The sequence below is a fragment of the Amblyomma maculatum genome, chromosome 5, assembly GCF_055883805.1.
Source record: "Amblyomma maculatum isolate TAMU_Amacu chromosome 5, ASM5588380v1, whole genome shotgun sequence".
Classification (NCBI taxonomy): domain Eukaryota; kingdom Metazoa; phylum Arthropoda; class Arachnida; order Ixodida; family Ixodidae; genus Amblyomma; species Amblyomma maculatum.
This window is the reverse complement of record NC_139348.1, coordinates 71761072-71833160: the sequence shown is the minus strand read 5'-3', so window position 1 is coordinate 71833160 and position 72089 is coordinate 71761072. Positions and strand designations below refer to the sequence as shown.

The 72089-nt window shown below is 44.8% G+C and overlaps 1 protein-coding gene across 1 annotated transcript; it reads left to right on the top strand.

Annotated features, from left to right (window-relative positions):
* Positions 1-24003: 24003 nt before the first annotated feature.
* LOC146188488 (uncharacterized) lies at positions 24004-48078 on the top strand. The gene is made up of 9 exons (XM_084605058.1): positions 24004-24185; positions 30263-30324; positions 33524-33568; positions 40187-40222; positions 40339-40426; positions 42385-42536; positions 45401-45448; positions 45536-45571; positions 47387-48078. The coding sequence occupies exons 1-9, from the start codon at positions 24101-24103 to the stop codon at positions 47561-47563; spliced, it is 729 nt and encodes a 242-aa protein (XP_084461184.1). The 5' UTR covers positions 24004-24100; the 3' UTR covers positions 47564-48078.
* Positions 48079-72089: the final 24011 nt, after the last annotated feature.

Sequence of the window (72089 nt, the reverse complement as noted above, 5' to 3'; positions counted from 1 at the left end):
TGTCCAAATCTTCTGACATAATGTATGCAGAATGTTAACAGCGTCATGGTTGAGGTTTTGAAGCAACTCAGGTGGAATGCTATCACTTCCGCTAGCTTTGTTCTTAGCAAGGCTGGCTAAGGCCCATTCAACTTCACTCTTCGGGATGCCCGGCTCAAGATCAGTTATCACAACCGTCTTATGTTGGGTTTGCACATTCGAGTCCTTCTTGTACAGTTCTTCTGTGTATTCCTGCCACCTCTTCTTTATCTCTGCGGCTTCAGTGAGGTCCTTGCCTCGTTTGTCCTTTATCACGCCCATCTTAGCACAGAAGCTTCCTTTGATATCTTTGATTGTCTTATACAGAGCTCTTGTGTTCCTTAATTGGCTGTTGTCCTCAACTGCTTGGCACTGTATGTTCAGGAAGGCATTCTTATCTCTCCTTGCTATTTTCTGAAAATCCGCATTGAGAACCTTGTATCTTTCTCTTTCCCCCATAACTTGTGCCATCCTCCTTTCCTCAGCTATTTGCAAAGCCTCTTCAGATAACCAGTTTGCTTTCTCGCATTTCTTTTGCTTTGGAACTACCTTAGTAGCAACTTGTATTATATCACGAACATCACATCACATCTCCTCGGGCTCTTTGTCTTCTAGATCTAATTCTTGAAATCGATTCCTCACTTCCACAGCATAATCTAATGGAACTTGATCCAGATTATACCTGAAAGGCCTTCTAGTTTTCTGCGTTTTCCTCAATCGAAGCTTAATCTTGGCAACAAGAAGCTGATGATCGGTGCCACAATCGGCCCCAGGCCTTGTTTTTACTGCTTGTATAGCGCTTCTCCATCTCTGCCGGCAAATAATATAATCGATCTGATTCCTGTACAGACCGTCCGGTGAAGTCCATGTGTACAGGCGCCTCTTGTGCTGTTGAAAATGAGTATTCGCTATGGTCAGGTTGTTTTCTTGACAAAACTCTACTAGCCTCTGCCCAGCTTCATTTGGCTCACCAAGACCGAACTTGCCTGTAATTCCGGATATTTCTTCACTCCCTACCTTGGCATTCCAATCTCCTATGAGAAAAACGACGTCTGATGATGGGGTGCGGTCTAAAAGGCATTGTAGGTCCGCATAAAATCTCTCAATGTCAGCTTCTTCAGCAGTAGTGGTCGTTGCATAGACTTGGATAACTGTTATGTTGAAAGGGTGACCTTGGATCCGAAGTGAAATCATTCGGTCGTTTTTGGGGTTGTACCCTAGCACTGCTTTGCCCATTCTTCTGTTTACTATGAGAGCGACCCAATTCCTTCTCTTGGATTCGTGCCCACAATAAAAGACATAATGGTCGCCGGAGTTAAATTCTCCTATTCCGGTCCACTTGAGCTCGCTGATACCCAAGATATCAATGTTCAATCTGTCCATTTCTCGCTTGACGATATCCAGTTTACCTTGCGTCATAGATCTTACATTCCATGTTGCTATGTGATACATCTTGCAACATCGGACTTTCCGGTCGCTTCCCGACACATCCACAACTGAGCGTCCTTTTGGCTTTAGCCCAGCCGCTTCATTCGTCCTGCAGCTACTAGGAATCGCCCTTTGTTCATCCCCAGTAACATGTGGGACGCCTTCCAACCTGGGGGGCTCATCTTCCGGCGCCATATCATTAATGGTATTGTGACTGGCCATAGGTTTTCTTGGCAGGAAATACTGGAGTGGGTTGCCATTACCTTCTCCAGTGAATCACATTTTGTCAGAACTCTCTGCCGTGACCTGTCTATCTTGGGTGGCCCTACACAGCAGAGCTCACGACTTCATCGAGTTTCGCAAGCCCCTCCGCCACGACAAGGCAGTGATCCATGAAGGGGACCTTGCATGGATCACTGCCTTTGCAGAGCCTGTCCCAATGGCCAAAAGCTTCCCTTAGGCTGTTCCCTAGCGACCAGCCGTTGCCACAATGATCACATCGCCCATTGCACCTACACTATCATTGCTGACCACAGCCACATACCCTCATAATGTGGCGGTTAGAAACCATGGACTTTCGCCTCGGCCGCTGCCGCCGCCGTTCTCCATGCTACTCTTAGAAAAATGGGGACGTGGTCGCCCCTTCCCGGCGACCTCCACAAACTATTTTCTAGTCAATAGATGTGGAACACGATAGGTCCATAAGAATGTCGGCAAAAAGCCATTGCATGAGGGTAGCATTTAATTTCGGCTGTGTATTTCAAAATTGTATGCCTTACACTCCTTCTGCATGCTGGCACGCTAATTATGTTGCTGAAAACAGGTGCTCGAGATAGAATACGAATTTTATCTGAGATATTTGATTCAGCTTGAATGCTTTCAAAAAAGGAACAAGTTTTTCTCTTTAAAGTTTTGAATTCTTTATACTGTAAAACTTTGTTTTATAAGCATATGATGGAGCTAAAATGCAGTGTATGACAGTATCATTCGTTTAGTTGCTTCTTTGCATGCTTGATTGCTGCTTATCTATTGCTTTATTTTGATTCCCACTTTCGCATGGGAATTTCCTCTAAACTATGTGCCTAAGAACGTTCTAGAATTTACGGTGAATACGACCCCGCAGTGAAATCGTATGGGCGTCGGAACACAGACGCATTTAACGTTATAAATTGAACTGCGTTAGTCGCCCGTTTTCTTTCAAGTCTTACAACTGCGCAAAACGTACGATGGTTGCAAATACTTTGTCACTTTACCAATCAGTTTTTTTTTTACCACGAGCAACGTAATTATCTTTACAGCAGTCACGAAATTTCTTTCAACATTACCGGAAGACCTACAGTGAAGCAAATCATCAAAATGAAGATCAAAAACAAAGGTGTAACAGCGCTCACACTTTTCTCCTCTATGCCTGTGTACACCACGGGCATTTAGGGCGTGTGTTTGCTTCTGCGTCATCCTGGTTAATTCACTGCACATTCATTCAGATCTATAACACAAATGCTAAATATAAGTCTTTGCCAACACTAGCGCAATTTTCTTTAATCGTATTTCTAACTACATTTCTTATGGTCTCGGCTTAAATAGAGCATTAACTGGGACAAAATGATTAGTTCTGTATATCTGAGTATGTTGTGGTTCCTTCTGTGTCATCCCGGTTAATGGCCTACACATAAAATCTTATCTAAATTACAGACTCCAAATACTGCGTAATGCTGGTGGCAAGTGATACTCTTCAAGCTAAAGCAGACACCCAATCCTGCATAACCTTCTTTCAAGAAAATTGCGCAGTTCGGGGAGAATTTCAACGTGTTAACAACTACAAATGTTTCAGCGCCTTCATACCTGATGCATCACTGCAATAGGATAAGCATTGCATTTGCTCTTGTTGGGAGCGATAAATGAAGCAATAAAACATTAAACCGGACAAGGTGGTATTGCTTTTTAAACGCGATGCTCGTAATTACATCCAGCAAGCCGCGCAAATATTTGGCGGCACATCAGTTCCGCCGTTAAGGGCATCAGCGAAAGTACCGATTGCTCACGCCTGCCGCTTTGCTTGCGGGGCCTTTTCCATGCACGAACATGCCCTTTTGCTGCTCGCTTTATCCCAAATCCTTCCATATTTTCCCCTGAAGTCTTTGGTGCATACTTATTCGAGGAACATCGAGAGATACCACATTACATGCAAGATTGCATAAAGCACCGCTATAACCTAGTCGCACCGTCTTTTTAAACTAAAGCGTTAGGTATTTGGTTTGGTTTGGTTTGTTGGGTTTAACGTCCCAAAGCGACTAAGGCTATGAGAGACGCCGTAGGGGAGGACTCCAGAAATTTCGACCACCTGGGGCTCTTTAACGTGCACTGACATCGCACAGCAAACGGACGCCACTCCGTTTCGCCTCCATCGAAACGCAGCCGCTGAGATCGCGTTCTAACCCGGGTACTTCGGCACAGTAGTCAGGCGCCTTACCACTGCACCCCTCTGGCGGTGCCGTAAGGTATTTGGTTACATCCTTGTTACAAGGCTTACAGAAGCATGTCTGCAATACTTAATTTTGAGAGAAGTAAGGGTGAGAGTTTTTGTCACTGCGCAATTGGTATAGCTGCAGATTCGCGATATTTCTCTTATACATGCCTTATAAAGCCACTTCAGCTGCATATTTTTGACTAACACTGTACTTACGTGCCTGCGTGTCTATTATGGCCTGTAGGCGTAGCGTGTCTAACTCGGATAAAGGGGCACCTGCTTTGATTTCCACCTAATCCTCCGTATAACTCCTGCAACGTAATCATATCATCTGGTCTCGTCACGCTACACAACAAGCCCATCATGCGATGCTTTGCCATGCCACCTGCTAACAAGCAGCACCCCGAGAGATGCTCCTGAATCGCCTTAGTTTATTTCAGTCGGACGTTAACGCTTGTGTTGTGCACCTTTTTCAACTTTTCTGTGTCTTTTGTCCTTTTGCGCTACACTCTCATTTCCTGGGTCTCCTTCTCCACGCGAGAGGAGACAGCAGCCTTGCACGCATCGGAGTCAGCCTCCTTCTCATCATTCGGCGGTGACGGGGACTCACCCGGCCGGAAGGTACTCGTACTCTCCAGAAGAGCAGTTTCGGACGTGCGTAACGAATGCCGACGCGCGGTTTGGCGGGAGGAATAGGGGATGCTTGAACGAGCGAAGTTACGTGTATGTGCGCGCCGGCCGTGGCGCGTCGTGAAAGACGCGGCGCACCCTTTTCATTGAGGTCGCGTCGCTTGAGCAGCCAGCCGGTGTTTGAGTTAGTGTTACTGTGAGTTTGCAAGTGCTACTGCCTGTTTCCCGGGGTGAACCTGCTGCTCGGTAAGCCCACTGATCTGCGAGGGAGCGGCGCTCGTCTTACATGGCGGCTACATCGTGACTCTCTAGACGTCGGTCTAAGACAGTGCCCGGTGAACAATTTGGTGTCTGTTTATTTGATCCTCGTGTATTGTTCAGTGTTGTAGAGCCTCTGTGCTGATGAAAACATAATTATTCGCATGCTTTGGATTTCCTTTTATTGCTTTGCATTGTTTACATTCAATGTTATCGGCCCGTGTTGTAGCATTGAAATAGCGCGCAGTACCAAACGCGATAGAAATAAATGAACTTGATCGAGTTAGGTGGTCACCACTGGCCTATTGTGGCCATTGGAACCAGCTTGCCTGCATACACGAGTTTTTTTTTTAGATTTTGTAGGGTGTAACATCCCAAAGTGACTCAGGGTACAAGAGATGGCGTAATGGAGGGCTCCGGAAGTTTCGGATACCTGGTGTTCTTTATTATACATTGACATCGCACAGAGCACCAAAGCCGCTCGGTTTCGCCTTCAAAGAAAAGCTGTCGCCGCGGCCGAAATCACTTGCTTCGATTATAGCTAGAATAATCGAACCTCTTGACTTTCCTGCCTAAGAAACCGTAACGCTTGTTTTATGCAGGTAATCTTGACACATTTTTTTATATCACTGTGAAGCTACAAGGCTGTCCTTACAATGATGCTTGCTTGAACAGCTCTGTGACACGTTGCCATCATTCCTCTGAATTTTTACCAGCTCACTGTGAGCTAGTTGGTATGGATCTTCGATTCTATAATAGAATATGCAAAAGGCGGATTTAAGTGGATGTTATTGCTTGCTAATGCAGGAGACAGCGACTATCCACTGAAATCATGGCTGCTTACAACAATGCCAAGTCATCCCAGGCCCAATTTGCTGTCCCTTTTCTGCTACCACCTTGCAGCCTGGCATGGTCACTAGCTGTGCGGTCATCATCATCATCCTCAGCCTGACTATACCTACTGCAGGGCAAAGGCCTCTCCCATATTCCTCCAATTAACCCCGTCCTGTGCGAGCTGCATCCACTTGACCCCTGCGAACTTCTTAACCTCATCCGCCCACCTAACTTTCTGGCCTCTCCTGCTATGCTTTTCTTCCATTGTAATCCAGTTTGTTGTCCTAAGCGACCATCGGTTATCCTTTCTTCGCACTACATGTCCTGCCCATGCCCATTTCTTCTTCTTGATGGCCATTAGAATGTCAGTGACGAGTTATTTCTCGTACCCACTCAGCACGTTTCCTATCTCTTAACGTTATCCCTACCATTTTTCTTTCCATAGCCCTCTAGGGTGTCCTCAACTTAAGTAGAACCCTCTTAGTTAGCCTCCACGTTTCAGCCCCATAGGTGAGTATAGGTAAGTATACAACGGCCAACTGTTGTATACTTTCCTCTTGAGCGATACCGGTAAGCTGCTAGTCATACTCTGAGAGTGCTAGCCAAATGCGCTCCATCCCAGTCTCATTCGCCTTGTTATTTCCCTTTCATGATCCGGATCTGCGGTTACTACCCTGTACTAAGTAGACACATTCGCCTACTACTTCCAGTACTTCGCTGCCTCATGTAAACTGCTGTTCCTTCCCGAGGCTGTTGAACATTACCTTAGTCTTCTGCATATTGATTTTCACGCTTACTTTTCTACTTTTCCTGTCTAGGTCACCAATCATTTTTTGCAGTTCATCCCCCGAGTTGCTTAGCAAGGCTATGTATTCTGCAAATCGCAGATTACTGAGGTATTCTCCGTCTACCCTTATCCCTAACTGCTACCATTCCAAGTCTCTGAATACTTCTTCTATGGAAGCTGTGAATAGTACTGGGGATATCGTGTCTTCTTGCCTAACACTTTTCTTTATAGGAAATTTGTTACTTTATTTATGCAGAACTATGGTTGCTGTGCAACCACTATATACATATATCTTCCAGCACTTTCCCGTACGGCTCGTCTACCCCCTGATTTCGCAATGCCTGTATGACCGCCGAGGTTTCTACTGCGTCAAATGTTTTTTTTTTTGTAATCAATGAATGCTATATATAAGGGCTGGTTATATTCCGAGAATTTTTCTATCACCTGGTTGATGGTATGGATATGATCGATAGTAGATTACCGTTTCCGAAAACCTGCTTGATCTTTTGCTTGATTGCGGTAAACATGCTTAAACCGAAAATGATAGCATTATAGGATAGTAGTAAATGTCCATGACGCTGATTGGAATCAGAAAATGCCACCAAAGAATTTTACTGCTAAATATATTACATAGATACACTTTTATTTCTTGGCAGCTGCATTTCACTCGAGTGGTTTTATTGAGAAAGAGACACCATACATTCCAGCACACTTACCTTGATGTACAATGATCACACAACATTGACATGTGTATTGCAGAATAACTATTGGGCTCAAAGAAGCCGTTTCCTTTCAACATATTGAAGCTACCTGTACAAGTAGGTACTGTATGTATGATGTGCAAAATGCTTACATATCGGAGATAAAAATGCCATCTGGATGGTGTACTACTAGAGATCTGGCTCAGGGCTAACTTTTGTAACAGCTGCTAGGAGAATGATGTAGAAATACTAGGCTGCAGTGACCAGGATGATTGCTGAATGATTACAAAATTCTAGTGACAATAAAATAACTAAGCATCACACATGCATTGTCAAGGCAATGTGTGAATACAGGTTATGCACACTAATAAAACGTGCAACACTGCAAGGGGAATGCTAAACAGCTTGAAGACAGTACAGGCAGCTGCAACACGAGCATTAAAAAAATATTTACGGCATAAACATGGTAGAACGACAGAAATAAGATGGCTACTCGGTACGAAAGAGCACTGAAGAAGGGTTGAGGGGGAACGTCGGTTTGCAAGAGAAAATGGAAACGTTGGCTGGGCTTGCAAAATGAGGCTCCCCCTCAACCCGTGTTCAGTGCTCTTTCATACACAAATAAACGTGTGATAAGTACACCTGTACATAATTATCACCTACGTTTGACCTTGGAGTTTACTTTCCAAGTCGTTTTAAACAAATAATCAGAAAAGTCATCTTCTGTGCAAGCTGGCCTTTAAATTAAAATGGTTTGTACATAATGCACACAACATGAAAAGGTAATAGAATGAGGAGTGTATGTAAAATGAACATCTTTTTGAAACACTACACTGACTCCATGATGGCTATAAGGGTACTTCAAAACTAGCACACATTCTCCGCCTTCGAGATATTCTGCGCACCTCCCCGCTGGGCCCCTTGTCATAATAAGATTACGAAAATTAAGCAGATTCACCAGCTCGCCTGCAGCATTGCGCACCAGGCTTGCGTTATTGCGTTTGCTTTTCCCGTCGAAAGGGGGGATATCGTTCAACATGAGCAGACACTATGACAACGTGAGAGAGGGGGCTTCCAACAAAGTGCCACAAACACACATTGCCTGCTGCGCGAAATGCAACATACTACACATCCCTGCCCAAAACTGGTTGAACAAGCTCGTCCTCTCCTCTGTCACTATAACAAATTTCTGAATAAAGTATTAGTTAAATATCAGGTTCTTTCTTCTTCTTCTTTTCTTCAAATTTACATTCCTCTCCCGATTAACCTGGACCGGAATTCACTCTAATTTCAGAATACATAATTTATTTACACTATATACACCACTGCAGCACAACTTCACTTCAGTCAGGGTGTGGCCTCTCGTCACGGCACCCGAAACAAGTCTCTCCTTTTTCCCGCGTCCATCGGACTCCTCGGAGCTTCTCCCCCTCTCCGGGTTCCGCTCTTCCCCCGTCGTCCGGCGTCAGCGTAGCAGCAGTTTCAAGCTCTCCTCCGAATTCTTGGAAAACAACTCGCTGGCACGGCTGGGGGTGGTTGAGGAAGGATCGGGTGTCCGCTCGGGAGCGGCGCTTTTCTTCGGCCGACATCGCCGGCCGGCCGTGCGGCGCCAGCCCGCAGACTTCCTCCCAAGTTCGGGTCTTTCACAGGGAGGCGTCATCCACGGCTGCTTCGCTTGCACACACGCACGCACATACACACAAACGCCAACACACATGCGTCGCAGTCATTGCATTCGTTCGTTCTTTCTGCCCAAGATCAGGGCGCGCGCACTTGACAGCTCCACCGCCACTGTGATGCGTGACTTCTTGGAACGCGTCACATCTCACACAACACCAGTGCGCGGCTGATGTCCGTGATCCCCCTCTGGCGCACAATGACAACAACAGCTAAACTTAAAACTTTAAGCAAAAAGCAAAAGGGCCCTCGCTCCCTCTGAGCAATGGAGCTGGTGTACACGCGTCGGCAGCGCGTCAGGCCAGGAGGCGCGGGATGCCTCCGACCCCCTGCGGCGGAGGGCGGTCAGTTGGTTCCGTGTCCCCCATACGAATCGTCTCCAAGGTCGCGCCCCTTCTGACAATTTGGTGTTTCCGCGTCCTGCTCTTTGTCCACGCACCGGACTTCATCCGTCGCTCGCAAAAGCTTTGATTGAAGCGCTTTTTGCCCACGTTTCTTTCTGTAGAGCGGAATTTTCGCTTCTTCCCTTGACGAGAATCTCTGTCACTCTTGTCACCGGTCCCCCCGCAATCAATCAAGGCCCGCCCCATTTTTGCCCGGCGCGACTGCCGTGCTGCCCGCGGATCATGCGATTGACTGGCGACTTTATCTCCCTTTTCAAGCAAAATTTCTGCAGCAGCCTCACCGTGAACGAGCGCGCTCGAGCTGTCCTCCGTTTCGTTCGGCGTACCGCTGCCAGTTAGCTCACGCATGAATCCGTTGAATTCTGCAGCCCTGTCATGCGCGCAGTGCCCTCTTTCTGCACTGTCGCCATTGTCTGGCTCTGCTGCGATGACCGTTACAGCCACATCTGTCTGAGTACATAGCTCACCGTCGTCACAACCCGAATCCCGAGCTGTCATTCCTACGCGCGCCACGGGTGCCGCTTCTACCCTCTCCGGATTTGTGACATACTCAACAGCATCTCCCTCGGATGCCGGCGTGCTGTTCTGATCATCGAGAAGCGCAGTGTCAACCATGTTTACGTCTGTTTTTTTTGTTTCGCCATAACGCACCTCAAACACCTCAACAACTGCCTCCTCCTTCTCAACCTCGGCCTCATTGCCGCCTCCCGAATCTGCCAGTCTGCGGTCGAAACTTTCCGCTCTCTGACCTCCTTCGAGACTCTCCGCGATGCCCGCCTCTTTGTCTGGACTCGCCGCTTGTTTCTTGCCGGCCGCCGCTGCCCTGACAGATTCCACGTACTGCAATTTCGCTGCTGCCAATTTCATTTCTGCATTTTTTAGTTTCAATTTTAACCGCGCCATCTCGTCCGCAAACGACAACCCCGAACCTCCGCTGACGCCCCCTACCTTTGCGCCCGCCACCAGCTCCATCTGCCCATCCCCAGCACCCCGGCCCCATCCTTCCCCGCTACGGTCACGCAAACTATGCCCCACAGTTGTCATAGTGCACCGCGGAAGAGGGACCTACAAGACACCAACCTGTGTCGTGCTCCGAAGACGGCTTGGCCCGCTGGTCAGCGCCCGAGGTTCATGGCCCAGCCCTGGCTCCTTTGTTGTTCCGCCTCCGTCGAGTCCGTTGGCCGGTCCGCTTCAAATCGGAAGATCCTGTCGACTGCGCCAGTTAAATATCAGGTTCTTTCTTCTTCTTCTTTTCTTCAAATTCACATTCCTCTCCCGATTAACCTGGACCGGAATTCACTCTAATTTCAGAATACATAATTTATTTACACTATATACACCACTGCAGCACAACTTCACTTCAGTCAGGGTGTGGCCTCTCGTCACGGCACCCGAAACAAGTCTCTCCTTTTTCCCGCGTCCATCGGACTCCTCGGAGCTTCTCCCCCTCTCCGGGTTCCGCTCTTCCCCCGTCGTCCGGCGTCAGCGTAGCAGCAGTTTCAAGCTCTCCTCCGAATTCTTGGAAAACAACTCGCTGGCACGGCTGGGGGTGGTTGAGGAAGGATCGGGTGTCCGCTCGGGAGCGGCGCTTTTCTTCGGCCGACATCGCCGGCCGGCCGTGCGGCGCCAGCCCGCAGACTTCCTCCCAAGTTCGGGTCTTTCACAGGGAGGCGTCATCCACGGCTGCTTCGCTTGCACACACGCACGCACATACACACAAACGCCAACACACATGCGTCGCAGTCATTGCATTCGTTCGTTCTTTCTGCGCAAGATCAGGGCGCGCGCACTTGACAGTATTTTCTTTCTCTGAACAAACCAAACGGAGCATTAAAATCGCAGTTTGCGTACTTTACACAGACTAAACGATTGACATCGGCAACATCATCGGAATATCAGGAATGGAGCCCTATATGGCCGAAGTCAACTGGCTGCCAAGCACAGTAGTGGCTGTCACCGTGGCATGCGCGATGAGTACGTTGTGGAGGGTCGTGTGTCGGATCTCGTTTCCCGCACTGCCATTGCCAGCTTTTGCATAGCAGCTGCCACCTGCATTACTTCAAGTGCAAACTTTAATCTGTCGGCAGATACAGCAATGCAGCATTTATGGTCCTCTTATATTTTGTTTTAAATAAACGCAACCAGACCACATACCCGCCACTCGTCGCTGTTGTCATCGATAGTAGGCACTGTTTGACAACGCTGACACTCTCCAGTTAAGCTGATGACTTAGTTGATTTTCGTGCCACACGCTTTCACCACGCTGATCACTGCAGGTTCTTAGCCTTAACTGCTTTCAATCAGATTTTTCCAGCCACTACGACATCCGCGCAGGAGACGCACGAAAAATAGCAACTAGCCGAGGAATCAGCTGTTTTCTACCAAGCCGGCATGTGCACTCTTTGACGCCATCAGCGCGCCCTCGCGGTGACAAAAAGGAACCGAGGAGCAACTTTAATTGCAATGTCTAAAACATATCTCCTTATGCTTGATGTTACTTATTTGTAAATACAGATCCTAAGCAGAATAAATCTTTATCAATTTTATTTACAGTGTATTAACTGCACCGTTTCTAAAAAGCTAGCAGACGGTCCTTTGTCGGCCTCGGCTATCGTTGCGACAAATGTGTAGTCACAGCCACGACCGCGGAACGGGGACGTCAGGGGCGGCATCATTCTACAAGTCACTGGCAATTAGTCGATTTCGTAATCCGTCACGATTGACGTCTCAAGGCCCCGCGAAAGCCGTCACGCTGTACAACTTGAGAGCGAAATTGAGAGCGTTGCAGAATTCCGGCTTGCTGCAGGCTCTGTAGGCACGGAATACTAAGGCGTCGAAGACCAGTGCCCAGAGCCTTGGGTAGGTGATGCCGACCCCGAGAGACGGTTTCGGCAACAGCGGGTAATATGCCCAGTCAGTCAGCAAGTGTAGCTAATCGACCGGTTATCTATTGTGCGCCAGGAATTACGTGGTATTGGAGGCGGTCGAGAATAGGGTGCTGGCGCTTGCACATGCACTGATGGTAGAGCGTAAGTTGGCAGCCGAGGTCGTGCAACAATGTCGGCGTAAGTCAAAGGACCGGTGACAGACCCTGGGATGACGTCGACATAGGGCATAGGAGCGAAGACATCTTTATGGAAATTTCGGGGTCTCGCTTCCCACCATAGGCATGTTGTTTGTCTTTCTACTTTGTGTTTGATTATGTTTCCCCTAAACAGGTTACATTACTAATTTGTGTGATTACCGAAGAAAAAATAAAATAAATAAGACATTAAGTACAATTCGCAATGCTTTCCCTGGCCTCGCGTACTGTTGGCTTCTTTCCTTCATGTATTATAACGAGCACCCTCATTTTCCCCCCTATATATATATATATATATATATATATATATATTGCAAATGCTATATGTTTCTGTGCCGTGTCTGGGAGGTGATGCGATGAAACTTCTTCTTCCTGTTAGGCTTCGTAATATCTTTAACGTCACGCTCACTACGACTCCATGAATTTGCTCCTTATTTCCATCTTACGATGCCCGCGATGGTTTCATTATATTCGCGAACCTCCCCGTTTTTTCCCCTAGGTGGGTGTAGATACGTGCATCGCGAAATCCGAATTGGTGAAGGATGCTTAGCATTAAAAATCGATGCGCAGGGCTTACACTCAACTGTGGGTGCCGTCGCTGACGTGTTTAAAAGTTAAAATGCTAGCAGTGAAGAAGCGTCTTTCTTGGTGACTCACAGCACTTCAAGAAATTGGTTGATTGAAAGAATCCGCAGAATTATGTCGACAGAGACAGGGTCCAAGTGTCCTCCCTCAATATTTCTTTTGGCAAGCTTTCAGACAGCATAAAAGTACGCTTATATGCCGTTGAAAAAGCTTGCTTACGAGAAAGCTCGCATCGTAAAATAGTGGGAAACACTTGTGGGCCTAGTACGAAACCGCAAAACTGGAAGAGAAACAAAAAGTGCGGGCACAAGCACCAGTGATGCCGCGGTACCCGCGGGAAGACTCGAAGGCAAAGGGTTGGTTGTGACACTGACAAAGAAGGGCGGTATAATTGCTTTTTCGCTTTGCGTTTTGAAACACAATACACCTTCGATGTAAGCGTTTGAAATGCTTTCTCTCATAGCTAATAGACGGCACGGAAGTCGTATTCGCCTGTGACCAGCTCTCCTAAAGATCCGACGGCGCCGATCGCTCCGATGGCTCCGACCGCTCCGGATCCGACGGCTCCGGCGGATCCGGCTCCGACATTGCGGAGCAAAATGGCTCACCCGCTCTTTGAAAGGAGCGGCTCCGCAGATCGGGTTCGCTTCGGAGCGACCCATCCCTACGTTTAGCAGCAGCTAGACTCTCCTCTGCATCCATGTTGAACGCTGTGATACAGCCGCCTATTCCATCTGCGCATGCGAGCGCGCTCCGGTTACCATAGTATCAGCGCATGCGCAAATCATCAGCGTGACGTCTCTCGCGGCTCCGACGGTGGTGCGGGCGTCTGGGCACGGCGACGGCGAAGCTCACGCCGCACCTGCTGCTCCTCTCCGCTACCATGGTAACACGACATGCGTACAACTTGCCTTTACCAGCCACCGCGAAATGTTCTACTGGTAGCGCAGTGTAGCTCCCGCTACAAAACTGTACGCCTAGACTTAGTGAATAGCACGATGCCTATACCTCAGTACAGGATGACATAGTTTGGCTTAGTTTATGATGTTTAACGTCTCAAATCACTTTGGACTACGAGAGACGCCGTAATGAAGGGCTCCGGAAATTTGGACAACCTGAGGTTCTTAACCGTGCTTCGACATCACGCAGCACACGGGAACCTTCCTGTCCTCCTGCAACGAAAAGCGGCCGCCGCGGCAGAGATTCTATCCTGCATCCCTGGGCACAGAATTCGAGTGCTCGAACCGTTGCACCACCGCGCGAGGTGGCACATTTTGAAGGCCCAGCAAAAGATGTATTGTAACGAATCAAAAGGAGGCCTGTAAGTACCACCGTTAAAAACATATTTTTTTCCAGCTGCGATACATAATTGGTGCGGGAGGAGTCTGACTTAGGACGCCATCTTACTGAATGGTAAAAGATTTTTTTTTCAGCTGCACACTAAACCCTTGCCATGGAGTAGAACACAATCTTCGTACCACGGACGTCTAACTGCCCGTTGTGAAACAAAATCCGGAACAGTTGATTATGCGTTGACTGATTGTTGAGAGGCTATCTTACATTAATATATTCTGCATCTGTGGCAGCGTAAAAAGAATTTGCCATAACCTCGCGCGGTTGAAAAGTGATGAATGTAAGCCGTTTGATATGTTTATGGTCCTGGGTCTTCAGTTTGTGGAAGACTAGAATGGATGTTCACCATGCAGATGTCAATGTGCTTCGACATGTCATAGCTTCACTGAATTTGTTTCGCTTAGCAGAAAAAGGTATGGACCCAAAACGAATCTCTTGAGCGGGTGAGCGTTCTAGATGACCTGGTACGCGTGAGGAAATTTCAAATAAACAATGTATTCTTTTGTGACGTTGATGCATTGTGCATATTGGTCTGTATTTGTGTGGTGCTGTCTATGTAGACAATAAAGAAAAAAATCTACAATAGTTACGAGGTTCTATATTCGCTCCCCACGAGAAATGTCTGGGTTCGAATCCGCTCCGACGTTTGTTTTTCCACCTGAGCTCAGATGGGACTTCACAAAGATATTGGCCAAATCAGTCCTTCTTGATGGCAATGCTGTGAGAAAAAACAACGAACAACTACAGCGATGACGTTTTCGCGTTCGCTGTGAGCGCAGCTACAGCGCCACTTGTCAAACTGGAACCTTGACCTCCTATTTACAAGCCGGTTTTCTTGCTGCTTTGGCGGTAACTCTCAGCATTAACTGTTCTGTCATTTATCTCCATTTCGAGCTGGAAGCACAGTCCAACTGTTAACCCTTTCAGCACTGGATGTTCAATTTGGTCCAGGTGCTTTTAATTTTGTATCGTCTTTTATCACACAGGTTTATTAGCCGGCAACAAAAACGTATCGCTAGCTATGCAGCTATAGAGGGTCCGGCCGAGTCGGGACTGCTCTCGGTTGACAGGACGATGGTAGTTGTTAAACGGCGACCGGAACGTAGCTCCAGCGCTAGGCAGGGCAGAAGGCAACAAGGGGATCGAATTTCACTTCCACCACTTGTGAAAGAAGGCCAGGTTGAGACGGCAAGGTCGTGAAGGCAAGGCAAGGTATGCCGTGTCAGCGTTTTAATCCGATGGAGCAAAACCCAAGCGCGTGCCGGAGCCGGCACCGCAGCACGATGATGATGGTATGTACAAGAGGAAGAAGATCATGGTATGTACAAATAAAAGAAGATCCAGGGAGGGCTCACAGTATATAGAAGCGTGACATCAAAAATAAGATATCAGGCTCAGTGGGTGTAGAACGATCCTTGGCTCACTGACCAATTATAGAAAAATCGCCGAGATTTCAGAACCTCTACCGGTCCCTTGTTCACAATGAAGAACCGGCCGAGTAAAAAGCATTAGTAATTGTAAACTATCGATTTTCGAGGTCAGTGAACCAAGAATTGTTCTATTGTGTCACTACTTGACCATGCAGAAGGATTCCTTCAAACCCCGGATTATATCAAATGGTCTGAAAAGCGAATAGGACGATTTTGCTCACCTCTGCTCAAAACGAGGTGAATGAAAAATATTTTAATTTAGAATGTGGTAGACGCTTACAGAAAGTCCTTCATTTTTAATGGATGGAGGACCATGCACTTGCAATAAGAGATGTCGCTCTCTCATACTCAGCTCTTTCTAAAGTCATTTCTTTGCCTGGCTCATATCATAGATAAGCGGGTGCCTCAGGACAGCAACATGCTTGTAAAAATATTAGCAGTAGTTGAGATTTAACCTGGAGTTACGCAAAAGCATGCATGGTTACGGTTAGGATTGGCTTAAAAGGTTCGGATTTGCACTTAGCAGTTTCTCCTATGGTTAGAGCTTTATTTATGCCATATGGGAATCACTTCACGCATGAACACCCTTGCCTCTTGTCGTTGACCATTCTCATTCGAATGTAGAAGACTTGTAGTACTACGACATCGTCTCTACGTCAAACGCCGGGGCACACAGCCGTCAGAACGTTCGAATGAATCCCAGCAACTCATTGTTATCGTTCATCTCTACAAACTACAAAGTTGTCTGCCTTCTTCTTGTTCTTCTTCTTACTTCCAGGAACGGACAGGCACGGTGAAATGGTGAGACTGGGGCCATAGTAGCTCTCGCTATAAAACTTGTTTGTCCTTCTTGGAAGACTACAATGGCGAATGCGTTCACCTTGTATTTACTACCATCTTCTATGTAACTTTATAAAACATACTAGAATCGCTTAGCGCGCTGCACAGCGCACCTAAATACTCACCACTCACATGAAACAATTTATCTGGCTCGCTACTACTTTCAAATTATGTGCTCATATTGAACGAATTCCCAAATAGGAAGGTAATCTGTCGTCCATTGTCCTTTTACAAAATGTTCTCTTTTACACAAGCGAGGAGGAATCCTGCTCCGTTTATAGCCATGTACAGAGCAGGTATTTAATGCGGAACGGAAAATTACAACGCGTTTGCGAGTGAATCAGTTTGGAATTCTCAGGAACAGGTAGCCAAGCTCACTCCCATAGTATTGCTCCCATTGTCGCGGGCACTCCATATGGCTTGCATGAGTGGTTATGCACCAGCTGTAACATGAACACTACGGTCGTTTGGGGTGGGAAGAAGAGATCGAAAAAAATGATAAAATCGCAGAATAAGGAGTCAGTTCATTCCCACGGTTCGTTTGCTTCAGTTCCCGTTCGTCAGAATTCGCATTAGTGCTCTTTTGCTCGATCCCAGCCCATTTCTTACGATAGCAAAATCTACCATTTTCCTTTTCTTCAAAAAGCTGATATAAGATTTTGTCTGACTGCCACGAAGAATCAATATGTCAACAGTAAATTCAACTCATTATAGCAAGTTTATCTGCAAAAAGTCAAGTACTGCTACGGTAGAATGTTTTTGTATAGCATCACTCATAGGCACCTGCGTAAACTTGTGTTGTAAAAATCACATATGTCTAAAACGTAGCACGGAGAAGTAGTATTCAGATGTATTTACATGGTTGATATAAGCATAGAAAGGTATTTCAGGTATTTCAGCCACACCAGCACAATCCTTCATCGTCTTCAGTAGTGTGACAATATTTAAAAATCTGAGCGTAAAATAACATAACGACTAACTATACATCGGCTTCTTCTGTTATTGTTTCCCTAGTAAATGTTCTTCTTGATGGCATGCATCTCAGTATAAGTGCAAGAACAGTAACACTGATAGCAGCAGGGATCCTAAACGAACTAGCCTACTAAATTTTAACTGTTTTTAAGGCGAAAGCCTTACTTCATTGCGCTAAATTCTGTTGTTGTAATTGGCATTGTCGGTTAACACCGGTGCCCATGCCAATGGCATCGATGTATGGGACCACTAACAGACCAGCATGCTGAAGATTTTCCCACTTTGTTATCAAAGCAGTGACAGAGTGTTATTTGGCAGAGTTCACAGTGGTGTCATATCATGTGACTTCCCGTTTCGCATCCATCTGTTACTGAAGTTGGAGGTTCGCTTGCAAGAGATTCAAGCTGATGATATATATAATGTATCTCCATTTGTATGCCTCATATCTCAACATACCACGTGACCTATCTCAATGGCTAGCTCACCACAGAGATCCCAATCGACAATTCATAAGTACTTTTAATTGTATACCTCTCCCAGACTTGCTTTTCAAAATTGTAAACGTAATATCGGTGACATATGATGCACATATACCTTTGAAGGTGTTTCCGTGACTTTTGTTTCACAATCGTAAATGCGGTTCATAGTGCAGCGTTTTGGGTAGCGTCATATGTTTTATTGTTGCACATATCTCACAGCTGGCAGTGAAGTTGGAGGCCACTTCGAGACGGATTGCAACCGATGCCACTCACGGTGAGACATTCATGCTTGCGCCTTCCCTGCATATAAGCATGTTCCCTGAAGTTATCAACTTAAGGGAGAATATAAGTATACAAGTATATAAGAAGAGTGTATAAGTATAGATGACTACAGAAATGATTTTGTAACAAACAAAGTTTGCATAGTTACGACAAAAAAGCACCACAGAACTACAGGCTACAAACCGTACTAGACAATGACCTACAAAACGAGGAGCTTACGTTACATCAAAAGCACAATACAGTTGTATTACTGGCGAAATCTCGTTTGTCTGTGGGAATTAAATGGCACAATTGTCCTTGAAAGTTAATGTATACCATGTGGCTATGTGGCTGAAAAACCAGCGTCGTGAGGATGGCCTTCTACGTTTAGAAAGCGCACATTATCCGTGACGCCACAAGTGCAAGTATAGAGTGAAAAAGTGAAAAGAGGACTTTTAATGAGCGGCGCATAAATGCACTTTGAGTGCAGAGGAGCGAGGAAGGCGACGTGTATGTATGGTTCTGGGTTTTATTAAGGCTTAGTAATGTACTGTGGACAAAGAACAGTGACCATACATGAAGAGCAACCGCTAAATGTAGCCATTAACTCGGAGATCAAGTGTCTTCTAATTGTTTTTACTAACTTGAAACACTACTACTACGACTACTACTACTACTACTACTACTAATAATAATAATACTAATTGGTTCACAGGAAAGTAAAGACACAGTATCTGCCGCACTTGTTTTGTGGACACCTGACCCGCACATTAAGGGAAGAAAGAAAACGTTGGAGAGGAGCGGAAAGAGAGAAAGGGGTGCCATAATGGAAGTCCCCGGAGTAAGTTCGACCCCCTGGGGATCCTTAACGTGTACTGACGTCACACATCTCAGGCATGCCTCTTCGTTCCACCTCCATTGCCTCCATCGAAACACAGCCGCCGGCAGTTATCGAACACGGTACTCCGGTACAGTAGTCGGTCATCTCAACCACTGCACCATCACTGCGCCACCGCTGCGGGGCATTCGACTTAAAAAGTTTTTTCTAATCACACTGTCTTGCTCACGGCCCTGATAAAGAGACGAAACAGTGGACCCTCACTGTTTGGCTGCTTGGCTGTCTTTCCTTGTATGCATCTTCATTCCGCTTTTGTAAATACGTATATTGCTGTTGATTGAGGTCCTCGGAGACAGTTTCTGTTTCTCTCATTGGAGTGTGCATGGTTTGTGTGTCCACCGTGAGTCTAGACACTTACGTTCCTTGTGCTTGTCTATTCCTTGTGCTGGAACACGCTGACCCATTGTCAATCACATTTGTACTCCTGGCTCTATCGGCAGCTGAAGCCGCGACCTACATTTCCTTTTCGTCTTCCCTGCCTATCCGCGACAGTGACTATATGGTTTCTATCATTAAAGATGTTGTCCTGACAAAATAAGTTGCTGTTCCGCGCAGAATATTCACCGTAGCCAAAAACCATGCGCCCCTTTTCATTTTGGAGTCTTCAGTTCAGTTCATTCGTTCAGTCGTGTCCGACTCGTCGTGACCCTATGGACTATATCACGCCATGCTTTTCGGTCTCTCACTATCTTCCTAACATCACATAACTTCATCTGCAGCGCCTCGAATATGCCGTCTAACCATCGCACTCGCTGCCTACCCCTTCTCCGGTGACCCTCAACCTTTCCCAACATCAAATCTTTCTCCAGCGACTCCTCCTCTCATTAGATGGCTAAAGTAGCTATTTGACCCTCCAATGAGCAGGCAGGGTTTATGGTCGACAATATCTACTGATTTGATCTTCTGGCCGTCCAAGGAACTCTCAAGAGTTCCTTGAGTTCCAGCACCACAATTCAAACGCGTCAATTCTTCGGCGGTCAGCCTTCTTCACAGTCCAACTCTCGCATCCATACATCACAACTAGAAAAACCATAGCACGAGTTATACGGATCTTTGGCAGTGTAATGTCTCTGCTCTTTACTAGGTGGTCAAGGCTAGCCATGGTTCTCTTTCCCAGAAGCAGGCATCTCCTAATTTCATGGCTGCAGTCTCCTTTTGGGGTAATCTTGTAGCCCAAGAAGAGAAAATCTGTCACAGCTTCCACTCATTGTCCCTTGATGCTCCAGGACTTGATAGGGCAAGACACCATGATCTTTGTCTTTTTAATGTTCAGTGCACTTAGCTTTACTGCATTGACGTGTCGGAAGCATTGACGCTTTGTAAGCAGTTCCAGTGTTATAGCTGGAAGTGGACGAGGCTGTACATACGTACATACGTATACATACGTGCGTACGCATGCGTACATACATACATACATACATACATACATACATACATACATACATACATACATACATACATACATACATACATACATACATACATACATACATACATACATACATACATACATACATACATACATACATACATACATACATACATACATACATACATACATACATACATACATACATACATACATACATACATACGTCCGTCTGTCCACGCCCCGGAAAAGCGGCTGCAACTCTCCTGCAATGCGTCAAAATACGGCCAAGTCTGCCATTTCTCAGGTTTCCCCAGACGGAAATGTAAAGCGAGTGGCATATGTTTTTCGCATGGTGTAGGCGGCTGAGAATGATATACTCATATGGAGAAAGAAGGTCTCGGTGTTGCCTTACCCTAAAATGTTTCGCCAGTGGTACGTTATGGGCGAAGCTTCACGCTCGTAAGAGACCACAAGCCGCTGAAAATAATATTCGGGCCTAAGACGAGAATTCCACCGATCGCAGCACCTCCCTTACAACGACGAGCAGCTACATTGTCTGCTTACCGCTATATGCTGCTCCTCAGCAAGTCCAGCGATAACGCTGAGGTAGACTGCCTTTCAAGATTGCCGATTAAAACGCAACACGAGCAGTCTATGCTCTTTGATTGGAATCGCTGCCCCTAACATCGATATCGCACGTGCAACACATCTGAATACGACACTAAGCAAAGTCCTTGTGTACATTGCAAACAGTTGGTTGTTATCCATGCCGAATGCGTATTGGAAACCCTACTTCGACAGAAAGACCGGACTAAAATCTACTAGGAGCGTTTCCTATCAGACATGCATTGCGTCGTCCCTAAGCGGCAGTAGGCTCTCGTAGCAGAAGATATCCACGTAGGGCACCCAAGACTAGTGAGGAGTAAAGGAACCATAATGAGTTTTTTTTGTGTTGGCCAACGATCGATGCTGACCTTGAAAAACGCGTCAAAAGCTTGTCAGGAGAAATGCTGGACTCCCAGTGCGGCACCGCTGCACCCGTGGTCATGGCCAACACCACCTTGAGGAATACTTTACTTGAATTTAGCTTGGTCAGTAGGCAACGAGGTTTTAGTAGCAGTTGAGGCTCATTCAAAAACGCCAGAAGCCTTCTTAGTGATGAAACTATATGAAAAACTAATTATGTGCTTCAGAAAAGTGTTTTCTTGTTTCGGTGCGGCTGAAGCGGTTATCACAGGCAGCAGTCAAAATGTCACCAGCGCCTTTCTGGCATACCCTAAGCATCTCGGAGTACGGCACATGACCGGCGCTCCGTACCTCTCTAGTACAAATAGCCAAGCAGAACGCTTTGTTCAGTCCTTGAAGGCAGCGTTAAAAAGGAAAACACATCGAGCGCCTTGAGGCTGACAAAAGGATTGCTTACAACCTTCGATGCATTCTAAACTATGTGAAACCGAAGCCTTTCAGTCAAAGGCCCCCAAAAGTTACAGAAACGACCTTCAAGATTCACCGTACACGCTGGTAAATGGATTTAGCATGAGCCTGGAGTATAGTGTTTCATTCGTTGTGTCTTGTACCTCATTCATGGCCACCAGCATCATCTTCACTTCGCCCTCAAACATATGAAACGAGATGGAAATATGAATGCCACACAAATATGCTGCACTGCATCGGACAAGTAAGACATTACAGAGCTATACAGCAACCAACATAAAACAACGCAATTCGTTGCCTGTACTGAAACGTTAATGGAAGCGAAAGTAAGAAAGTTCATCACGATGCGGCGATATTGCTTCAAATACTCTCATATTGGAATATAAGATAGGAATAACAAGTGACTTGTTAAAGCGACGTGGACACTGCTCATAGTGCGCTCACGGTTGTGTTGGCTGCCGAACTGGGATGAGCCCACTGAGTCTCGGCGATATTTTTTCTGCGTTTGAACATTTACTTAAAGAACAAAAAAAAAAGAGGTTTCTGGAGATGTCTCCATGTTTGTGACAAACTGCATAAACAGCTGGATTTTCTTAGGTAACGATGCAAACGCCGTAGGAAAAGGAATTCACGACACCAAGGCTGCTTGGGAATACGCGGCTAGCTGACGGCACGGCCGGCTCCACTCGCAGATGTACTTGTCACACTAGCCACTAGTGGCGCTACTCTTGTTTTCCACACGCGGGGTGGTGGCGCGAATGAAATCGGGCTGCTCTTATCGAAAATGCATAAGGTGAGTGTGAAAACGTCATCATTTAATGTTCAAGCTGCTGGACAGAGAATAAGTCCACCTTTCATGGGCATTACATTTAATTGTTGACCACCTGTTGGATATTGTAAGACATGGTTTTGAACACCCTCGTGTGAATGGTGTAATGGGTAGCAAAAGCTTGCTTTTAATGCCTGTTCTGCTGTCGCACCGAGTATAGTTCAGGCTAGAGCAGGGAACTAATGGGCCAAAATTTGACGATGATTGCTAGGCAACTAAAGAATAATGTCATGATCATAGTCTTCACCGGACGCACAATAGCCACTACCCTGTGAATGCCTTTCCCATATCTGTTTAATTAATCAAGTCCTGCGCTAGCTGCATGAGTACTGTAAGGTATTGTTATAAACGCTATGATTGCAGTAGTCTAATCTTCTCGTTCGTTGCGAAATCTAACCTGTAATGCTCGGCCTACGCTCGCACTAAGGGGAGACTTCTATGAGAAATTATATAGGTTGCGTTTTGAAAATAAGCAGTAAAAACTACGAAAGTGTAAAAGCAGAATCTGCGGATATACTGACTGCTGCAGTCCAATTTTGCGATACTGGAAAAAAAGAGCTCATAAAAACTTCCGTTAGCTCGCCAAGAATATCTGGTTGTTAGAATATATATTTAGCAGTAATGCAGGTGCAAAAGGGTCTGTCGTGCAGGCTTTAAACATTTCACCGATGAGAAATAGTTGCGAAAGCTGTGCCTCGTTTTCCAGACGAGCACAGCTGCCAAACACACATGAAATTTCAGCCCCTGCAGTACGATCGTATGACAATGTTTTTTGTCTGTGTATTCTTTGAGATGGCGCCAACCGCTGTACTTTGTACAGGAGGGAGAACCCACGGCATTGCACACTTTACCCTGATAACATTGACTCGCCGAGCAACCTGAAAAAAGAAAAGTGGAAACTTCATGTCTGATGTCGGCTGCCGTAACCATGGGAAAGGTTGCAGGTGGTTGAGAACCTTGCATCATGGTTCTACGCTTCTGAATATGCCCTGCCATGCATCTTTTTAGTATCTGTATACCTTGCTTCAAAATGCGAATGGCTAAGGGATACTGTAGATAGATGCCGCGTTTATTACGTTCCAAGAGGAAGTGTGCAACGTCCCAGCTCCGCAGAATGGTCACATGCTTGTCTTCAAGTGCGCAAACTGCGTCCCTAGCCTCCTGTTTAAAACTGACATCTTTGTGGGCATGTGATAACGCGCACCTGCGGCTGTCGGCAGTATAGATGCTGACATCATAGTATACGCTCAGTGTAGCATATAAATGTGGCGCGCTCTACTATAAAACTCGAGTACACGCCTGATGCAAAAGTTCGAAACTCTTTTCTGGCATCAGCATTTTGTAAAGAAGGGGACGAAAGGATGAAGACAATGAAGCAATCAGCTACAGCTATCTTCGTCGGCGTGATCGTCTTGCAGAGGAGCGGCGTGTTTGCACAAAACAAAAGTAAGTAGCCGAAAGCATAGAGACAAGGTCTTATTATTTCATTCTATGCTATGCCCAAATTAGACAGCAGGAAAAGCCTTCCTGGAGTGTCTCTCGCTGCGCATAACTTAGAGTTGAAAGCGCAGTCACTCCTTTTATCAGAGAACATATTTCGATACACCAGTGCGAGAATAATCAGATACTGTAAGGAACAAAAACTGCAGATATAACAGGACACCGAGAAAGAACCTATCGTTTCTGCGGTTTTGTTCCTTACGACGTCCACCCAACTGGCATACAACCACACTCTATAATCGGATACAACTGATGCATCTAACAAAATAAACCAGGGCAATCTATTGATCCCAAATAATTTCTTAGCACACAATGTCAGCCATGGCAGTAACGTCACAAGCTAGTGCATCAATTTGTTTCTTCCTGTCTGGTTCAGCTTGTGAATGTTTCCCAAAAAAGGTATTTAATCGCTTCCAGTCTGTCTCGCTTTCTCTCATTAAATGATCTATTTCTTAAAAGCAGTGGTCATTGCCTTCTCTCTTTTCTTGACTCTCACGAGCGCAGTCCTGCGATTCCGCCTAATAGGTATCTTATATATAAGCGATGGTTTCTGTACTGCTGTTATTTTAATGTGAAAGCATTTTTTGGCCCATGATTGTTGTCACCAGAGCGCGTCGGCGGTCTGTCGGGTATAGTGCCGGCAGTGTGTGTGGCGAGAACATGTCATAAGAGCGTGTCCACACGAACGGTCAATAATCCACTGGATATATAATTGATAGAATAGTACCAAATTTACTAGCCAATCTAATTAGAGGTGGACCATATTTTGGGGGTGCCCATCTAGATTACGAGGTCACCACTGATTTGGCAATACTCGAATTTGACAATCGTTTTGGTGCACCTCTGACTAGGGCAAATATTTGGGGACCTGCGGGGAGCAGAAGTTTTGTGGTGGCCACCACCTCGAACTCGTAATCTAGATGGGCCACCCACAAAGGTTGGTCCACTAGACCACCGAAAATTTGACTTTCTCTGGATTTGACCGAAATCAGTGTCTAAAATAATTAGAATATGGGCAATTCAGCGGTGATCTCCGATATGAGATGGGCCACCCCCAAAATTCGGCCCTCTAGAACCTAGACCAATGAGTTCTGACCTTATGATTCGACCAAAATTGATGTCGAACCAAATTCGAGTATGGCATTCAGCAAGGTTGATGACTGGGCACGTTGGTATGGGTTCATACTTAACCAGCCAAAAGACGAGACACAGAATCAAAGAGGGGACAGGACAGGACAGGACAATTCGGTGGTGAGCTCCAAATAGAGATGGGTTACCCCCAAAATTTGACCCTTGTACCAAAACGATTTGGCCTGGTTGGAATTAGACCAAAATCGATGTGTAACTATAGTTTTAGTATGAAGAAGTCAGTGGTGACCTCCAAACTTAGATGGGCCAACTGCGCAATTTGGCCTCCCTGGACACCCGAAATTTGTCTTCGTCTGAAAAGTTGATTCCGAACCTGACATCGGTATTGCCAATTCAATGGGGCGGATTAAATGGGATATCCTCAAAATGTGGCCCCTCTCCCAAAATTTGACTTTTTTCCAAGTGTACCGATACAAACGGCTACTGAGCAACGGCAATGAGCAGCAAAATGCAGAACTCATAACACAAACTGGCACGGAATTTGCAATGGTTTCGCATTTCTGCACCTAAGCAGACAAGTGCACTCCTGCAATTGCTTCTACGTAGAGCTAATACGACGTAAAGTTTCAGAGCCTTACTCCCAGTGCTAGTCACGTGTAGAGTATGGATTTCCTGAGACAGCGCATTAATTCTCTTTTCGTGCCCCGTCTGCTTGAATCTGCATTATGACACAATAATCTTTAGCCTAGCTATCGCTGCATTAGGAAGACGTGAAAACGTCCTCTGACCTATTCCACGGATGCCCAGCTTTTCGAAATCGAGCAATTTGGCACTCAAACTATTTAAATATATCTTGAACGCTTATTGGTTTGAATCCTTTATTGCGTGAAATAATGATAAAAACGATTAGTGCTTTCTGAAACTGTCATATTTCTGCTGCAGCAGGAACCTTTTCACAGATTGGCGCCGTGATTGCTTCATTGAGCGAGGGAAGGCTTGTGTTAATGTACTAATCTTCAAGATAGAAAAATGTGTCCGGTAAATGGGCTGATAAGTCAGTTTAGGCCCCACGTGTAACCGCTATTCGTGCGAATATAGATCGGTCTACAACCTCGCTGCCAGTAAACAAATTCTTATCGGGCGTACCATTGTGAGCAAGTCGCGTAAATGAGGTGTGGCACATAAACAATTCGAACCTTCACGGAAAGTGTTAGCGTTGTTGCTGCTGTCGTTGCCATCTTGACGCGTCATTTTTTGTTTCATTGTTTAATGGTATCCTTTTTATTTTTCTTGCAGCTTTTTTGTAATACATCTTCTCATGCTTATTTTTATCGTTTTTGTTTTTGTTTAGACGGTAGAATTACAGACACTTTCTCTGGAAGTTCACGTAAACTAGCGATTAGCGTACTCAGGTGCGGCATAAAAGGACGGTGGTTGAAGTCCTGGCATGACCGCAAGGTTTTTAGACTGGAAAGCTCTACTACTCATGGCTGTCAAGGTTAAGTTTGGCGAACATTAGGCCTTGACGGTAGCTGCGGCGCGTGGAGATGGTGGCGCTGACTTTCCACATCTGCTTTTTGTCACGTCATACCACATGACTCACTTGGAAGAGGTGTGGCTAGTATGATATTTCTGCTCCGTCGCTATTACATCACGTGACTAGAAGATGCTATACAAGTCGTTTGGCCGGCGGTTACTCATCCAGATTCGCCCTGGGTGAGGCATGAGCCGGACAAAGTGCGTCAGCTCTTCTTCGGCAGCGTCAGGCCGCGTCCGATCATCTAGCAACGCTTTTCACTCTGCATAATAAGTTTTGAAGGCTTCAATCTCAGCGAAATTTTTGGTAAGCGTGAGTTCATAAGAACAAGCACTGGTGACACGTTTTGGTGACAAGCTCTGATGGCGTGTTCTGCTGACTCCCCTCATCAAGCAAGAAATGTTTTCGCATCAGAATTCAGTATATGCTCTCATTCTTAATCACGAGCTGGTTGATAGTCATGATGAAGACTATGCCAAAATGCCACTGGCTGGAACCTAAGCATAGCACTCATAAATGGCTGCCACAAGGACAACCAAGACTTTGTGAAGAATATTTTACGGCCTCATGTTTCAGTTAGCTTAAAAGACACGAACGACTTCATGACTTGCACCCTAAGAGAAATTAGTTTTAGAAGCTGTTTCTTCAGAAATCAGAGTTCAAATTTTACTTCATTTTTCTCAAGTTTGAATAATGACTGCAGCAATCTCAATGACTGCTTAAGTTTCATCTGGTTTCATGTTAATCTTGGCCAACGACTGCCTCGGGGCCGGCTGAGTCGGGAAATCTGAATTACCTTGCAAGAATTGGCGTACTCTTGCCGAGCCTTTATTGGTATGACGGGATATTAATTTTTTCCGTTAACTTCTTCACTTGCGAATCCCGCTCCGCGTATATGTTTAGTTTCTTCTCGCTTAAATACCAATTCCTAATACATTGCTCGAATATCTCAAAATTATTTTGCATACAGTTCTAAGCTGTTGCTACCATTCGGAAGCGACCACGCGACAAAGATATACAAAGGTGTTCACCCGCGCTTGGAAGAGCCTCGGAAGATTCTTTCTTGTGCCGCCCTTCCTCCGGAAATGAGTAATCTGAGTTGGCAGATCCCGCTATTCGGTGATGGCTTGCGGTACCGTTGCATCTCACAACCCGTTGAAGCATCGCTGCTGGGTATACCACCTGCCAGCTACTATCTGCCATAGCCATGCCCACAATTTTTCGCTGAAAACGACGACAGAGTCGACGCCTCATTGTTCAGCGTAACGCGACAGCGTTAAAATCTATTAGCCCGTGAACCTCTAAAATTTAGCTGGAAAGCAACCCACTGCTTGCCATTACCCCTTGGCTTTTGCCGAACGTGTGCACAGAGAAGATTAAGTGCCTTATCTACAACACATTAACGGACGGTACCTATATCAATGGACAAGAAGTGGAAGCTGTGACAGATTTTCTGTTCTTGGGCGCCAAGATTACCTCGGAAGGAGACTGCAGCCATGGAATCAGGAGACGCCTGCTTCTGGGAAAGAGAGCAATGGTTAGCCTTGACCGCCTAGTAAAGAGCAGAGACATTAGTCTGCCAACCAAGATCCGTATAACCCGTGCTATGGTCTTTCCAGTTGTGATGTATGGATGCGAGAGTTGGACTGTGAAAAAGGCTGACCGCCGAAGAATTGACGCGTTTGAATTGTGGTGCTGGCGAAGACTCTTAAGAGTTCCTTGGACTGCCAAAGATCAAATCAGTCGATATTGTCGACCATAAACCCTGACTGCTCATTGGAGGGTCAAATTCTAAAGTTAAAGCTCAGCTACTTTGGTCATCTGATGAGAAGAGAGGAGTCGCTGGAGAAAGATTTGATGTTGGGAAAGGTTGAGGGTCGCCGAAGAAGGGTAGGCAGCGAACGCGATGGTTAGATGGCATTCTCGAGGCATTGCAGATGAAGCTATGTGATGTTAAGAAGATAGTGAGAGACCGGAAAGCGTGGCGTGACATGGTCCATAGGGTCACGAAGAGTCGGACACGACTGAACGCCTGAACTGAACTGAACCTATATGGCTTTTCAAACGGATGGGCAAAACCTGTGATGCTGAACCGTAACCTTGCTATGGTTTTCGGTAGCTTGCCACTTTTCAGAGTTTTGATAGTTAAGCTGCCTTGCACTTTGACCATCGTAGCCAACTGCTGCCCATTGGTCCCGTTGTTTGAATGACGCCGGGAACTGTAATAGAAAAAAATTATATGTAAACATAAAGTGAAAGTCGTTAGAAGTCTCGAAAAAATGACTATTTCATAGTTTACTCGAACCAAACAGTGCTTGACTGTAATCCATTATGATTAATGTTCACTTGACGTCGGGATTCTTTGACACCAGCTGTGAACGAGCTCACCTGAACATGACTGGCCGAAAAGCAGTTTCTGTAGCCAATGTTTATGCTTCTAGGGTCAGGCTACACCGCATGTATCGAATCGCAGTATCATAAAGTTCAGGCTCTATGTTTCCCACAGTTATTCGAAAATTAGCTGATGCAGGCATTTTTCTGGCCTTATCCGTTAGAAAGTAGGTTCCTGTTTTGGATGCCATTGTGACGGACATAAGTAGGAACGAGAGTATAATAAAATAATGATTATTTCAGAAGCGTATGCAGTTTGTTCGGTTGCAAACTCTCCGCCATCGCGTTAGGCTAACTCAGAAAAAAGGTGTCGGAGAAAACACTGATGTGATTTGTTGCGAAAATTATGAGGAAACAGTTTTTTCTGCAGCGGTAAGTGTGATGTCATACCTTCTCGCTTCGCTTTTGGCACCCATCTGCTGGAGAAGCTAAAGGATAGTTTCCAAGAGTGATTTGAACGGTGGATATAAGTACTTCGAACATATGTAGATCTCCACTGAGAAGTGAGACAGGTATTGCGGCTTCCTTCGTTCAAAAACCAACTGAAACGAAAAATAGAGAAGTATTCGCGGAATAAAAGGCGGTGTTCAAGGTGCTTCGCATGTACCCTTAAGGCGGAGCTGGGGTTTCCCCTTAATATTTTATGATACACACAGCACAGAAAGAGCGGGCTCAATGACTCTGTAGAAATTTAAATAGTATTGCTATTGTATAATGTTACCTAAAACTTCAAAGAAACAACACCCACGGACGCATCAAGAAACACTTAAATGGCACGCTAAAGTATCGAAGAAATGGAGAGGGGACTGTTGATTAATAAGAGGTAACGCTTAGGATTCACTCAACACTATCGAGTGAAGACAAACCTCCGATGCTTCAATGCACGTAGCCTTCAACCTAGCAAAACCCGTAAATCCTGCATGCGTTGCTTGTTCTTTCTTTTCCTTAATCAGTTCAGATCTATCAGTGTGTTTTCTTAGTAAATATCTTTGCCTTTTATTCACAGCGTGGACGCCAGAGGAGACATGCCTCACTGGGACGCTGCCCAACTTTTTCAACCTCGGAGAGGTATGTGCAGGAGGCGTGATTTCGGTATTCTAGCTTTGGGGCATTTCTTTAGAGCACGAGAACTCTTATGGAACGTGAATATGGTTAGCCTCTGACCAGCTGAAGGACCAGGTAGCCTTGGTGACTCTGGTCCAGGACATTCTCGTCGCTTATTAGTGCGTTGAAAAAAGTTGTCTCCTCCTCCTCCTGCGTCGGTTTTCGAAATCGTTGAAAGAATTATGTTCAAGATAGCGTTACTCCTCCGGGGCAGGAAAATCGCGAGAGAACAGTAATTTTTCGTGCAACTTCTAAGATCTATTTGGTCACATATGAACGCAGTTCGCACAAGCTCGCCAGTGCCCATTCTATTGATGTCCATTATTCGTGTGGCTGACCCTGTAGTCGAGTTCTTGTTTAGCAGCCCATGAACCTGAGCATTCTTTGCTCTCGTATGTGCACCGAAACGTCCATGACTAGTGAGAGACGCACACGATGTTGCCTGGCGAACAAGATGTCACGCGACAGCGATGATGGTCTTACGAACTACTATACCGATACTCGAGCAGCTAATGCGATGTAAAAGGCGGTAATTGAACCCTGGATAGAAGCAGCGCAACATAGGGTGAGATGGCAAAATGTTACATCATTACGTGGGCGCATAACTGATGAACTTTATTACATTCGCACAAAAATAGGCATGAATGTAATCTTGAATGTCATGGGCTTCTTAATTATTTTTTCGGTTGATTTTGCCTCATCTCCTTTGGCTATTATATACTTTTGTTTTACAGGGAGCGGGCCTTACGTAGGCTTGCTCTAAACCACATCTGTGAAACATACATTGTCAAAATTTAAATACTTGAGCTATTTGCAATAAATTTATGGTTTCGATAGAACGGCTGCAGAACGGTTAGTACTTACTTAAACAACGAGATCACAAGACGAAGGAACGGTCCAGAGAGTGTGGCACAAAAAAGCTCACAATGTTTCATTACAACTTTCGAAATACCTAAGCGGGGCGTAAAGATGGCTTATAGACGAAAAATTGGCGAAATCAAAACATAGACTGATTAATTTGTTTAAAAAAGTCAAATACTAATCATTCGGAGAGAATACCTATCCCTTGAGGTGTAAAACTGCAGACACGTTTATATATATAAATATAAATTTTTGTTTGAAATCCTGACGACACTTTGAAGATCTTGAGAAACTGGAAGCATGTTCCTGTCACATTCTGAGCAGTTGCAGATGATTGCAGAGTAGCTGAGCATATATTTCATTTGATTTAGGTGTGCCAGTGTCATCACTTTACTTCAAGAAGCAAGCAAAATAACAGCTCTAAAACTGTTGTCGAACTAAGATAGTCATGCAAAGAGCAACGGTATTAACAGCGGTCGGAAACGGCGGCAACAGGGACGCAACGTCTGTTCATTCGGCTGAATCAGGCGAATTAGCCTCTAAGGATGACATCATGTTTTCTTGCTCAAAGCTCAGATGCCACAAATCTAGTTTTATGAAGACAGCGTTCATACTAAACCATATTCCTTGGCTAGCGTCTTGAGTATGCGCGCTCTGGCCCCCTATTCTGCAACGTATGCAATAAACAAGCCTGTTAAACTAAAGCTCTGCTTACTGCGAAATAAACTCTAGGCTGATGGGTTGCGTGGGCAGAGCTTGTAGGTAGAAAGGTCCGCACGAACTGTTTTCAATCAGTGGTGTGGTATCTTGGTTCCGCAGTGGCGTCCACAGATTATACTAAAAGCGGCGGCTGCGGCCTGGATTCAAACTTGTATTTTTGGGCACAGATGTTGAAGGCTGCAAACACTCGACCACCACGGCGGGGCGACCAAAATGGATGCCTAACCCAATTGGATTATGGCCAAATCTGCGGTGACTTTCAAGTTTAAGTGGGTCGCCCCAAAATTTTGCCCGCTGGATCCCCAAAATTTGAGTTCACTAAGATTCGACCAATAGAAACAGCAACTAAGCAACAGTACTAAGTAAGGGAGCGCAGAAAACATAACAAAACTAGGCGCTTCAGTAGCAATGGTTTCGAATTTCTGCATGTAAACAGACCTAAGTGCTGTAACGTTTTACGTGCAGTAGCTTCGGAATCTAAAAGCTGTGAATCGCCAGTAATTGGGCTTGTACTGAATAATCACAAAGGAACTCAGGAGATTTGAAGCTTTTTCATTAAAGAATATTTTCGGGTGCACCATGCTGAAACGATATTCTGAAACACTTGAGAAACGTAGTAATAATTTAGGAAAGCAGACATCTACCGAAGCACATTAATATGCACCTGTCTCGCAATTGTGAGCCAAGCTTCACTCACGTACGTATTTTTGGAAAAGGAAAGATACTACAGCTAGGGAGTTGATCGAAGCGTAGTTTATTAAAAATAAAGGGAACTTGTGTGTAAGCGACACATCAATCTCGTTATGTAACGGTGGGAAAACAATTCCTGGAGCGTGCCTTATCACGTTGTTCCTGATCTTTCGATTACCTTTCTGCGCATGTGACGACGAAGCTATATATGTACGCTTCATGCATGTAATGAAACCATTTGGAAGTTGGCGCTTCGTCCCGTTGTCTCTTTGTATGTTTGTCTGCTATTTTTTTTTTGCGGCGTTAAATTTATTTCAGAATGAATCGAAACCAACTAGCCTAACAGCAAGCACTCATAGCCTTTATTAGGATGACAGCATCAGGTCTCAGCACACAGTCACCATACATTTCTTGAAGAAGTGCAACAGCACCCGCATGACCTATAGAATTAAACCTAGTGTTTACAAGATATTTGATATGGGGGATGCTTTCGCTTAGCGGTAAACGTTTTTATTTCTTGCGTTGCAAATCCTGGCAAACAGGCAGATTCCTGTGCTGTATGTGCTTGACGCAAATGGCTTCCTTTCTCATTACTGGACTGCCTACGGCGATGGTTCATTGGCGCCAATAGTTATGATTTGGTAAATATAATGTACTGCGAGAAAAAAATGTTGAATTACGTGCCTTTTAAGGGAAATGTCTTAAATAAATCGCGAAAATGAGACTCTACCTCTATGCACTAAAGGAAACACTATTAAGGCCCTTGCTTACCAAACAATATTCCAGGGGAATAAATCAAAACGGAGGCGTGCATAAAACTGTGCTTGCCTGTTCCTCTGGAACAACTGTTTTACTTTTTTTTGCATTTCCTCTTTTTTTATCGATCTATCAGTGTACCAAGGGATACAGCGATCTTTGCAAATCCGAGTCCGAAAACGTAAGTACAATTTCTTTGCAGAGTAGTGATCAAGAATCTGAACAATGAGCTGACGCGGTGTCAGCCGATCTAAATTAAATTCACGTAATATGTCCCATCAATCAATGAAAATGCCCTCAGGTTGGGTACTTATTTCAAGTCACTTTTCACGTTTAATGCAGCGTAACGTTTTATGAAAGCTAGTATGGCGGCGCTTGTGTCAAGACCTGGAGGGTCGTGCTATCAATGCTGTCTTCACAATGCTCTACTTGTATTAAGCCAAACTGTCCAGCTCCTTTAAAATACCCTAATTCTGAACGAGCAAATATGCGCCAAGTGAAACGTGGAGCCATTACTGCAATGTCGACACTATGAGATGAACCACATTTTAATGATTTCAGGCTAAACAGAAAACACCTCTTTGTAGTCGAAAGAGGTCAACTTAACCTAAGAAAACTTTAACAAATTAATTCTCCGCCTTAGTCTATATACCTCAATTTCACAGCAACGTGCGGGTTATAGATCGGACGGCGCTGGTGTCGGTATTGCCATGGCTGCAGGTTGTCACGGTCCTTCTGTAATAAGTTGCGTTTTTATTAGCCCCACAAAAGTCGAGTTAAATTTTCTTATAGCGGGAAGATGGAAGAAATGGAAGACTGCAGGACTGCCGTGAAAATACCAGTACATAAAGTCGCAGAGAAACTGAATCAGTCTAACCAGCGAACCATATCTCTGACATGATTACATTTAATCATGTTAATTTTCACGAAGATAATTCAATTTTATAACAGAGCATAGCTTTGGAAAGTTTTTCGCTTCAACTACTTGCATTCACTAACAACTTGCAATTCTGTTTATACCCTGTGTACTGTGTTTCTTCAACTGATTGAATGTATTTTTACTTTGCTAAAGCGCTCGATAAACTTAATCTCTGACTGATTTTATATGAATTACTTATTCTGGACAGTGATCCTGCAATTAGCAATTGAATTCATGTATTGTTCTTCTCTTGTTCATTTCGTAAGCCCCAACGACGCTAATTTTTTCTGCACCAATTCGTTCCGGGGTTTCTCAAGGATCTTCTTGGCCCCCTGCTATTGCTAATCTACTTAAGTAGCTACGTACGACTGTTGCCTAGAGAATATATTTATTTCCGAATGATGACGTGATTTACTCTAAAATAACAAATGATTCGATATTCACTTCTTCCAGGTCGATCTTAATAACATATTTGATTAGTGTAATAATTGGGCAATGCAACTAAGCATAAAACTCGTCTATGAGGATTTTTACTTCGAATTCAACTCATTCAACTGGCTTTATTGATACTCGTCGCTTTGAAAACGTATCATAAGCGCCCTTAACGAACATTTCTGGTCACAGCACTGATCCGTAACTGTATGGGGAGCTTTGCGCGCTGCCAGCTGCGGCCACGGCGCGACGCTGAGTAAAGTAGAAGAATGTTTTTTCATAAAAAAAGAAAGTGTTACATAATTCATATAGAAGGAGTTACTAGAGCTCAATGTTGAATAGGGACCTCTTATTGCTAAATGTCTAAACTTATGTGCAATAATATTAGATCAGATATATTTACAACATTTTTCCGCTTCGGTGTTTGCCATAGAGCGCCAGCGACCGAGCCGCTACGATGCCCTCAGACTGGCAAGGGCGCCCCTAGAGGCTGCTCTTCTCCCTATATACTTCGCCTAAATGTAATGACCAGTAAACGTACTGAAGGGCTCTGACGATACAAAAAGACACATGCAAAGATACACAGCCGGCGCTTTTCCTTTATCACTGCATGTGCGTTTTCGTCTTATCACATTCGTTCAGTGTCATTTTAAACTATATTCATGATAATGTTTCTGATAACGTTTAGAGTGTGCCTACAGAAAGTAACGGTTTGTCAGCAATGACACTCCTAGCTTTTTTTTTATCTGTTGACATATGTTCTTGACCAAAGCGTTTGGTTGCCTCGCCAGCCTTTCCGTCTGGTCTAACAGCCAGTACCGCTGCCTGCCGTCATCGGCTCGAGTCTGTGTGTTTTTACGTCGGATACAAACCAGTACGGCTCTTTGTTCATTCAGGTTTCTTCTCACATTAGAAACAGCCAGCACATGACGACTAAATGAATGGCATTTCCGCCCACGGACAACGATTTCCTTTATGAGCCGCCATAGTGGACCCATGCAGTTCACGTTTTCAGGTTTTCATTTTATTGCCTTAAAAAATCCCTGCAAAAAATACTTATGGATTAGGATTAGATAAAATAATTGAAAGGACAATGTTTTAACGGGAGGAGGAAAATTCGTAGCAAATGTCGATGGGCAGGCGATGGAAGCAATGACGCAAGAAATGCCTTTGATGATTATGACAGTTCGGAGACAAATGTCCCAGTGAAGATACCAGTACGATAGCTCAAGCAACATGAAAGGAATGCGTAGTGCGGTGGGATACGTGGGAAGCTGGTGTTAGGTACGTGGGATGATTGAGCGAGGTGTGAAATATCTTATGAAGCAAGCAAATACTACCTACGCGATGGCGAGTGCTTAGGTTCAGAAGTTTGGATTTCAGTTTTAATGCTGTTACGCTGGCATTGAAGTATTTATACAGCATTTAGAGTGAATTAATCTTACGGATCTGCAAATATTCAACGACATTAGGCAGGTAAGTTTGATGTAGATGCCAGATATTATTATTAAATTGGTTCACAGGAAGGGAAAGGCGCAGTAACTGTCACACTTGCTCTGTGGACACCCGAACCGCGCCGTAAGGGAAGGGAGGGAGGTGGGAATGAAAGTGGAAAGAGAGAAAGAGGAGCCGTAGTGGAGGGCTACGGAGTAATTTCGACCACCTGGGGAATTTTCGCCTAGACCGAATAATAATAATAATAATTGGTTCACAGGAAGGGAAAGGCGCAGTATCTGTCACACGTGCTCTGTGGACACCTGGACCGCGCTGTAAGGGAAGGGATGAAGGTGGGAGTGACAGTGGATAGAGAGAAAGGGGGGCCGTAGTGGAGGGCTACGGAGTAATTTCGACCACCTGGGGATCTTTAACGTGCGCTGACATCGCACAGCACACGGTCGCCTAGACCGAATGAGCGATTTTTAAGCAAGTAATTTCACATATCGTGGTGCGTGCTGTAGGTAACCCTTCAGAAATCCAATAGACCTGTTGGCCGATGTTATGACGTTATTGATATGAATGCCCCAGGAAAGATCACATCTAATGTTACACAAGATATAAGGATAGTACAAGTTTGACAGAAGAGTTCAGGATAGTGCAGTAAAATACAAGAGGCTCTTGGCGATGATGCAAGGAAACAAGTTTGCATTTATTAGCCTATAACTACATGAGCCATTCTTGGTACCAGGGATGAACGTGATTAAGATCGTTTTGAAAAACTTCTTGATCAGATGTGTTAGCCACTGCGCGATAGATGACGCAATCATCGCCAAATATCCGAATCTTACGCTTTAGATGCGTTGATAAATCATTAATATAGATTAGCAGCAGGAGTGGGCCAAGAACCGAGTCTTGTGGGACCCCTGATCATACAGCTAGGAAGGCATAACTTTCGTTGTTAACAAAAAGTAGGAATGGTTTGTTAGAAATTCTGTGATCCATGCAAGAACTATAGGATGTACATTTACCTTTTCTAGCTCTAGCTCTGTCTAGTTGGTGTTATTTGGTTCTGTTCACTAGACGCTATTGTTTGTGGACTCGCGTCATAGCGGAGGATTATGCGATTTTTGAAAATCAAACTGCGGTTGCCGAGCGAATGAGCTCTCATTTCTTAAAGGCTGACCACTGTGCCACAGAGACCAAAAGTGGAGATAGCGCGAAAATTTAGTAGCCTGAAAAACCCAAATAAAATGGCGCATCTCGTGACTGGGAAGAACTGAATGCAAAGAAGGGAAGAAATTTTGTACGCAGCGCCGGTTTGTCACCGAGGCACGTAAAATAGATTACCTGTCTTATCAGGACTAAGGTAGCTGTGTAGCCTCTACCTTCGCTGTGCGCCCGCGAAACTGCGCTCGTGGCTGCGAAAATAAAAGGATGCGCATGAGCACTGCTATGTCTCGACATCCCTAGTACAACGTCATGCGGCGCTGCGATGCTTTATCTAAAGCCTTTGCTGCCTGGCACGTGCCCCGATTCTGCTGTCAGTTGTACAGTAATAGAGGAAGTTGGCACGCAGTTATGCTCGCCGCATAGATCGTCACCTCCTACATAACATGTTACGCCAGCGCCGCAGATCATCTTGGCGCAATGCAAAGGTGTGGGCTGTGCATGGCGCCTACTTCAACGGTTCTAAAACTGAAGAAGGCCCTAGATAAGAACAGCAACCTCTTTAAATGGGTTTTAAACGAACGAGGCTCTGTGCAGGTCCGGATGTAGCAAGAAGAAAAAGGAGAGGGTCAGTGGGATGGGTTAGTACGGTGGAAGCTCGCAGAACCCATAATTTCACTGAACCCTGTTTTGAGAACCAATAGTTCAGAGTATATATAAGCGTTACGCATAGCCGTGACTCATAGTAATAATTATTTCGTCCTGTCCCATGTAAGCTGTCCTAAATGTCGGTGCCGAATGTTTCGCCACAATCGGCAGTTTTCACTGTTAACTAAAAGAAGTAAAGATAGTTTCGATAGGGACAGTGTTTTGTGTTCGCTGTTTTTTAAGTTCTTTCGCGCTGTTACTTTTCAGTCAGTTACTGAGCTGTCAACTAGCCCGGAAAAAAATAATTTAATTTGGCCGATCTCTCTTAAATTTCTGCAACGGTGTTTTGAGCAAAAGTCAGAGGCATGCAATTGACAGCTGGTAGTTGGCAACTGACATGGCCTGATTCTGATTGGTTGTCGAGCTGCGTGATGTCACAAGAAAACCTGGGATAGCAGGGTTGCGAGCAGTGCCAACTCGGGCTGCTGCTTTGAGACGGGAATATAACCCTCCGAGTCTTGGATCCCCACTATGGCGCACTACTCCTAAGCCGCGGTGGCACGTTGGTGCAGCTTCTTCAAAACGGGTCTTTATATCTCAATCGGTGTCCTTTAACATATGCGGAAGCGTACGGCTGTATGCTGATAAATGTGTGTGAGATGGTAGCGGCACATGGTCACGTCTTAGTGATAAAGCAAGTAGCAAGAGAGTGTGTACATGAGAACGGGAGAAAGAGAAGAAACCTTATTTAGCTCGATAGTTATATACGACTGAGTTACGTTGCCCTACTAGATCGCCAGCAAATCAAGCCTGTTGGCGACCTCATAGGCGCGCTTGAGGGTCCTGTCTTGTATGCCCGGGTCCGAGCTGCGCAGAAGGGTCTCCTAGTCATGTGGATACAAGTTTTCTCCTAATTCAAAAGGTGGGGGGTCCTCCTTGCATCCCCAGAGTATATAGTTGAGGGTAGCTCTCTCATCGCACAGTGTGCAGTCAGGAGAAAATTGGCTGGGGAAGATATGTGAGAGAACTACCGGGTTTGAAACGGAGTTTGTTTGGAGTCTCCTCCAGGAAATCTCGTGTTCTTTATTAAGCCGCTTGTGCGGGGGCGGAAACTTCTTTCATTCAGGGCGGAAGTGGTGGGTTAAGTCGCGAAATGATATTAGATTATCTATGGCTGTCCCCAGAGCGGAGGTGGATACCACCTCCGCTCTGGGTATCCACTTCCGAGTATCCACCACGGCAGCCGCAGATGTCGGATCCCGAAGCGCTATCTCAACTTAATCGCCTTTAGTCTCACTATGTCAAAGCTCTCGCTTTTTTAGTGTTCGTTAAAGAATGTCCCTTTTCCCACCCCGAAAAACACATCACAACAAATTAAAGTCTCTTGAAGAGTAGATTCTTATTTGTGCATTTTAAATGCTTTGTGTTATGTTTAAACAGAGCGCAAGGCGGCAGCCACTGTATTCGGCTCCTCGGGGCTGTCACATGATGATGTTACTGTCGCTACCATAGATATTCTTTCGTTAGTGGTCGAAAGCCCACGTAATATGAATTTTAATTCATAGTTCTTGGATTGCCTGCGAGTCTTTAGCACCACATGTGAATACTTTATGCATGCGCTGTGAATTCACCTTTTAACGCCACAACGAGTGTATTTTGCAGGATTTCCTATGATGTTACAAGAAAAGACCATAAGTTTAAACAGTCTTCATAAAGTTGATCAAGCCTGTAGAGATACAGGCTGACATCCGACAAGTAACTCTGGTCATGATGTATTTCCCCTTTTCCTTCACGCAGTGCAACGTAAACAGTGACACATTGATGATCTGCAGCCCAGTCCAACATCGCTTTTATAAGCGATGTTGGAACTTACTCAGCCAACGAGATGACATGATGCTTTCTAAAAAAAACGAGCAGAGCAGGCATTATTTTTATAGACGCATTAAAAAGTCTAGTTTACTAGGATACCTGCTCAAAACTCTGATGAACTTAGTTTCAAGCACACATGAGGTAGGAGTAAAGTTTATTGTGTTTGATTTCCTAGATGGCCTAACATGGACTACGAATTGCTAGAATCAACGGGGACGGCACCACCCCTTGCTTGCTATGCCGTAATATTTGTTCCTTCTTTATATACAAACTGCTTCACTGAAATATTTCATTCCCTTGATATGTTTGATCTTCTTACATTTGCAGGATGGTGGCGTCGGACTGGTTCTGCAAATTCTTAAGGTTAGGGCCATTTTAATACTCAGATACATAAGCAGTCATTTAGAACATCGACATCAAATTAAAAAGTCTTAGCGCAGCAAGAATTTTGAGAGGTAAAGCTCCCCTTTTTTTTTTAGTGCTTTGCAACCGGTATGTTGGACTTTGACTTCGCAACCCAACTACATCTTCTCAGCGAGTTCTTGAAGGAAGTGTTTCAAGAAGCTGGTAAGTGGCCTGGCGAATTCAGGCACAGCACTAGCTGTATGAGCTCAGCTCCCCAGTTTGAAGAGGTGGATCACCTCGCATTACAGTGAGATGGACTTTTACTTCGTTTGAAAGCCGATATCTTCTCGTCTTGTCCGCAAGTATTCACTCCCCGTTGATCCTAAGCACCGAACTAACAGCTGAATGCTGAATTAATAAATTTAGTTCTGTGTGTGGAGAAGTAGATGGATTTTGCAAATATATGCATTCACGGCAGCTGCTACTTTACTCCAGAAGAAAAGTTTTTGGCTTTCTGACGCTGATATTTTGATGATGAAGTTTCGTGCGTTTAATAAAATATTTGGTGTTATCTCTCCCATGGAAGTATACGATAAAGACCGGCGCTCGTCGGCGTCGGTTCTTCGTTCTAAAATGGTTTTTAAATGCCTAAATACCCAAGCTATCTGGGAGCCAAGGTTTCTGCTAAGTTGTGAACTCTGAAGAGTCAGTGATGCTTAGTATTGCTTACAGTAATCCCCTCACACAACAGACTTTCTCGAATCTAGTATTTATTAAAATTTAGTAGAGTTTCTTCGATTGCAGAGGGACATGTATCATTTTGTTACTTCTATATTCTATAAAAATTACCCTTCTAACCAATTCTGTAAAATGTGGCCATGGCAATGTATTCCTGCTGCCTCACATGCACAACCACTGGCGTTTTATCTTGAGGTGGTCAAAGGAAGAAGAAATGTGGCAGTCGTGTAAAATGTGGATGGGGAAAACGTAATTCGTAGTTCGCGCAGTTTCGTGGAGAATTAAGCCATAATTAAAATATTGTCACATTGCCGCGATGACGGTAGACCCCTTATTAAGGCAAATACTTATTAAAAGAAATGCTTTACTGGGCTGACGTGCGCCCGGAAAGCACTAAGCAACTGGGTGATGGAGATCGCAGCTAACGTGCTTTGCAGTTGTTGAACTACAGAACGCCCATTGTTCACGGCAGCACTCAGCTTAAAACCGATAAACAAACACCGAGGAATAATTAGAGAAGTTCAATGTTGCTGAATCTAATGTGAGGTGAAAGCTTTGGTGGTGGGTGACAGAGCGTTGTATCAAAAACAACCAGCGTTCCGTTGAACGCCTCAGTATTCACCGGCGTTCTATGGAGAACCCGCTTTCACGCCCTGCGCATAAGATGCCGGCAGACGCTAAGTTGTAGTGCACTGCTGCAACAACATGAGGTAAACCTGCGCGCATCTTAAGCTGCAAAGTAAGTGGCAAACTCGAGTCCCGGTGATAGTGAACGTGAACAGAAATATAACAAGATCTTCGAAGCATTACCTGCCTCATTAGGCGCGCTAGAAGCAAAGTGATAAGGCCTCCGAATACTGGCGGCTGCTGTCAGCTAAAATAAACATTTCAGGACTTGCCCAAGACATAAGACGTAACAGAGTAATGTTTCATAGGTTGCGCAAATTGCGTGTAATTATATATGCTCATTTTGAGAAACACCTTTTTTTTTTTTTTTTTTTGGGGGGGGGGGGGAACAAGAATTCCTCCGCCAATGGTGAACGCGGTATTTTCTTGTGTCTAAAAACAGAGTGCTTTTAACTGTTTGAATCTTTGTGATCGTAACATAACGGCAAGTTCGGACCAGCATTAGCAGTTGCGTGACCTGAATGGTTAGGTGTCTCTTTTATTGTCACGTGTAACTTTTGGGTATGTGCAACAGGATCATTTGTTGTCTTGTTTGTCATTTGTTAACAACATTCATGCTTCAATTTTCATTTAGAGGGGTTTGCTCTCTTGTAATCCAGCGTGCCGAAGTTCTTCACATGATTATGTTAACCACATGCCATTGTGTTGACGGGTTTTGTTTTGTACCGCTGGTCCTGAAATGTCACCTTAGGTTGTGATACACTTTTTCTTTCCAATTTTCATTTTCGATTGTGAACGTAGTTTTGTTCCTACAGATCCCCTGACAAGCATCGTGGAGGCTTTGTGCGAAAATTCACCATCTTTGATCCAGCTGATACCGCCTTGCGACGCATTCGACCTAGACGAGAAGGCGTTGTGTCAAGACAAGTTTGAGCTGAAGATTCCCATTACGCTGAACGTGTCGCAGGTAAGTGCAATGAATGAATGAATGAATGAATGAATGAATGAATGAATGAATGAATGAATGAATGAATGAATCAATCAATCAATCAATCAATCAATCAATCAATCAATCAATCAATCAATCAAATAATCAATCAATCAATCAATCAATCAATCAATCAATCAATCAGTCAGCCTTTTATTTTCTTTCTATTAGAGAAGGAGACAGGACCAAAAGCTCGGAAGCTTGACAGAGGTCCTGCCCCCTTTTTTACATTGAAATTGCATCAGACAAGCGGCAATAAATTCTGCGCTATACATTATAGCACAAAAGAAGATAACACCTTGAAAAAGAAGCAAAAAGTACCCACACAAAAATATATGCAGCGTCATCACACAAACTTGTTCAGAAAAAGTTTCTTAATAACAATATTTGAATGCTGAAAAGGGTCAAACATTAATTTGTTTAAAAGAACTTTATTTAATAGCAATCGGTGCCAGCGCGTTAATCATTACGGCGTTGTTTCCTGTGGCATTGAAAAAAAAATGACAGGGTCATGACATGCTTATAACAGTACGATGTGACAGAGTCAATCGTTCCCATTCGGTGGAACCTCTACGGACTATCGTTTAACTATAAGTACTTTGCTAGCAGCTTAATATCCAAACTTTTGGTTTGTGTCTCAGTTTTACCTCGTGTAATTTACAAAGTGTCGTTAGCATCTGCACTGTGAGAACAGCCAACTGGCACAGATATAAAGCCCAGCTAAAACAAACGGTGCAACCGTGTTTGCTTGGCTTGGGGGCAGCATGTGTAACCCGGGATCCGAATAGTCTAGAAGGCTCCATCAAATCTCATCCTCCCATTTCAAAAGTGAAGCACGATCTTGCAGCAACTGCCAAATCGGCCATATGTCACACAACCCGACGACCAATCAGTGCATGGCCATGTACCCAGCCAACTACGATGTACATCCGGCCAATTACATAAATGCATCGCGCGACCATCTACTGCTTGCACTGCTCCGCCGGAAACCGTAGGCGATGACAAGGTAAATGAGTGCAAGGACGTGGCCACAATTCCGGCAGCTGCAGTGAGCCTCGTGTGCAAGGCTCTTCTTATTAGTTATTGTTAGGAAGGCTTTCAATAACTGGTATAAGAAATGAATGTCTTTCGCAGGTACGTAAAAGGCAATATCATTCGCATATATATACTTTTTTATCAGGATGAACAAGGATGTCCCGCATTTAGCACGTTAAAAGAAATGGAGGCTACACTGAGCACTGAGGCACACCACTGTTAGGTGAAGTGTTGTGGTGGCGCGTTAAGCGTCGCGCGTGGCACTAAAGCGCCACCACAGGGTCATTCCTAGTTCGGGGATTGGTCAGAAGTAGTTCTTGAAGTGGGATATAGGTTTCATGCTCTTAAAGGTTTTGGACAATGTCTCTTTCATGCCACCGTAGGGGTTGGCACCCTGATTCGTTGGCCTGACAGCCTCAAGCTTGGACTTGAAACCTTTTGGTAGAAATGAAAACGTCCGGATCACTAGTGTGAAAGAAGATGGTGCTTCCACAAAAGCCACAAGCAAAAACTGATTTTATTGCAGCCGTTGCGTGTCTGTACTTTTTATTTTTAGTGCACGACGCTGAACACGCCACCGCAACACTTCACATAGCGCGCAGCGCTCAACCCGCCACCACAGCCTCACCGGAGAGCACTCACAGGCAGCCATCAGCAGTCAGCAGAGGACGGCAGAACAAAGTCACAACGGAGCAAAGAATGTGTTCATCAGGCCTTGTAATCTCGCGCCGGTTCTTGATCGTCATTGTCTTGACTCCGCGGACCATTTGCGTCCTCGTAACCTTATTTGCTTCCCTAACTTTTATCCTGCGTGACTTAAGGGTATAATGGGTATAATGGGTAATGCCAAATTCCAAGGCTTTGCGTCGGGCGTACTTTTCACGGCTCATTCTCCGCAACATTGCCATCTACTGCTCACGGCTTAATAAATTGAGTTTTACTGTGACTACATGATTTTATTTAATATAGGAAGGCAAATGAACTCAGATAAGAGGGAGGTGTACAAGGGAATGACAAGAATGCAGATTGGTTAAGATCGAAACATACGTTTGTAAAAGGTAACCGTCATTTGCGCAACATATGGTCAATTCAGGAGCCATGCGGGAAGTTTTGTCTGTTAGTATTATTGTTTACCTCGCGGGGATGATAAAGATGACTACTTATGCGCCGCGTTTAGCGGCGGGGGCGTCCGAATGCTGAACCACAAGTATGGCAATAAAGAGCAAGCCGAAATGCAACATTGAAAAGTGGCGCTAACTTCAGTTTCGCTGAATTTTCTGCGCTCAGGGTAGGACTCATTCAGCAATAATTCAATGTTATTACAATGCAGATCTCATTGTTTCAACGTCTGTGTCGTTGTACAATGGCATCTTGGGATACTAAGTATAGAGTTCATATTCCGGCCAAAATAAATGAAATATTAGGGTTATTTCATTGCACGTTTTATGATGCGATATATAAAAAAGGGAATACTCTTATAGTTAAGGTCTTTTCAGTTTCTTCCCTCTAACTACGTCCAAAATGTTTTTTATCTATACCATTCCATGCTATTTTACATAATTAAATTGAGATAGCTATTCTTTAACCAGAGAATGAACCTTACGCCGCGGTTTCAGTCATGATTATAAAGTTATAACGAGAAGCTCCAAGGAGCACCGCTTGATTAAAAAAAAAAGCACTGACAGCAGTGACCATTGTTTATCTTATTTTTCTGTGCTGTTATGAGCCCTTATGACGAAATGTAAAATGCTGTTCCAAGCTCTTCGCTGTTATCTTTCATGTCATTGAAATATGAAACTTTATTGCAGTGCCTCGGGGGTGTACCGATAACTTGCATAGAGGGCAAGGTGATAACGGTAAGTTTCCACCCGCTTCCTTTTCAAGGCGTGCAGTTTCTAAACAAGCAAATAACAGTTACAAGTACTGCTTTTCTTTTCAATAAGGAACCCTTGGTGAAAGGCCTCACGCAATTTATAGCGGTAAGAAGTGTCATTTTCTCTGACTAATAAAATATTTCAATCGCACTACGAAATTCAAATGGTGGAGGCCAACGGAAGCAGCTTCTATTTTAAGAAATGAGAGTTCGCAAGCAGCTTAGACGCATGGGAACATGACTCTAAAGCCTAGATAGAGTCCTAAAAAAAAATTGCATTTTCCTCTGATGTTGCACTTCTGTATAGTGCAATGAACGTTGCTCTATAGATATCTGTGCAGATATTTCTCATCATGTTCTCGAAGGATCTAAAAGACTATACGGTGCGAATGCTGGATGGTGTGTGATATTCTCTTAGCCTGTCTATGTGTTTTGCAATTTAAATCAGGGTGAAGGTAGGCTAATGAAGCAGGCTTACGAGAATACAAGCGACTAAATATCTGATACAAGAAAGTAACGTCAGATAAGGACTTAAGAGGGCATTTAGATGTTTGGTTACTAGGCCAGAGCAGAAACGCGGAAGACAGCTAAAAGTGTTCAAATTGAAATGAATGCAGCGCAGCGAGTTGTGGAAAAAAAAACATAATTGCAACGTAAGGTTAGATTTCAGTGCACTGCCTTCGCGGCTATTCGCGGCTCTAGAGAGTTTTTCCTACGTTCGACTCGCATATTGTATTTGGCTCGGCCGTATACAGCACACTTGTCACGTTTACAGCAGGAACCCGCGTTTACGGGCTGCATCCCGCGGCCTGCCGAAATGAATATAATATTTTCCATTGCCGATGGTGACGCACTCTACACACCTGCAGCGGCCATAATTCCACACACGCGCAGTATGACGCGTCGTCCAGTTATTGAGGGAAGCTTTCATGATAGGCGCTTCAAGGCATTTGGCGGAGTCATTTTGGATCCTGCGGTCAATCTGATAAAGCTGGAATTAGAATTAAGTGCCGGTTGCGGGCTGTTTACAGTCAAATTCTTAGAGAATGCCAGCTGATAATATATGCTTCAGAAAGTGCCTAAGCTTTGAGTGCTTACGAATGTCGACATCATCTGGAAGCGGCGAGAAAAAAGCTCTATGCGTGCTCTATAGCATTATCTCCCGAAAAGCCTTACTTTCTTTGTTTATTCTGTTATTTCTTAATTGAAATGTTGATGGTTTGGTTATTTCTATAAGTTTTTATTAATGCGACTGCCTCACTAACCTAGCTTCTAGGCGGATGTGCATTTGCGAGTTATCTTGATATTTGCAATCTGCACACACTTTGTCTAATGACAACCGGCGTAGCGACAATGCTAAATATCCGGAAATACATTTGTCATGCGAAACTTTATCCACTCTAAGATTAAAGAGGGATAATTTGTACGTGATGGCCACGCGATGGTGGACAAGTTCTAAACTCCATGCTACAGCCGCCCATCTAAATAGCTTGACAACTTCACGTTGCCAGCAAAAATTGTAAATCGAACTGACGCGTGTGTTACGCGTTAAAATCCAAATAGCATTGATGCCGAAGGGTTGAGATTTGCTCAGGTCTGCCGAAAATATGACGCTGAGAGAACGAGCTGAATACATTTGAATAGCTGAATAGAATGAAATACATATGCCCTGCGGCTTACAGTATGTGCGGCAAAAAGGGTGCGCATGCCACACCCAGAACTGTATTTATTTGCTAAATTAATGAAACAAAAGGATCAACTGACGCATAAATGCCTTTCAGAGCAGCCTCTACAAGCTGATTGGTATCAGAATATGATTCAATTTGCACAGCGTGTGGCCAACATGGCTACAAATACGTTTTACGGACTCTTTACCCAGTACTGCATTATTGGCACAATATGTGAACACTGCTCTTTACAGTGCATGGTCCAAACCACCGTGAAGCTTGGAGCAGAAGGAACGACAACTGAAATACTGTGCTACCTCACCAAGATCCCAGAATTGCTGTTTGGGACATCAGCTAAAAATTACGGAATGACATTTGCGCTTGTCAAAGCTGTGCAGAACACTTTTGGTGTTGACTGCAGAAATGCCTGACTGAGGGAACAAGCTGGAATATAAAACAACAGCACTCCTTATCGCAACACCACGTAGTTACATTAAGACATAAAATGATCAGATGATGAGTTATTGTTTATTACAGCATGCTGCCCACGGTACAGACATTCCGGATTAACCTTTGGGTGCATCCGCCTGCTTGGTTTAGTCATAGATCGATCAATGTTTTTGTCGTCGTCTTTTACATGCAGTAGCGCGGGCAACACCATGCTTGGAATTTGTTTTGAGTAGTTTTGTGGTCATAGTATTCAAAACGAGCAGCTTGTTGGTATTACCTAATGGATAATTACTGAAAAAGCAGAATAAAATGACGCATTCATAAGAGCACAGAGGATGCTCAAAGCACAACTGAATTTTAACTGGTTAATATGCTCACAACAAAGCCGGCCGGACATGTACGTAAGCAACAAAGCCAATAAAAGTATGACAAAACATTTCATTAGATAGGGGCTGATGCCATGCTTATGACAAACTGTGTCCAGTTTATGAATCTGTACTCTCCTGCATTAAACCTCACGTAGCTGTCGATTACACATTCAGTTCCAAACTGCTTGACTTTCAATTGTGCTAAAATTTCTATTTCTATGTGGGTTTTTCTGTCGCCGATGGTTCTGTCTTTATTGAAGAAGGGACAGTCCTCAAATAGTTGCCATGGGGTGGCAGATTGGTTTGTTTGCTTATAGCGTTTGTCAAAAAGCGTCTATGGCTATGAGACATGTCTTAATGAAGGGCACCGAAAATTGCAACCATTTTGGTTCTTCAAGCTGCAATGACAGCGCCCCACAAGAGAGCACCTTGCGTTCTGGCTCCAACGAAAAGTTGCTGCCTCTACCGGGATTCGATCCCGCGTCTTTGGTTTCAGCAATTCAGAGCCCTAACCACTCATTGACCGTGGCGGAGCTGTGGCAGATTGGCCCGAAACAAATTTGTCAACTTACAGCTACTGCATGCTCAGAGATTCTCCTCCTTAAAATACAATTCGGCTGAAGTCTACGCCGCACAGGCTTCAAATACTGAACACGCATATTTACGTTTTTCCTTACGTCTATATAGCAGATGCCTTTATATAGTTCTTTAACTCTAAAGGTTGGAGCACGCGAACGGCAGCTGTAACTGATTCTTAGTCTGAATGGATAGTGCCAGTGAAGTGATTCTGATTCGGGGGTCAAGGTTCACTAGAGTGACCATAAGGAGACGAGACGACAAGGTAGAAGGCAGTAAGGATGAAAGGAAAAAACCTTCGAAACTCGGCTGGAGTCCCGGACATAACAACAAAAACTATAAATATGCCAAATATTTATTAAGGCGAAAGGTTACTTGGCGATGTTTACGAAAACATTGCGGAAGCAAAACGTGGAAGGAAAACATGGAAGCAAAATATAACTTGTGAAATGGCATCACACTAAGATATGACTGGGCGTCATGAATGTGATGCAATGACAAGTGATATATAAATGTCATGCCATACCTAGTTAAGTCACATGAGTCATTGAAGTTCAGTCATGAGTCAGTCAGATCAGATAACCAATGTGCATGACTATGGAGTCAAGGCTTTGTAAGTGAAAGTCATGACCATCACTAGGGGCTAGTCATGATTCTAAAAAGCGCTGAGTCATGATACTCTAGTAGCTGCTAAAGAGCAGCCAATGCACATGCTTTCGCACGTCTCCAATGCAGATCTCAACACTGCTCTCAAAGTTTCATCATCATAGGATATAAATGTGCTCTAGCTAATAGAAACCGTTTTGAAACCAGGGGCTTTCTGAAGCCATGAGACACTGTTTTACTCCTGTTGCTGTTCACAAAACGTCGGCGGCGTGCGTAGATGTCCGCACAACAAGGTACATACGATGCTTTGAGGGGCACATAGGTGTGTCCATCCTCTCGCTAGATTGTGTGATCCAAAAATAGAGGAGCTGGAAGAACAGGGGAAAGTGAAGCACGGCACATTACATGGAGCAAAGCGTCGCAAAGATAGGCGGCGAGAGATATGCGCATTGCATTGCAAAAGTACCAATGTCACTTCGGAAGGTTCTAGAGTTTTCTGTAAATTGTTGCAGACAAAATAGAAGATGCAGTATGTGTTGCGCTCCTCGCTAGACCCTTGAATTGCGATGGAGTGGAGGCGGGGGTGAAAGAAGAGAGAAATAGGTTGTGCAGAGGAGTGTGGCGGAATAATTTTGATAATTAATCTTCAATGTGCACTGAGCTGTTGTGCTGTCGTTGTTATTGCGACTCACATTGCACTTCACGAAAACAAAATTAACACAAAAAACACAAACGCAATTTACATACGCTGTTTACCTATGACACACTCAAATTCGCGTATACACAACAAACGCTCTAGTCTTGAGAGCCACTCGGGAGATTCTGCAGCAGCTTTCTGTATTGCCAAAAACCTTTCCACGCTATTCCGAAAATAAATTCGTGCAGGCCGTGCGTTTTATCATAGTGTTGACCAGCCATTCTTGAGCGCCATACACAGTGCAGGCCCATGAGCATAATTAAATCAAATGGTACCCCATCCTCACTTTCTACGCATAAGTAGCGGATGCCATACGGGTCTAGCGGAAAATGTTCTGTGCCTTCAGCCCTTGCCCTAACCAGCGCTCCCCGGTAACGATGTTCCTTGAATTGTGCTAGCTTTTGTTTTGTTTTCCTTATGTCCTCTATCCACTCACCCGGTGCTCGCCTTTCCTGTTTTATCATTTTATGAAGAAGTGTCCTTAACCTCACTTCATATTGTTTTTCTTGATGACTTGTAATAGCAGCTCTTTGGGTAACCTGTCAACTCATTATGCAGAGCAACAAAATAAACAATTGGCCTGGAGTTTTCGCCAGGCCTTGGATTCTGAGGATGGTAGGGACCTATCGGGTGGTGAATATATCCTTCTGCTTAGTCTGGGAGTCTCATAGAGCTCCTTGTGGGTGATGAGGGGGTCTTTGTATCCGGGTAGCGGGGTCTCTATGGCCGCTCGAGTGTATACATCTCGAGCGAGGCGATGGGCAGCCTCATTGCCTGGTAAACCCTCGTGAGCTGGAACCCAGATGACTGAAACCTACCGGTTTAGTGGGGGCTTTCTCAGTAGACTGGCCGCCTGCTTAGAAACTATGCCTTTGCGGAAATTCCTCACAGCCGCCTTATTATCTGAGAGGATAGTGTTGGTTCTGCTACCTGTATATGCTATCGCTATCGCAGCCTCTTCAGCTATTAAAGCTTTACACGTATTAATAGATCCAAGAACACACGTCTGCAAATGCAGTTTCAAATTTCGGCCAACCACGGTGAGCGGTGATGATGTACCCGCGTTCATCGCTCTTCATCTAGGAGTTAGCACGTGCAGAAGTTTTTAGTTATATAGTCTGGTTCGAGTAAGCATCAAATCGAGCATGAAAATGACGTCGCTGTCACTGCTGCTTAAGCAGCTTAAACAGACGACTGTTTGACTGTTTAAACAGACGACTTGAAAGCTCTGGTAATAAACCCACTTTTTGCTTGCATTTACTCTAAATATCGGGAAAGGTAGTGAATGGATGCAAATGTTCATAGCCAAAGTCATCGATGGGGTAAGGTCGACCTCAGATGTGGCGCGAGGAGCCTGAACCGTCCGCGTATTAAAGCGAAAGGCTTACAAGCCTGTGTTGGCATCAGACGTGTCCGCAAAAATGTCGATGCAAAATGATATGCTTCATCAGATGGTGAATTTAGTAGTCATGCCTGAATGTGTTTGACATCTGTTGCATAAACGGTAAGCCATGACATTGTATTTTAGGTCACGAGTCATCGCCATGATTCATGATCTAGGAGTCATTACTGAAGACATGGAAAGTTTGTGTTAAGTCATACTTAAGTCTTGAGTCATAGTTATAACTTGTGGGTCAAATAAGGTGCTTAGTCATGAGTCCAGAATTGGGTCACATAATGTGCTGTGTCATGGGTCACAAAAACTGACCGCGAAAAGTGCTTAGTTATGTGCCAAATTACACAATAATGTGAGAGTATCACCGAGAAAGTCATATCACAGTCCGGTTGATCAAAATATGTCATAATATTTTGCATAGGCGGTCTAACGTTGAGGCTGTAAAGACATGCGTGAACCTCGTCGGCGTGGCCACATGCCAGTCCCATGTTCTGGCGCAAGGCTTGAAGTGCAGGATAAAGCTTTCACATGGTCAAGACTGCTACGGTCATCTGTACCATCCTGGAAAGCCCGTTATACCTAGTGGCACGGGCAGAGGCACATTATTTTATGTTTTTTTTGGTAGCCTCACCATAATATATGTACCATCCTGGAGCCTTGTGAGAAGAATATTAAAGGTGTTGAAGTCTGCTCTGTGTTGTACTCAATCGTGCCTTCTCCTTCGTGGTCTTGTTAGCAGTTTTTCGCTCCTCAAAAATCAGGTTTCAAAGATCGCAAGTAAAGCCCATTCCTAAGATCACTTCTTGGAAGCATTGCTGCAGGACTAGAAGGTTGCAGCGTATTCTAGCTGGCACTTTGCTCGTCTGGCGTCCCTAGCATAGGGTGAAACAGAAAGGCATCCAGCGGTCTATATTTGCGGACCATCTCTTGCGGCTGGCAGGATTTTGAGTTGAGCCGCAAATGTTACTACGATGACTGAGCAGTACGCGTCTATATCCACTAACCCGTTTACCGTCGGTACCCACTTCAAGAGGAGTTCTTCGTGTCCTTGTATTGCACGTTGGCTTTGGAAACCCGTTCTCGCTTTTTCGGGGCCTTGATCGCGGTTCAGGTCTGTCATTGTCACTTTGAAGCCATGTTGAATGGGGGTCAGAGGTAATAATTAATGTTCGGCGTCGTCGTTAGCACGGTGAACCCATGCGGTGTGCCTTGTGAAAGATCGTTGTTTACTACGCCACCTCACTTTCAAAGGTTCCTGTTTTCGATTTCTCCAATGGGGCTGGGAGAAACCGATTGGTTTGGGCGCCTGTCTCGGCTGCAGGAGGTGGCCAGTTCGAAACCCGCCGCCGGACACCCACCAGTAAAATGGGTAAAAGCGTCCCCCGGCCCAGCGCCCGGCTCTCTCAGGGGTGTGCGTTTGGAAGAGGCTCTGCTAACTCTGCTGTGATCCTTCGAGGGCTGGAAGTATCGAACAAACTTATGACTTGCAAAGGTCGGGTTGACAGAAAAAAAAATAGGGTCACGAAATAGGCTTTTGCCGCACAAGGTGGACTTGTCCGATGGCGGAACTGATCACTGACACATCGCAGCAACTATTCGAGACATATGACCCCGTTCCCAAACATTTCACCCCAAAGAGCTGAGCATTAGGCTGGGAGAAAGTTTGTACCCATTGAAAAGCCGGTTGGTACCTGGCGGCGCCAGGGATCGAGCCTGGTACCTCCCGTGTACGATGCGGATGCTCTACCAAGATACTTTGTTGGGCGAGTTGGTACTTATTCATTATTAATATAAACAGCGCGAACACGAAGACAAAGGACAAGATACAAGGAAGCCAAAGTACAAGCGCTGACTCGGAACTAAGCCTAAGCCCTTTACTCCGAGGCCCAGAAAAAACAAACATGAAGAAAGCGAAACAGTCACGCGAAACAACCCCTGGGTTCACCAGTTGGACGACCAAATGAAGACCGCAAATACACGATGGAATCTTTGTATATTGCTTCGAGCGCAATACAATACTTGAAGTAAATACATTATTCTTGCCACCAAAAAGGTATTGCATACAGTCGCACGGGCGAAAATAGAGAGGTTACGTCCCATCCATCCTTTCGTCCTGTCCCGTATTTCTTCCGCTTTTTCATTCCAGTAATTCGCATTTTCCCCGTATTTGTCCAATGGGACTCCCAAATAAACTCCGGGCTTTGTAACCCCCCATTTTACTCCACAGAAAATTTCCGGTTCCTCTTCCCATTCCCCGTGCCGGATTCCGAGACTTTTCTTTAAATTAACAGCACTACCAGTCTGCCTGCAATACCTTTGTGTTACTTTCAAAGCTTCCGAAACGCTTTCGCGGTCTTCACAAAAAAGCGCCACATCATCAGCGTATGCCAATATTTTCACTTCACATACTCCCAGCTTAAAACCACGGATGTATTCGTTAGCAGTTACCATTCTACACAATGGTTCCAAATATATAACAGAGAGGAGAGGAGACAGTGGACATCCCTGCCGCACAGATGCTCTTACGTCAATTCTTTCAGACAACACTTTGTTAATCATAAGCCGTGTAGAACAACATGCATAAGCCATTTTAACTCCTTTCAATACAACGGCACCAACACCAATATGTTCCAACAAACAGTACAATATTTCATGAGACACATGATCAAATGTTTTTTTCAAAATCAACTTGAACCATGGCCACTCTCCTGTTTAGAGCATCGCAGCACTCGAACACACTACGCCCTACATGAATATTATTAAATATGCTTCTGGTCTTTATTGCAATGTTTGATGAGGTCCAACAATATCTTTTATAATGTATTGCAATCTCTTAGCTAACACCTTCATCAGAATTTTATAATCAACATTTGTTAACGTGATCAGTCTATAGCTTGTAACTTTTAAAAGAATGGCTGGCTCATCAGTCTTGGGAACCAAGACCGTATGCGTGTTGCTAAACGACGGTGGCAGATAACCCATATCAAAGCACTCCTTGAAAAGCCTATAGAGCATGATAGATAACTTACTTTTAAGGCTCTTGTAAAAGGCCGCACTCAAACCATCTGCACCCGGGGACTTTCCGACATTTAGCAATAAAAAGAGAACGAACCGAAGCGTGGCCTTGTGGAACATTCAATTGATGAATTGAATGTACCACAAGGCCACGCTTCGGTTCGTTCTCTTTTTATTACTAAATGAACATAACAAAATATACAGTACAAATATTTACAAGGTTGGCAGGCTGCTTGCCGGCCGCGAAAAATACAGTCGTTTCATTTTGGAAAGATTTCTAAACATCACCTCAATTTGAGCATCACATTCTATATCTTTCAAAACATCATGTATTTTCACAATGCACTCATACACGGATCTGGCACCAGTGTCACCGTGCCGGTAATCCATAGCACTGAGCCACACAGAATGCAGGTCCATCAGGAATATGGCATCGTATGGTATTGTATCGTCTTGAACTGGCAGAAACCTGATACGATACGGTGTAAGAGGAAGATCCTTCTGAATGCTACGCTGCAGCACGTCCCATAAGAAGATAGCGTTGTTACACTCAAGGAACATATGTTCGATTGTTTCTGGTTTGTTACACAAAAAACAGTTTATCCCCCATGGTACATATATACCTTTTTTATGTAACCAAGTTTTAACGGGTAGTGTTCCAGTGTGTAAATGGAAAAAGAAGGTCTTGGTTGCGGACATGACCCAAATCTTTCTCACCCTCTTCAACACATCTTGCCTGGCAGTAGCTATGAAAATTTGTCTGTAAAAGGGAACTGGAAACTGTATGTCAATCAGATTTTTCGTAAGTTGTTTCCTTTTTACTGTGTGCAAATACTCTCTGGTAAAACGCATGGCAAGAAAACGATAAGACGCCACCACCTCTCGGAGATGACGCGACACACCATAACGACTTCCTTCGCTTGATGAAACTAATTAATCCGGTAAGCCGTTGGACAGCATGTACTGAACATAAATAGGGAGGAAAGGATGTCGTATTCTGCGCAGAAACATGAAGCGCAGAACAATATGCCTTACATATAAATGACAAAGGCCAATGACCCCGTCACCTATTCTTCGAAGGAGACACGATCGGGACATTATGTCCCAATCGGACCCCCAAATGAATGTGCAAAAATGCGATGGAAGTTAGTTCTGCAAATTTCCCCGCCAACAATACAAGCATTGCAAAAGATGGATTATTTTTGCAACAAGAAAAACATTGAACACTGCCGCCCGCGCGAATACGGACAAGCTGCGGCCACCTCATCGAGTCGTCAGCTCTTTCATCTCAACTGCCTTTCTGCTCCAGGTCGAGTCACTTTCCCGGTAGCATCCTCGTACGAGAAGAGTTAAGCTCACCAAACAGTATCCCTCGGGCTTGCATGGAATTACCCAGGCCGAGCCCCTTCCCAAGGGCTAAGTCCCACAAAATGGCGGACACCCACGCCGGGGACCGCTCTTGTCCCAGTTTACGTCTGGTCATCGTCGAGCTGCAAAACGAATCCAGACAGCTCTCCCACCGCGCTTGGCGGACTACTACTGGTTGGTCGTGTTCTGGGTGGCACCCACGTGCTCGGGCAGGCGGGCTCGTAACACCCATGGTGCACTTCCATGACGTGCACCCCCGTCAGACGCCTTCGCGCCCCCGACTTCGGTAACTCTCTTCGTGCTGCGCTCCACGCGAGAACCCGATTCTACCAAATTTTGGTAAGCGTCTTGGATTGGACGCCGGCCCCATTGTAAAACTCTTTTAGGACCTACCGCCTGCGTACTGGAAGCGCGAGTGGAGGCTTCATCCTCCACCCCTCTGGTCTCACAGCGGTACTACTGACAGACTCTCAAAGGGTGCTTGCACCAGCTCTGCTTTCGCTTCGTCTTCACTCTCTTAGCCTGCTGAGACGCCCGAAGGCCTCGTCGCTGTGACTTGATGACGCAAAAACCTTGCAGCGATATAAACAAGATTGAACCGAGTTTGAGTATCGGTAATTCGTTTTTTCGTGGTTTTGCGTTTCGTCTTGGAGTCTGCTTATACAGATCATGCTGCGTCTATAAAAAAAAAAAAATGGGGAACACGAGCTCCGCCAATAAGTGTATGACGCAATAGCGGTTCGCACACAGACATTTTTATTCCTATTTTATTTTATTTTTTTAGCTTCCTTTATTAATTCTTGACATTTCTTTATGCAGCGATACTTCTCATCAGCACGCATTGTCTTTACGTTCTAAACATTCCGAAATTCCCGAACCCCCTTTTAACAATTTTTTTTTCAATTATTTCACTATAATAGGTGATGAACTGCACACTTTCTTAAATAGCTTCGTTGTACATCCGCCTTTCTTCTAAGCATTTTGACACCAATTTCATCCACATATCAAAATTTTCAATTTTCTAATTTCTTCGCTTCGTCGCGCATTCAGTTAATTGCAGATATTTCAACAACTCTTCATCACCTATCACACAATAATCAGTTATTAATCACAACAACTACAAATTACCATGATAATATTTTTTACGCAGCCTCCAATTATTTCCGACACGCAGTGCTAACTACTACTACCACTAGTAAAAAGTACTACCACTACTACTACTACTACTACTACTACTACTGCTACTACTACTACTACTACTACTACTACTACTACTACTACTACTACTACTACTCGCTGACGCCTTTTTGACTGAGTGAGCGGTACAAGCTATGCTAAAAGCAATAGCGGAAGATGCGTTTTAGAGAAATTGAGGAAGAGCGTGGTCAGCTTCACCTCATTACGTCACAGCGAACGGCCGCCCGATGTTCTGCATATTGTCTCGTTTCCTAGGGTTTTAACGATAGCTGGGAGGCTACGTTAGCGGCTGCTGGAAGTCGGTGCCCTAATAAAGCTGGTACACGCCAAGGAGGCTTTTAGTCGAGGCCCTATAGGCTGTTTTAGCTGTGTTGGCTATCGCTTGAGGTTCCTTGGCAATTATTGTCGATTGAAGACTAGAGCGCGCTGCGCGATAATAATCAATTTGAAGGATGTCGCGCAAGCATTGATCTTGTGAAGGAAGGGCATGGTACGGAATTTATTTCGTGGCGAAGCAGGTATGAGGTGAGCTTTCCTTACTCAATTCCGTGCCATTTGAACAACTGCTACTTCATTCTGGGCGTGCTGATCTGTTTTTTTTTCTTGTGCATCAGCGAACAGGTAGTGATATCGGGCGGGAACTATTGTTCAGTATTATCTGAAAATGAACGTTTCAAAGCTGCATCCGACTTAGCTAACATCGTTGCGACCGCTGAAGCGGAAGTGGGTTGCACCAAGGAGGACTCCGAAGAACGCTAGGGCTACCTCCTCAAAAGCACCGACAAATGACTTTAAACATACAGAATAGGTGTCGTTGTGGTTATCACCTTATAGTTGTCATCATGAGGGTGGTTTTTGATTCATGGAGCAGGCAAAGAGGCCAAAGAGATTGCGAACTTTCGAATTTAATTTCTTCTTAAATCGCCTTTTAGGCACCCGGAACACTTAGGAGGTCGATGCTATCGCGATAGCCTTCAAATTGACTCCGACTCTACATTTCCCGCCCGACATCCGCAAGGCCTGTTGCAAGGAAACGCGCACGTCGCCCACGCGGTACTCGAGGCAAGGTCGGTGATAGACGGCAGAGGCACCAGCATGTGTCATGCCAGCCCCGCCTTTAAAACAACCAAAAACTGAGAAATGATCTAGGCTTGGTTGAAGGATGGTGATGTGCGACAGTATTGAGCGTGCTCATTCTGAACATCTATAGAAAGACGTCTCTTGAATAATTTCTTTCTTTCTTTATTGATACTGCAGCCCTGTGAGAGTCATTACAGGAGTGGAAACACAAAGAAAATGCAAACAAGAAATGACAACAAATCTAATTACGTCCAGCGCGCAATACATGCATGAATAACAACTAATTACAAGGACAGGGAAATTTGTGTAATGTATAACATACATGTATTGAAAATATTACACTTGAACAAAACGACAAAATAACATACAAAACAGACTTAATACACTCTAGTTTCACAATAAATAACACTGTCTAAATTATTCAGAAAAGCATTAAAAGAAGGAGACCGAACTACGAAATCGGGAAGCATGTTCCACCGGGGTGGCGCAGTGATTACGGCGCTCGACTACTGTGCCCAAGGAAGCAGGATCGAATCCCGGCCTCGGCGGCTGCGTTTCCATGATGGCGAAACGGAGTGGCGTCCGTGTGCTGTACGATGCCAGTGCACGTTAAAGAACCTCAGGTTGCCGAAATCTCCGGAGTGCTCCACTACAGCGTCTCTCATAGCTTGAATCGCTATGGGACGCCCACAAACCAAACCAAACCAGTCTTATATCGTTCTGGGGAAGAAACTATACTTGAATGTATCATTGAATTTATCAGCATGTTAATAATAATAAAATAATAATAATAATAATAATATTATATAATAATTGGCTCACAGGAAAGGAAAGATGCAGTATCTGTCACACTTGTTTTGTGGACACCTGACCGCACGTAAGGAAATGGAGGAAAGTAGGAGTGAAAGGGGAAAAAGAGAAAGAAGAGCCATAGTGGAGGGCTACGCAGTAATTTCGACCAGCACACGGACGCTTCTCGTTTCGCCTCCATCGAAGCGCAGCCGCCGGCGGTCGGGATCGAACCCGGGTACTCTGGCACAAAAGGGTCGCTCATGGCCCTGCGGGGCTGGGCAACACCACCTAGACTGTGTTGGGCTGGGACAGGTAGGCCACCTTCGCTTGCGGCGGAGGCTAGCCTGCCACCGAATTTTTATCTGTTGCAGGCCGTCATTGGACCCGCTACCATTTTGGTAGTGGGCAACGGCTGTGGTGGCACGTGTCTTTGTATCCCTTTTAGAGCGCAGCTCTTTGGCGTCCGTTCCTGGGTTTCGCGTCGGCGTCGGCGTCGTCGTCGGCCTCGTAACCAGCTCCGCCCCCCTTTCATCCCCCCAGCGCTAGCAGCGACCGACTGATACCGCTGGATGCCGCTGACGCCGCTAGAGAGTCAAGATAACGTGACTGCATAGAACACCGTCGCCGCCATGTAGAAAGAGGATGGGAGGGTCCCCCCCCCCCCCCCTGTTCCTGTGTGGCGGATAGGGTGCTCTTCAGTTGCCGACGCACCGGTTATTTCACGTAGGCCCCGACACGTCGACGAATACGTGACCACCTTCCCACGGCTAGACCTGGTTCTTGGCGCTGCGGAAGCGAGGGTATCATATTGTTTGCGTCGGCATCGGCGGCGTTGTCCCTGAAACCAACTCCGCAGCTGGGGTTGACTCACTATCGGCGTCAGCAGCATCAGTCAGTCGCTGCTATCTCTTCCCTCCTCCCTTTATCGCATTGTCCGCTTGCTGCGCGCGCTTCTGCCCCCGTCGTTTGCCGCTGGAGTGTACACGCCGCCCCCCTCCCCCCTCTTCCTGCGAGTCTCCGGTTGTCAAAGCGCCGGCTCGAACTTAATTCCTTTCTTCGCTCCTCCTCCAATGCAACCCCTATGCGGTGGCAACCAGAGAGCCAGATCGGTGGCGGCGGATCTGTATATGTGCACCGCCCGAGCCGAAATTGCCGCTGCCGTTCGCCACTGCGAAATTATCTGCCAGTTCTTCCTGAGCCATGAGCGATTCCATCGATCCACACCAATGTTAGTAGTGGGGGACTTTAATATTAACATAAAGACAAACAGGAATTTCTTCACACTTATGCGGGAGAACATCCCTTTCCTCTCGCTCGTAACGCGTTTCACGGCTCTGACAACCTCGCGAGGCACTTGTATAGATCTCGTCTTTGAGAATCAAGCATTGGTGTACCAAGTGGAACATATATCAGTCTATTTCTCCGACCACAAAGCTTCCTTCATGAGTGTCAAGAACTGTTAGTGGAGTCTTTGTTATAGGAATACGTGTGAAAAATTAAAAAAAAATTCTGTGATAGCGCATAAATGTGTTGCTCGATTTCTTTGCCTCAATCTATCGAAAAGGTGAAACAGCTTATTTGCTGCGCTCAAATTTCGCATTAGGAAGTAACGTAATCGTCGGTAATTTTTTTTCTTTCTTCTCTACATTCTTCTGTCCGCACGAGGCAGCGGAGGGGTCTCAGCTATAGTGCCAGTAATAGGCTCGTGCATTTTATTTTTCTTCTTCCTTGAGTCGGAACATCCTCGGCATAATAGTCGGGAGTCTTACCACTGCACCACCACGGCGGGGTAGTTGCAAAAGAAAAATACATTAGATTTTATGCTCAAATTTTGCATTGCCGAGTGTTGTAATCGTCGGCCAACTTTTCGCTTCCCAATGATGGAGGTGAAAAGCAAGACGCCCGTGTACTGTGCGATGTCAGTGCACGTTAAACAACCCCAGATGGTCGAAATTTCTGGGGTCCTCCACTATGGCGTCTCTCATAACCTGAGTCGCTTTGGAACTTTAAACCCCACAAGCCAAACCAATTTTAGACTGGTATAGATCTTGTTTCAGTGACTGTATTTGCGTCCCACGCTAACACAGGAAACCATACTGTGCAGTAATATGGCGATCACATCACTATATGGCCACTGTGGCGAGAGAATACTTTTCTCTGGAAAACCTTCCGTCAAAGGTGATAATCAAGAGTGATGGTGGCGACAAAATCATAACGGTTGCTAGTATTGAAAATGGCTAATGTGATTATAAAAACTGCGGCTGCTGGGCAGAGACCAAGTTCAGCGTTTTCAACGTTACTTTTAATCACGAAGTAACTGCTGAAACTTGTAAGATATCGGGGTGAGCCCACTGATGGCAATGACCTGACCCTGTAATGCGTAGCAAAATATTACTTTTCAAGCTATTGCTTTCGGTCGAGTGGATGTTTATTCATTGTTTGCTATGTAAAGAATTCAAGAGCAGGACAAATACGAAGGTAGACAACAGGACAAGGCACTGGGTGCTTTTAGAGCTTGTTCTACTGACACAGCGAATGGTTAAAACTATCACAGAAATTCAATCGGCCGAGGTTTGACAATAACTATAAGGCAATGGAGGAATGTAAGGAACAGTTATAAATGCATCTTTAGCAATATTATAATAGCCAGGTCCGTAGCAAAAACTAGCCTATAATGCTTATCCAGCACTCTCACTGAGTGAAGGCATCTAAGAAAACCAATGCGCTGCATTTCGGTAATAAATAGCAAACACTACAAAAGATCCAGAACAGGATCCGAGAACAAAATAAGTGTCAAAGTGGAATCTTAGATTCCGGAAAAAAGGGTCCATAAACAACTTCCAGTTGGAAAATAGCGCTTGCCCAGAATTAGTGGGTATGAGAGAAATTTATTCGTGATTGTTTCCAATACTAGACTACCTGTCGCGCAGGCTTAGAATTATCATTGATGCGAAATACTGGTGGACGCAACGTTTTTCTGAACAGCATAACTATGAATGACGCGTGTGCGCACTAATATGTCATGATGAAACGTATATTTTTTTTGTCGTGTGTATTTTTTGAGATAGCGTCGACCACTGTGCATTAAAATAGAAGCCACAGCCTAAAGCAAAATGGAAACTACATCATAGCCTGATGCCTGTTGGCATCACCATGAGCCCAGCCCTTAAACTGTACAAAGCTTTGCATATGGGCTGCAACGGGTTTGAGGACGCATTGCCAGGAATTTTCTAGGCACTTGTATCTAGTTTTTTGAGGCTAGCCAATAAGACAAACAACATAGGCACATGCCGCGGTTATTATGTTTCAAGAGGAAGTCTGCAAGGTCCACACAGGAGAGCTAAATGTTTGTTTTCAAGTGCGCAAGCTGCGCCCCTGGCCTCATTTCTAAAATTCCATTTGTTTTTGTGCACACGTGATTATGAGCACCTGTTGCCGTCGTCAGCTTCAGTGCTGTCGTCATAGCACACGGTCAGGTTCGCATATACATTTGGCGCCCTGCGCCATAAAATACGGGTTCACGCCTGGCGAAAAGGTCCAAACTCTCTTCCGGCATCAGCATTTTGCAAAGAAGGCGACAAAAGGCTGAAGGCAATGAAGTTTACTGTAGCTGTGCTCATCGGCGCAATCGCCCTGCAGATGAGAGGCGTCCTCGGAGAAAACGAAAGTACGTAGCCGAGAGCATAGAGACTCTTCTTATATCTGACTTCAAATTTCTGCCAAATGAACGGAAAATTTACTCAACATGAATTTTCTCTAGCTGCCCATATCTCAGCTTTGTATGCGCAGTAGAACCGATTAGAACCGAGTAGAACCGTTCTGGCTAAACATGAATATATTGCTGATGCGTTCAGAAAGATTTGATGTTGGGAAAGGTTGAGGGTCGCCGGAGAAGGGGTAGGCAGCGAACGCGATGGTTAGATGGCATTCTCGAGGCATTGCAGATGAAGTTATCTGATGTTAGGAAGATAGTGAGAGACCGGAAAGCGTGGCGTGTCATGGTCCATAGGGTCAGGAAGAGTCGGACACGACTGAACGCCTGAACTGAACATGCTTCGAAAACAAAACATGATATGTTACTGCTGTAAATGATTTTGGAACGTACCATGTCACCCGATGGCCAAATAGGCCCGGTTATCAATTCGAGTCGATTTTTTAGGGGATATGCAGAAGGTAAATGCCAGCCAATATATGCGAAGGAATGCAATCTTTAACACAGCGTAAATAAGGATGCAGAATTGCGATTAAAGGTTTGTAATGTGATGTCGGTGTTAAGTGTATTTGTAAGAGACCGCTGAAAAAAGCTTCAACTCTGTTGTGTCCTGTCACATGTTACAAGCATTTATTGAAAAACGGCGATCGTTATCTTCCATATTTTGACGCTTGTCGAAAAGGAGCTCCGTTATTTGAGATACCGGGAGCACCATTACTTGTACATATGCAATTTTGTTGACAAAGGTTGTTGAAAGATGTTACGACATAAGTATTTATCACATTTATCACGTTGCTTGCCACGTGTAAAATATAAACGACTTATTCACGTCGTTAAGGCTGTGTAATATGACACGATGTCAACTCGCACTATTCTTTAGGTAAATTAGCGTCACTGAGAGCCTTGACACTTTTATGTTACATGCATCTAATACGTTAGTTTATTGGAGACACACTGAGGAGACACCAGGGCATGTTTACCGGTTAGGAGGCTGCGCTCTCGGCGCATGCGCTAATACTCGAAACTCTCGTGGTGGGCTCTTGGTTGCCAAAACTGAAACTCGCGCACACCGCTCTTAAAACAGACAGTAAAGAACACCACAGTTTATGATGCAACTACAGCTTCGAAAATTTACTGCTGTACTAAGAAGGGCGCCTACAAGTAATGCTCCGGCATACTGTTCAGAAAAATTGTCAGTCAGTTTTTATAACCATTCACCTAGAATACTGCCGCCTATATACCAAACCAATATATATTTTATGTGAAGTTGTAGTAATTTTGTGTGGCGCTGCACCACCGGTGAACAAGTACATGCAACTGTTGTCGGTACCAGCATTTTACTTTTTAGGGCAGCTTGCCATTAGTATGAGAATGACGCTCTACTCGCTTCGAAATCTGGATCTGACAAACGCGTAGATGAGAATCACATAGTGCCAAGGCTGAAGCCCATGGAAGATGGGGCGGTGCAGTTTAGCCAAATTTAGCATTCGCTCTGTTTGTTTTCAGGCTCCTATGAGAGCGGAAGTTGCTGTTCTTGTTGATTCTGTGAAGGAAAAAAAATCTTGCATAAGGGAGGCATATGTGCCCTTCTACCCGGAGGGCACAAAGCCATCCAAGTTTATTTGCTTGTTTATTAGAGCGTAGCCATTAGGCGTACGTTCCTGGCCTGAACGGCGTCGCCAACAGCGAATCTGGGGGCAGCTAAGGGTGACATGATCCCATTTGACACTAGCCAATATAGAGTGCGAGACTCTGCTCGGCCATCCCACTCCAAAATAGCCCAACACCCATTTAAGGAGCAGTCGGAGGCTGCCCTGCGAAACTCAGTGCCTATCTTTAGAACAATGTTCTAGATTGCGCCCAGAGGGTATAGGTGGCCAACATAGCACAAAATAACGCTCCGTCCCCATTCTTTTCCCTTTGGCCTAAATGAAATCATCATCATCATCACTCACTCACTCACTCACTCACTCACTCACTCACTCACTCACTCACTCACTCACTCACTCACTCACTCACTCACTCACTCACTCACTCACTCACTCACTCACTCACTCACTCACTCACTCACTCACTCACTCACGCGTTCGCGCAACACGACGTGGTCAACCGGAACACAGCTTCCTCGGAAAGTCTAGTGACGTGACCGCATCTTTGGGATCGGGAGGAATATCTTAACTTTATCGCTTCCCTAAATACACTGCATAAATCCTATGTGGTGGTGGTGGTGAAAAACTTTATATTTGGGAGCCTTAAGGGATTACATTCTAATGACGGGTCGGCTCTTGGCTGCGTGTTGTGGCCGAAAGCTGGTGCTTCACAGCGACACCCAAAGCCCAGTCTGTCAGCCGCTTTTGAACGGCCGGGTCAGAGCTGGACACCGCAGCCTCCCATCGCTCGAGGTCGGAGAGTTGCCAAGTGGCTGGAGGGTGGAAAAAGTCGTAGACAAAAGTGGTATACTCCACGCGCTGCGAGAAAGCTGCCCGCCAGATTTGTCCAAAAGAAAAGCAGTTATTTCTGAGATATGCATAACGGTACCCTCCTTGATACACTTGCCACGTTGTCCAAGAAAGTTTTTGTGGCAAATTTTTTTAAACTGAAAAAATGCAACCGTTGCGTTTCGCGGGGAGTATAACACTTTTGTCCCCGGGTGTACATTAAGCGGCAGCCTGAAAAAAAAAAAATATGGGGGACACTTAAGCTCCACCTTTAAGAGCATAAAGTGGTAGATAGGCTACCACTCCACATGTAAAGCGCCGCCTTAACCAATCCGTATGAACGTGCTAGCGTGGCCAAGGGGTAACGTGATTGTAAGGGTCTTGGCAGGCACATTCAGGCATAACCTCCTATATGAAAGAAAAGACCAAAGTTGGCAGCTCTGGCCAAACGAAGCTTCAAGCAACCCTACGTTGACTCAGTATGTGTAGAGTCCCTCTATAAAATTATCGAGTGAATCTTAATGTGCGGTCATGCCAGCGTCAGCTACTACCTGCTAGCGCCATGCTCGGAATTTTAAAGCGAAAACTTTACTACGCTCTTGCGTTGCTTCTTTGAGAACCGAGTAATGTTGGCCTTGAACCGAGGAGGAACCACGGGACAAACATGACGGTATTCAGCCACAGCTGCGCCGAGACCGCACACTCACCTCTGCCTAGTCACATGATAGCCATTAATGCCGCTCGGCAACAGCTCCACCAGGCCGCATTCTGTCATTCAGTGTCGCCGCATTGCAACACCTCTCTACACTGTCTCCGCCGATAGGTATTCGTCATCGAGTATATGTAGCTCGCCGAAAGGCTGCTGCACAGAGACATGAATCGCAGGTCGAGCGAAACGTGGGTTTAGACCGGGGAAATATTTGCTACATTTTTTTTTCGCTCACAGTTACGACGCGAGTGCTCAATTTTTGGCTAATGAGGCCTTGGATGCCATCCAATTAAAATGCAGCTGAAAGTCAAGTAGGTACCGGAAATTTAGAGCAAAGCTCTTATGCGCCCGCTCCCAGAATGAGCTTCGTCGATGAATTATTTGGTCATTGGCGCAACCGATTCCAGCTGCGGCACGAGGATGGATGGATAGAATATAGGAGCATCCCCTTTGAAACGGGGTGGTAGCAGTTGCTATCATGCTCGTTCCCCCCCCCCCCCCCCCCCTATATCTTGAATAATGGCTGCACTATAGTAGCCGAGCGAAGCGCCACCTGTCCCCTTGCCGCGGCTGGCAGGTGACATCGTAGATATATGAAAATTCCTTCCCGATAAATGATGATAAAATAAAACGTGAGAGGCAACGGTTTGCTTGTGGATTGGGGAAGATGGAGAGAGTGGAGGATTGCGCACGGGGAAGGTAACTTCCATGGGAAAAAACGGCCGAGGGTTACCGTACTCAGTACGGCCAAGTTTGAGCCCAGCTTTCCAGTTATTTCGGTCTTGCAACGTGCTGAATTAAAGCATTTTTTAGACGTGTTTCTCTACTGTGCAATTTTTCAAGATACCTACTGGTGTCACCGACGCATTTCAACGAGTGCGCCTCGCGTGACGCATTGGCGAGTGGCGCGTGTTTCTTTCCTGCACAAAGCTATTTCACCAATGATATTTTCTGCATTCATTAAGCTCGATAGAGTGTGGGATTCGGTAGTAGTTGGAGAAACATGAACTTAAAACCGAAACAGTGCAAAAGACGAGACACAAGAAAAAAGTAGACAGGATGGGCGTGGACCACGCCTCGTTTTTCACTTGATCTCTACCTTTAAAAGCGTGATGCAAGAAAGGTAATCATTCCTATCTAAGGCTCTTCTTTCCAATTTACGGTCCCGTTCATGCACTTCGCTACACGCTAATGCTACCTTAATGTGCGCTATAAGTTATCTCTCTAATACTTATCTTATTATATATAATGTTTTGAAGACATTAGCTATCGATAGGGTCTGGGTGTTTCATATTTACTGACACAGGTCTGATCGATAAAGTTGTCAAAAAAGGGGTTACTCACGCGTGACGGTGGAACTCTCAACCCTGTGATTGACTTCAGGGTTATTTTTTCGAGATCGAGATCAAAAGCAATGGCGCCCATAGATGTGGACCGTCATGTATCATATATGCTGAACTAAACAACGGGAAACCAGCTTAATGCCTGGCCAGCAGAAAACATATAGGTTTCCAGGAGGATGTAGGCAACTGAAGATCCGGCCTGAATATGTGTCGTATGAAAAGATGATTTTTTTTAGGGGCATCCTAGCTCCTACCGGGATGAAATAATAGGAATTTTTGTATGAGTAGTAACAAGCACTATGTATAGGAACATTGTTATCAACGTTTGCAAGCCCACTCTGGTGGTGCAGTTAATAAAGAAAAAAAAGCCGTGGTTATGCAGTAGTGAGGGTGTTTATTGCTGTGCTCAAGGATGCGAGGTCGAATCCCGGCCGCGGCGGTCGCTTTTTGATAGTGGCAGTAATACGGAAAGTTGAGCTAGTTGGTACATGATTGCAAATTACGAGCGCTGCGACGGAGAACAACAACGATAGTGGCGAAGCACATGTTGGTCCAAATTTCCGGAATCCTCTACAAGAGTGTCTCTTATAGCCTTAAATAGCGCTAAAACGTCAAACCTTATGGACCAAAACAAACCGAACCAAACTATGTTTTCGCGTTAAATAGGGGCGGGGCGTTACATCAGAGGCCTGCTTCTGCCTACGGGGAATTGGTTTGTTTCACAAATAGGAAATCTATCGGGTAAACGATGGAGCGGTGCATAGCCATCTTTGTAGCAAGCACCTTATAAATTTCATTGCTGTACAAACTGCATAGGCGGGCAAGAGTTCGAATCCGGGCTCTGGATATGAGTTCAAATTGAACGATGAACCGAACCATTCTTGTACGCTCGGGGGAAATTGCTAGAATGGGACAGCTGTATGCAGCGGCTGCAGAACAGGACGGCTGTTTAGCTGTATAGTTGATATATTTATTTTCCAATTGACTCCGAGGTTCTTTCGAGGGACGAAATATCAGCAGCACCAAGGAGTTTTAGTAGCTGCTGTAGGAGGGGTAAAACACATTAACAACGTTCAGGATTCTATGCCTCGGCGCTGTCAAGCATTGATCGCAAAATAAAAAGGATTTTGTTTGAAGTACCAACAGCATTGCCTTCTTGTAAGAAGTTATGTCTGCAACTCGGTCACTATTTTGTAATAAAACCTATATTATTTACACTATTTGCACACAGTGCACAGAGCAATTTTTAAACGAATTTAGCACGAAATATAAATTGGTGGTAATAATTGCATATGTGTGTGCCATTGTGAGCAATTTAGCATCAAAATAAACGTAGGCGAAAAAAACCAAAATACCAAATATCTTTTCATTCCTTACTGCACATGTTTCTCTCAGATGTTTCCTTTCAAAATTCCCACACATATTGTTACTTGGAGAGCTTCGCTGATACTGCAGATTTCCGAGGACCGTAATTGGTGGGGAGCGCTTTGGGAAATGTTGTCAAACCTACTGTTTTTTTTAGCATAAAGGAGCAATGTTATTCAGTACCAAATTTCGGCAGTGAGCGCGCAGATTTGTCTGCGACGGCCATGCTAAATCCTGGCACTCCTTTAGCCTTTGTTTCACACATGTGCCATGTTGACCAGTATAGTGCCATGGGATGCCCGTCAGTGCCAAAGCGGGTAGAATTCTCCCGCTGCCCTAGCAGTCTGTCGTTCTGAGGTGAAGCGGGAGTGAAAGTATTCTTGGATACCATTTTGTAGAAAAAAGAGGCCCAGAATATGCATTCCGAAGAAAAGGATCTTCCTTCTCTCATCGATACCTATTCAATGGAGGGGCTGATGAGGGAACCAAGGCTTGTTGTTCAGAATTACTTCCCAGAAGAGCTAAGACGGATGCCGAGAGAAATCTTTCACCCATTGAAGAACCGTTGTGCCTTGAGTGGTTGACCATAGCTCCTCGTGAATGCGAGGAGGTTTCTGAACTGAAAGGCCGGCGCATCGGCCGTCTTGACCGACGTAAACGTTGCCGCATGATACAGGGATGAACAAGACAGGCTTTCGTGCGAAGTGGTGCAGGAAATGGTCCTGTTTTCCTTTTGTCATTTGTGCTCTTGGCAAATGATAAAGAGCAGTGGAGGGCTCTTAATTCTGCTTTAAAAATTTCTCGATATCAGAAAGCAACTGCCATTTTGTTTCTTTGCCGAACCTAAGGTTCGTTTTTTTTTTTAATACTACAAATTGCTTTGGAAACATTTTCAGCAGTTCGAGATCGCTTCCACAGAGCTTCGCTAAGGCTGCAAGAAAATATAACTGCGCATTATTTCGTACCGCATAAATTTACGTGAGCTAAGTAATGTGCTAGGATGGGCGGGGTGTCTTTTGTGGTATATGGCCGCCGTGCTTTCTAAAGAGTGAAAATGTCTTAGTTGCAGCAGCGTAGTAAGGTACAATGCGGCAGCTCGCAAGCAAGCCGCTGAGATGCCAATCCGTGTAGACGTTCCAAATTTTATGGGCTTTTAGTCAATATGATTATTTATTACAACAAAACAACTAAAAAGTATTCAGTAAGCTGATAATCTGAAGAACCCCAGTCCTTCCAAATGTGCCTCAGAAATCTGTCTGTAAAGAAAAGTATAGGATCATTGAGACCGGTGTAGTGGATAGTGTCATGAGAACCCCATGCTTGATATTAAAGCGAGAGATGTTCCACTCAGAACAGGTTTGTTTCAGCGATACAAAACGCCATTAAAAACGACGCTTAAGCTTTGCTTTAAACTGATAAGGTAGCGCTTTTGACACTGACGGGGCAATCAGCCGAATTAAACAAATAAGTTTTAAAATATTTAAAACGACTATTACTGTAACAGCGATACACATACCAAACACACGTTAGCAAATCATGCGCATCACAACGTTTTCAATAGGTGCTCTTCTAACACACTTCGTAGCAATGGTCCATTAAGGTCCATGCGTTGCGTGCTCGCCTGTAATGCAGAGGGCTTAGTTCCGAACAGAGTAGTACCATTATTATTTCATTGAATTTCGTAATTTTTTTTTTCAGCACGTTTCTGGCCAGTTCACGGTTGTAAATTCTTGCGTGTGGTAATAGCTTTTTGGCTGAGAGCTTGACCAGCTTTCAACGCAGTTGCTTCAGAGCCTATAGCCAACAGGAGCATTCAAGTAAAAACACCAGACGCTTTGTTTTAACAAAACCATTGTTTTAACAAAACGATAAAATACAGTCTGGCGTGTCGCCATTTGGTACATCATAAACAATCTAAAAGATACTTACAGAACCCGAAACACAGGCAAGCAGTGCCGTAAATTAAACAAAAAAATCCCGAATAAATCTTTTAAGGCAAGAAACATTACATAAAGCATATAGAACAAATTGCATGTTGTTCATTCCTAAAGCTTGGCATGTGAAGCACGACACAGCAAACAATGTACATAAAAAAGTTTTCATCGATACATTAGCGATACCATCAGCAAAAGTTGTTTGCATTTTATTTTAAACACATTTGGTAGCTCTGGACCACGGCTGAGCGGTTCCTTAGGTTAATAGAAACTAGAGAAGACCAGAAGGTTGCGTGCGAGGTGCGAAACGCACCGCCGAAGGGACCACATCCTCTCACGAATTTGACGTACAGTCTCCTTGCTGGGTTATTTTCACTCATAAAGGGTACATAGTTACCTTGGAATGTAAATGAGGTTTATTTCATTGAACTTGAAAAATTTTCCATGCATTCCGCAACATAAGAATATGACGGAGGTCGTCTCCATCAATATTCCATAGAGCCTAATATTTTTTTCATATAAGGCTACACACTGTCATCCCTCCACTCAAGTGTACGATTTTGTTACCTTAAACCCGCCTTTATACCTCATCATTTTCATGCTTAAAACATTATATACTCGATCGATAAAATCCTCTTCCCGATGCCACCACACAGCGTTTACCATATGCACTTGCCTAAGGATGAAACAAGAGCACATATATTTCGTGGATCAGACTCACTGCGGTTCGATTGTATAGAATTAGTACGAACTGGACGGGGTGTATCCTCTGATTCTTTACCTAGTTGTGGAGACCACCTTCTCGAATAAATCGGATGGAGCATCACCCCCCGCATCAACTTCCCTGAAAACATATGGATGCATGGTGCAACCTTGCCTCTTGTCGATACCTGAAATCATATTTTTCATCGGAGTTGTCTACAGCTGATGAGTCAGAAAGTAAACAATGTTCAAAAGTTTGGGGAGATCATCCCTAAAAAGAAGCATATCCTGCATAGTTATCTGTCAGCCCCAGTGATTGTGTGTAACAGACTACGGTTAGCAAAGTCATTTGACCTAATCTACGGAGCCGAGCTTGGAGAAACCGAACCGCTTCACAGTCACACTTTTTAGCCTTGTGTCAGCAGAAATGCACTTCTTTTATTCTGTAAGGAATGCTACGCCAGGTTTCAGCCCGTCGCATAAACCCGGCTGGTAGCCCCGTTTGACCTTTAGAGCGATCGCAGATGGGGCCCCTCTTCAAGCCGTCGGGTAAACCCGGCCGGTAGCCACGCCGTGCCGCAGAAGAAGAAGGAGAAGAAGAAGACAAAGAGAAGCTACGTTGGCAATGCTTACGCAACCTACCGGGTTTAACTGAAGCTAAACCCCAGCTAATTTTTTTCTTGCATTTCTCAATGAGTGAAAAAGATTACAATGCTTTCATGCATCTGTACAGTAGCCAATACTACCCCAGCAAGCTTCTTTGCGCATGTCTTCTTTTCCAACTTATGGAGGTAGGGCTGGTAGTGACGTGGTAATCGTAATTATTTAAGCATTAATTATGGAGAATGGAGTCAGCTTCAGGACCAGGCTTAACTGCTGTTCATGTGAGGGTTTGTAAAGGCGCTAACATCGCTCTCAATTAGACACTTTCAAGCTGCCTTATGGCTGGGAGGAGTCCAAGGGAGCTGTGGTACATATGAGATGGAATCTACTAACAGCATAGTTATATCTAAATGATGACAATAGCCGACAGTGCATGAATATTGCCTCTCACGGTGAGTTTAGCTACTGGTTTCGGAAGTGCGGATGTTCGACGAATGGTTGCTTTTACAGCGAGATTAGCTACTAGTTTAAGCATTCCGGACAGTTGACGAATCGTTGCTTTCACGTTGAGCTTAGCTACCGGTTTCAGGAATGCGGACATTTGAC

Excerpts from the sequence above, each read along its gene's own strand:
- LOC146188488 (XM_084605058.1), top strand. The coding sequence starts at position 24,101 with ATGAAGACAATGAAGCAATCAGCTACAGCTATCTTCGTCGGCGTGATC. Across the intron at positions 40,223-40,338 it reads TGGTTCTGCAAATTCTTAAG|TGCTTTGCAACCGGTATGTT; the intron begins GTTAGGGCCATT and ends TTTTTTTTTTAG. Across the intron at positions 42,537-45,400 it reads TTACGCTGAACGTGTCGCAG|TGCCTCGGGGGTGTACCGAT; the intron begins GTAAGTGCAATG and ends ACTTTATTGCAG.